Here is a 72,089-nt window from a genome sequence, read left to right as displayed (position 1 = left end):
ATTTTTTAAGTTTTTGTTTAATTAAAGGTTGGTTCTTTTTTTGTTTTGGATGGAAATTGAGTAAATCCACATTGCAAGAATATCTAATGGTACAAAATGAGACCTCGTACACTATTGTGGCGTTAGGTATCTCCAGTGAAACTTGTAAGTTTGATTTAAAGTATGTGCAAAAGCAATCAATATCACTAAGCTAAGATCATTTACACTGGTATACCACTATATAGCCCCTACATGTATCAGGTCTAGCAACATCATACTCGCTTTTAAATGTAACTTCACCGGTAAGTAGATGAAGAGTTGGTTTCAAGTTACAGTAGTTCCTTTTTTTGTTGTTTCAGACTTCTTGGCAATTCAAAAGACGTTTGAGTAGGCACTGAACTCTTCGTATTCATTACCTTCGATCATCTTCATCGCCAAACTACTGGTAATCAAAATCAAATTCACTCTCCAACCTCTTTCTGTGAAATTTAATTAATAATTTTGCTTCCATATAGATTCCAACTGGGATTCTTTTGTACTGTAACTTTGTAGAGTTATTTTGTTATGTACTGCTCACCTTAGCACCTTAAGAGGTAATGAAGATTGGCCAAGAGTGGCCGATCTAGTCTGGAACTTAGGATATCGGTTCCATCCATATACTATCTTTAGTATTTCTCCTCTCCATTTATTAAATAATATTGTATGCGGACAACAAGAAGCTTCAACTTTTAAGTGTTAGTGTGTGTGTTATAACCGGTGCTCATGTGAGAGCTTAAACCCGGTCAATAGTCTGGTTTCACTTGAAGAGGTATGGCTGATCTTTAACATGTGACAATTTTCAATACTCCCTGAAGGTTCTGACAAAGTGTTTGTTGATAGTTACGCTTGAGTATTATAAAATATCTAAGGAGGATGCCATTTCCAAAACACAACAAACTATTATTAGAACTTTAAATAACATTAATTTTCTATCTCAACTTTAAATAGGATTTTCCATCACCAAACTATTATCCTTGGTTCTTTCTCTTTGGTTTTAACCTATTATCCTTTAATTTTATCATTTTTCTATTTTGGAAAAATCAATTTTTAATAGTTGTATATGCTTTACAAAACATTATTTGCTGGAGTGCTTCTACAGCACTAACACACACTTTGAACCGAATTTGTGAACACAATGACGTGGCAAGCAGAGAGACCTTGATTTGAGTACTTCTTTGAGAAATTCGATGAGTGCGTGCCGTCATTGTGTTCACAATTTTCGGTTCATTTTGTGTGTTGCTAAAGACTTTTCCTTATTTGCTGGGTTTGAGGGGATGAGTTTCACTATGAATTCAATTGGAGGTTCAATTTGTGTGTTTTCAAAATTGGGAGTATCGGCAATATTTTTATTGTGTTTGTATTGTTGTCATTGGTGAATTTGTATGTGCCAAAAACACAAATTTTGCTTGGTTTGCCACTTACTTTTTTGGTTTGAACTTTGAACTGTATAGTCATAATATATAACTATTAAAATACAAATTCTTTGTTGCTTTGAAATATATTGCTAGAAGCATATTTATTTGTTACGCTTTTTTCAGCTCAAGAAGGTGACGCCTCAGTGCTCATAGGGTTCTCTTGTAGGTGTTTTACTTACTACGGAGGTGAGTTGTCAAATTCTTAAATGTATTTTGTTATTGGTTGTATGTGTGAATAAAACAACTATGTAAAATGGATTTATTTAATTTCAATATAGCTCATTTGGATATGCTCTCTTAATATATATTTGTTTTCAATCAATGTGACCTCCCTAGATGGCTGAGTTTTAGTTTTCTTAGTTGGAGCATATATATTGCACACATATTCCTTTAAAAAAATGGATTTACATTGATTTTTAATTTGTTTTGTTATTGTCTCCTTTGCTTTATCATTTACAAATATTTTTCTTTTTCATTACAATTATTGCTTAGGTTTTAAATATAGATTTATGTCCAGTAAAATAATTCATGTTTAGAGATTTTGTTAATTTGGTAAGACATTTTTGCTTGAGATGAGGCTTGGGATAAGTGTATTCATGAATGAATCATGCTATTTAGTTTGTATATAGTTTGAACTTGTGTGATTCTTGTTTATTTGTAGATACATCATGGAGGGTTTTTCTCCAAATGATAGAAGTAGTTGGGTGAATTTAGACTGCCATGACACCCGCTTTATAAATGGGGTAAACTATTTTATGGACTTTGTGGTAAAAAACTACCGTAATAAGCTCTTAATGCCGTGTCCTTGTCGTGTGTGTAAAAATGGAGGGAAAGCAAAAACCTACGAACTCGTGAGGTATCACATTTATAAAAACCGGTTCGACCCAACATATTTAAACTGGATATTTCATGGTGAAGAAAGACATGATCCGAATGTGGAGTCCCATGGGAACTCTAATTTGCATGAGATGAATATAAATGATGCATTTACTACCGTGGTTGAAGAATTTGGTGGTGAAGAGTTAGATTCATTTCTTGGAGGTCTCGGAGTTGATAATGGAGAGGCACCGGGCATTGATGATGCTGAATCGATATTGTCAGATAAGAACTTTGAAGAGGCCATGAGTGCTTTATACCCTGGTTGCAAGAATTTCACTGTCTTAAGGTTTGTCATAAAGCTGTTTCGAATCAAAGTTACACGTGGGTGGTCTGACATAAGTTTTACCGAGTTGCTTCAGTTACTTAAGGCAGCATTACCGGCGGATAATAAAGTTCCGAAAGACACGTATCGATCTGAAAAATTAGTTAAAGAGTTGGGGCTAACTTATGAGAAGATCGATGCATGCCCAAATGATTGTATTTTATATTGGGGGAAGAAAAATGAATTGTTGCAAGAATGTCCTACTTGTAAGGTGTCGAGATATAAAATTGCAACAATTGAGGAGAGAAAAAACCGTGTAAGACTACCTGCGAAGCAGTTGCGGTACTTTCCAATTGGGGATAGGTTGAAGAGAATGTACGGTGTCGGTTGGGTAGCTAAAGCTATGTGTTGGCATTCTACAAATAGATTGGGGAATGGTGAGTTGGGTCACCCAGTTGACTCATCATCTTGGAAACACATTGATAGGACATACCCAAGTTTTTCTTCCGAGCCACGTAATGTTTGATTGGGCCTTGCCACTGATGGGTTCAACCCCTTTGGAATGCAAAGCACATCGTATAGTTCTTGGCCAGTGATGTGTGTCACATATAACCTCCCTCCCTGGCTATGTATGAAATCGCAATTCACTATGCTAGCATCGCTCATTGAGGGACGACGACAACCAGGAATGATATAGATATTTATTTACAGCCGTTGGTCCATGAATTGCAATCCTTGTGGGATAAAGGAGTGCTAGTCAAAGATGCTAATAGGGGTGATGTGTTCAATATGCGTGCAGTTCTCTTATGGACAATTCACGACTTCCCAGCTTTTGGGAACATCTCTGGATGTAGGACTAAGGGGAGATATGCATGTCCCCCTTGTGGTCTAAATACATCTACTGTGAGACTTGTTCATGGGAGAAAAAATGTTTATCTTGGTCATAGACGATTTTTGCCTCAATTAGATCCAAATAGACTTGATGTGAGAGAATCTACTTTCAACAAGGAAGAAGAACTCAGGTCACAACCCCTGCGTTTGTCTGGGGAGAAGGTTAAAGAGTTAACTCAGAATCTCAAAGTGAAATGGGGAAAGTGCAAGAAAAGGAAACGGGGAGGTGGTGACTCCGAGGATGAAGAAGATGTGGATGGGGAAGATGTGGACAGTGATTCTAGTTTTCTGAAGCAGTCAATATTTTCTAAACTTCTTCCATATTGGGAAGAACTCCCTGTTCCTCATAACATTGATGTGATGCACACTGAGAAGAACGTATGTGAAATTCTTATTGCTTTGATGTTGGACACGAAAAAAACTAAAGATGATCTCAATGCACATAAAGACTTGAAACTTTTGGGGATAAAGAAGAAGTATTGGGTGACGCATAACAATAATAAAAAAAGCCCGGAGTGTTTTGTCTTACACCTGCCGAGAAGTCTTTGTTTTTTACCACCTTAAGAAACATGCGCGTAACTGTTGGTTTTAGTAGCAATTGGAGGATTATTGTCAAGGAGGGGTCCATGGAACTTAAAGGGATGAAGTCTCATGACTATCACATTCTAATGCAACATCGCTTCTCACGTATTGATCCAACACGCATATAAAGATCGGAAGGAGGCCGGGCTGTTATATTGAGTTTTGTACTTTTTCCGTGCTTTATGCTCGAGGAGAATTGATGTTGATTCTTTGGTTATACTTGAGATGGGCATGGCCAGAACCTTATGTGAGCTTGAGAAGATGTGTCCTCCGTCGCTTTTTGTCATAATGATGCATCTTCCCATTCATTTAGCCTATGAGGCCCGCGTGTTAGGACCAGTGTTCTATCGATGGATGTATGTCTTTGAAAGGTATACTTAGATCAAAAACTTTTTACATGATTATTTGGTTTTATTTATCGTACTTTCTATTTAAGTTTTGTTATTTAAAGGTTAATGAAGCAGTACAAGGATTATGTTACGAATAAAGCACGCCCAGAAGGTTGCATTGCTGAGCGATACTTGAAGGAGGAGACAATGATATACTGTGGAGGATATGAAGGAGGGGGTGGCCTCCTTCAAAAGCTAGAAGAGTGCACCGAGGGTTTTGAGGTAACAATGCCTCCTGGTTTGCTCGATGAAGTTGATGAAGTAGGTCCTCTTGGTCCAAGTAAACGTTACCTTTTAGAGGGTGTTGAGTGGGAGCAAGCACGTAAGTGGATATTGAAAAGTCATCCAAAGTATGAAATGTGGGAGAAGTAAGTCTATTGTAGTTTACGTGTATGTATTTTTCAATTACCAAAGTGACATTTTTATATTATTTATTGTGCTTTTATTAATGATATTGAACAGAGAGTACAATAACTTCCTCGAGGTCCGTAAAGAGAAACACGGGGAAGAAAGTCCGCCAATTCAAAGTACCTGAAAAAGACGAAGTTCATGCCATGGTTAAGGAGACAACTTGATGTTCAAAACCGAAAGATGACGAGCTTATAGAAATAGCAAAGGGGACCAAAGACGTTTTGCTATAACATATGAGAAGTATGCAGTCAATGGTTTTTTATTTGTCACCAAAGATTATGAGTTGACTAGAAGAAACCAAAACAGTGGAGTTTGTACCAAGTGCCCAACTACCTTTCGCTCGAGTGCTAAGGATAAAAATCCTATAGAAGCATCTGCTGAATACTATGGTGTTCTTAGGAAAATTGTTCAATTGGAGTACCCAAATACCGATTACAAACCCGGTGTTATTCAAGTGCGATTGGGTTAAGCTCCCAAACGGTGTAAAGGTGGATAACGAGTCAAAACTGTTGTTGGTCAATCTATCCAATATGCTTGGTTCATCTCAAATGAATGACGAGCCATTCATTCTTACTGAGCATGTATCCCAGGTCTTTTACTCTAAAGACCCAGTCAATCTTGATTGGCATGTGGTTATTGAGGTTCCAAGAAAGGTTTATTCTGATATGGACTCAACAAGAGTAGTGTCAAAAAATATAGTTGTGGATGAATCGTTCGCGAGGCCTATCATTCCAGGCATTATGGAGGATGAGTTGATCTTTAATGAAGAGAATATGGTTGCTTTGTTGTTGAGGTTATCAAACCAAGAAAAAGACCTAGAAAGAAATGAGATGTTATATGAAGTCTTTTGTTCCGAGAATTACATATTTAAACCCTGTTTTTCTTTGTTTTTTCTGAATTCATATTTAAATTAGTGGTTCACGTTTTTAAATTAGTGTTTCACATTTTGACTAATTTCTGAATTCATTTTTTGTTATTTGTACATTGATCTTTATTGTATTGATTATTAACTTAACTGTATATGCAAGTGCTTGTTTAATTTGCGAGTTTAGTTATCGCTTTGTACTATGGCTACTAGCACATCCCCGCATTCAGCTCACCCACTAGAGGACTCCCCAACACTAACACGGTAATTAGTTAATAATTCATGATTATCCGATTAAGTTAATTATTTCCATTTCATCCTTGTATAACATCATCGGTTTTTGCATTATCGTGGGGTCGCACATTTCACTTCGATCAAAGGCTCGGATAACACTAGAGGTCCTACTCTACCTATATCCGATCATTTGGAAGAGGGGCAAAGAATTGAACTTTGGCTTAATATCTATAACCAGCCTGATTTTCCTGAAGAAGGTGTCAGCAGGCTATCTAGTGAAGCTGCTCGCCTTGCGGACCGTGAGATCCCATGCTTCTATAAGGATTGGCCAACTATGATGAAACTTAGTAAAGGAACTCACTATAACAGAATCATTAAAAGCTTGAACGACACTTTTGTATTTGTTAATGGTGACGAAGACAAGGGGGTAGACTGTAAGTATGTTAGGGATAAAATCATGGCCGCATGGAGGAGCCACAAGGGTGGTGAAAAAAGAAATATGTTCTTTGGTAAGGATCCGAAATTGTGAAAATGAAGGCACTGCACGGAATCCCTTTGGAGGATTGGAAAGCTTTTGTGAATCATTGTCATTCGGATGAATTTAAGGTAATTGTCTTAGACATTCTAGCGATATACTATAACGATATGCACCGCCCTTACTAGCTTATAAGATACAAAGCAAATTGTAACTTAATTTGTGTATGTTATGTAGGCATTAAGTCGCGAGAAATATTCAGAACCGTGCAATGCAAATTGAACCAAACTGGTGGGGGAGGACACCAAGCACAAGTTTATCGCCGTAAAATTGCAAAGAAACAAGGTGTGTCGGTGGAAGAAGTTGATCGGGATGATATATGCGTAGAAATGCACACACTTAAAAAACCGGTACACCCCAAAACCACGAGTTTGGCAAGAAGTCTTTATTTTATATGTTTTTTTCTTGGATGCTTAGTCAATGCATCATATATATATATATATATATATATATTATATATATATATAAAAGTGTATGCTTAGTCAGTGATACATCTGTGTTATCTATATGATTTTAGATTTTTTTTTTTATGTTTTCCATTGAATAGGATAAGATTTCTCAACGTTCCCCTTTGAACTCGATCACGACCTCCAACTCCGACTTTGAAGCATGCGACAATGATGTTGTGACAGAGGTATGAATTTATACTTTGCTCAATTTTATTTTTATTCCTCGAATTAAAATCTCCAAGTACAAAGTTTTGTTGGTAAAGACTCAAGAGGGCGATGCGGGTCATGGGTTCTGGTGTCTCTAAGTCTTCATTTAAGCATTCGGCTCCTTATAGGAAGAGATATCAGAAATAGATTAAGGTCACTGAGGAGTTAAAAAATCAGTTTGAAAAGAAAATTGATGAGCTGAAGGACTCATTTGATGGAAAAGTAAATCAGATTAATGAAACGGTGCAGAATCTTGTCCGCCAGATGCCACCCACATGTAATTCCCCTATTGGACCCTCTTCTTCTGGATCACATGATATATTCTCTCAGGTACGAATACGTATGACTTTATTTTATTCTCATAGTAATAGTAAAATTTAATGGTTTGTGTATTTGAAATTTTAACTAATGTTATTTTATTTTATTTTTTATCTATTTTTGAAGGGACCGATTACATGAATCTTTGAAGTCAATGTGAGAGCCTTTTGGCCCTTGAGAAAGGTTGCATCCGGGAGGGTGAAAAAGTTGATCCAACATTTAAGATTGGAAATAGAACTTTGGGGATGGAAAATTCTTGATTTACATTGAGGCGACATTGTAGGTTCTTGCGAATTGCCCGAGCCCTATAATCACTTTCGCACCCTTGGTCAAGTTGGGGGGACATGTTATTTGGCCTAAGGAATTTCTGCAGTTTCTCCCCTCGTTGTTAAAGGCCATTTCCCTCTTTTTAGTAGACACATAGTGTCATTTTCATCTTGGACTTGGAAGTATTTTTATTTTGTATTAGTCAAGTTAGGATTTTGGACATGTTACTTTGCTTTTCGGATAACGTTGTTTTGTTATGGATACTTCCGATGTGTTATTTTGTTTTATGGATATTTTGGTTGTGTTATATGTTGGATGAGCTTGTTTTATAGATATTTTGGTTATGCTATATGTGGCACTTGCAATTGTGTGGTTGTTTGTTTACTTTTTTAGGTGGCGGATTCTTTGTACTAATCTAACCCCTTTTTTTAGCGGCCAATGCAAACTAGATATTTGTGTTGCTAGTCCCAAGCCCAGATAAAGGAGGAGGGAAAAGGTGGAACTGATTGGTTTTTGCAGGTTATGAAGTGAAAGCAACCTCACTTGTCCCTTGAAGCATAAGAATATGCAGATTTAGTTCCCGAGTTGAATAAGATAGTGTCTACAATTCAAGTGTTTGGTAAGTATTGCGTATAGCCTTGTTACTTTGATAATTATCCATTTTTTTTCTTCCAACGAACACTGAATCTCTTGATAGTTTATTGAAGGTGAGAATTTTTCGTAGCCTGAGAGGTTTGAGTTTTCTGGAGGTTCTTCTTGGAATCCAGAAAATTCCAACCAGTCCGTGATGTGGAGATGGGAATTTTCTGCAGGCCAGTCACTGTAAGTACATCTACATTGATAGTGCATTAGTGCCTGCTTAAGTATATAAATTATAAAGGAAGAAGGTGGTTGTTTACTTATGTAGTGGTTGTATGTGCCTATTGAGATGCCCAATCAGTGTTCCCGTGTTTTCATCAAAACTACTATGAGTGCCACACCTTTCTTTGCATTTGTCCCATAATCACTTATTTTGCCCGCAATAATCCCGTACACTCATCACACCATTATACTTCCACATACTCCCCGAGCTTTGTTGACCGCAGATGAAGTAATATTTAGTCACAGAGCAATGGACTCAAAAATTTGAACTACCCCTATTTTATTATAATTTATACACGGTTTTGCTATTATATATTACTCCTATCTGGTCAAATCCCTCTAGTTTGTTACTATCATCTGCAGTTACTAAATATGCATGCAACTCTACTTGTTATATATTTTTATGGCACCTTATCCATGCAATTGAAATACTCGCTTGTTTAATTTTTATTTGCTATCTAATGTTGACCTCTTTCTCGTAGGACCCTTCGAAGAAGAGAAGAAATCAATTAGTAAAATTAAACGCATTGGTCAAATAGCTACTGATAAAACCAAGTTAGTCTCCCAACCGGACTTCGAGGAGTAGGTAAGAAAGCATTGATGCGGTTTGAATTGAAATCTCCCGAGAATATTGGAAATGAGCTTCAAAGCTGGGTGTATGCATCTCAGACTTTTACAGGGAAGCATTGGTTTTGGAATTGAGACATATGAATGATGAAGTCCTCCGAGTAGTTAAAAACGGGCAAAGAAAAAAAAGACAAAGGGACACTAGTATTGGAAGATGACACTTACATTACGGTTGTCCGATTTAAACGATGTGGTTGAAATTCTTGAAACCTCAAGACTGAAAAGCCCGGACCATGGTCGATGCTGTGGAGGTAACTTGAAATCTGGATCGCCTTTTTTTTTTTTAAATCTTTGGTTTTATTGATTCTTCATTGTAGCTCTTATTCGGCCCTATGTGCTTATCTTTCTTTTTAATATAACCGGGATTTTAGTTAAATAGATCTTTGCATGATCACTCTTTTTATTTCCTTTCATGCGAGTAATTATACCGCTTTGATGGAAATTATAGGTGGTGTCCTCTTTGAAAGTTGGGGAAAGATGCGTTTACAAGAGTGGGAGAGGCTTTAGATTCTGCGCAGATAATCGGCATTTTGGAACCGATTCGCATATCCGGTTGGCGATCTTTTACCTCTTCCGATCCGTGTCTTGGCAATTTGGCTAATCATGAATCCACAAATTCACGCACATTGGAGTCAGTGATGCCAACTCCTCCAAATCCAACAAATACTTCGAAAGCAGAGTGTTGCGGTGCAAATCCCCTCGAACTTATCTCTTCTTGTGTTGCTATGTTGCTCGTGGATTCAGGTATTTTGACACTTTGCCTTATACGGACTCGTGGATTTGCTTATGATGTGCTTTGTGATTTATGTTATTGCTCTTGTCATAGAATATATATTCGAAAAGTTAATTGAATTTACGCCAAGTGAACTGATGAGTAGGTTTTGTTTGACGCTGGGTGGTGGCAGAGCCTACTGTTGTTATGCTATTTCCTTGCTTCTTAGTACTCATTTGCAGTATGACGAGGATAATCTCAGAAGTGTTCCCTTTGATCTTTATCTGAGATTCAGAGAAATTTAAGAATGCAGCATATATATTCAGGGTCTGGTGAATCCCTTGGAGGTCAGTTAAATAAGACTTGTACTAATGGAAATTTAACTTGCAATGTTTCAGTAATTTGCACCTAGGGAATATCATAAGTGATCACTGAACCCATAGAACTTCAATTGGATAACGCAATGCCTCGGGGGTCGACAAGACTAGGAAGATGGCTTGCCTTTCTATTCGTATGTAGACGGGCATTAGCCAATGGCTTTATCGGTGGTCCAACTGGTATTTTCCTTATGACTCCGACTGTGGGTTTACCTGAGATTAGACCGATTCTCCTCCTGGCTGCTCAACCCATTTCGGTCGATTGTCGTGTATGCCTTCTTTATAGAACTTATGATCGATAGTCAATTTGTTTTCTATTTGTTTCTTTAATTTGATTATACATATTGCTTCTTGAATTTAATTATATGCATGAAACTATCTTAACTTCATACTCGTCGACTTTTAATCTATTTTCCTTAGCATCTGGTTTCTCTATTTCTCGTGGATGAAACGCTAGTCGCCGAGATGACTTCAACGAAGTCACTATCTTTGGAAATGGTCCAACTTTTTATATATTTCCGAGCGTTAGAATGATAAATGTGTGCAGTTTTTAGCGAGCTTGGTTTATCGCACATTGAGAAAAAATTTCGGTAAAGTTAGCTAGTGAAAGGAGGACGTCTTGAGGACTTTGATTGTCCGAGTAGGTGGTAGCATTTCAGTATCGAAGGTGATCTAGTTTAAAAAACTTTCCTGCAATTACAAAACTAGCTCAAGTCTGAGGTGAGATATATGATGTTTCAGTACATTCTTCTGCCTTGAAGTTTGCATAACCCGTCCTACTAATATGTCGGCAGCAATGCTTAAATTGGAGAAATATTTCACTCAAATTGCGTGATGCATCACTTAGGACCATAGAGGTGCCTTGGCCTTTGTTTTCATTTTTGAGAAGGATCTGAATATCGTTAGCCATCCCAGGGAGCCCAAATCGTCCTCGCTAAACACTGAATTACTGAAGCCGAGTAACTGATAGATGATAAAACAGATGATAAAACAGCCAAAGACCCTATTGGGCATTCTCTGCCTATTCCTATTGATTCACCCTCCTCGGACAGTAAGGGAGTTCAGTCACAGCTTGCATTCGAATGTCAACCCGGAAAAACCTAGAACTACTCCTCTGATAACCTCCATGAAGGCCTTCCCCGCTCCCCGGTGGTGACTCGATTGAGGGCTTATATTATTATTATAGAAACCACTCCGGTCTATCAATCGCTAATTTATAACCCTTGAAACGCTTTCATTGGAACTTCCTTTCCCGATCAATAGGCTGTTAGGGCTTTAGTCCAGGAACTAGATTCCTATTCAATAGAAGAAGTTGTTCGACCCTTTTTTTTATTGGACTACTCTTACCTCTAGACCGCTAGACTTAATCATATGGTCTTTAGTGAACACCAATCCACCTTGGAAAATTAAGTTCCTTAAATACCATCTGACTCAAGGTTTAGCCCAAAAAAAGAGGGCGGGAGGGAATATTTTTGTTCTAGATCGACATCATCTTTGTTTTTTGTCTTAGGAGGTCATTTTTGTTGAACATCATTCCCTACTTTATGACATTTTAAGGTAAACCCTTATATTTTTTGGTATGTAGGCTCAACAAAAGTTACAACCGCTGACCCTCCAGCAGTAAATGGGTATTCGAGGCGTCAAAATCCAAAAGCAAGCTTCATAGTGGTTCATATTTATTCCCTGCAATAGTAAAATAAGAAGGGGATTTGGTTTCCTTTGGTCTGGACAATGTTTCCGTCATCCAGTTCTAGGATACCTTTCTTTCTAACTTTCACATTAGATTGTACTTAATGGGACTTGGGAACCATTAGCTATTGAAAATCAGGGGGAAAAAATTGTGTAACTTAACTATTGTTGCATATCAAGTCTTTGGTTTTTTTTTGGCTAAAGTTGCTTATTAATTCAACATACCAAATGCCCTGGGTAGATTCATCTTTGGAAACAAATTAATCCAAATGGGTTTTGACATTGTTGAAAACTATTGTTGGTTTTATCTTTTCCAAGATTAGTAACATTGCGATGTACATTCTCACAAAAGGTTGATGTTCTATTTCTTCTAGCAGGTTATGAAACGTTGCTCAAGGCTAAGTAAAATTTTTTCCGACGGCTATGGTTCATGAACTTTTATAGGACTGGAATGGGTGAAACCACATTTGACAAGGTTAGTATCTTTGCCTTTCTCAAACAAGATCTATATATACTTACTACCGTGGTCTCTTGTTTTAGTGCACTTTAGCAACTCTAAAGATATGTTATCTAGTTGTTTCTTTCTTATATATTACCCCGAGCTATCACCATACCCTACATGACACAAGCTCCTTCATTTGTATGTGAATACTAGAGCCCGAAAATCTAGTGTGGTGACTAATGGGGAGAATCCAACCTTGGTGGTTAATTGTCACCAAACTATGCCAACGCCCTTACCCCCTCGCCCTCCGGGTCCCCGGACGGTTACTTTATCTACATGTGTCATCTTCAAGGCTAAACATGTGTCATTTGATCCTATCATCGTGTGCCATGTGGTTTGTTTCTATCTGTCTCTTTGGCTGATTCATTGACACCGTCATTCTTTCCATGGTTATGTTGCTTCTATTGCAAAAACATTTGCACATGCTGCGATCTAGATATAAACATGTATGATTTTCATTGTTTGTTTTCGCCTACTGCAGTTAGCACTTACTCTATCACGTCTCTGTGCGAGCAATGGAGAATCTTTTCCTGGATGGGACACACTCTTGAAAGTGGGGTATCTATACTAGTTTCAGAATTTTAAGGACTTAATAGAAATGTCTGTCAGTATTGATGCTAGTTTCTACATTTATGCCTCGAATACTAATTTTATCTTGCTACATTTAAAAACATAAAAACTAATTTTATGCCATGCTACATATATCTTGCTCTTCAGATCTACTAGTTTTGAACGCTGAAGAGTCCATACTGATTGTTCCCTGCTTTTAATACAGAAACCTTAGACTCATTGTGCAGACGAAAGCGGACTAACAATCATGGTAGCTCACATGATGGAAATCATTGAGTTGGTCAGATATTTTTTATAGCTACATTTTTAATTATCATACTTCTTTTTATTTTTCTTTTTGCTTCAAGGTCTTGAATACTAAACCTAGAATAATGTGTTTGCTATTTTTGAATAAATGTAGAATCTCTTAGTGGATTGGATCATTTCGAGCAAAATCCCGAGCATAAGCCCATTTCTATCGAAAAGGCATAAAGAGACAAGAGGGTAAGCATATAATTGTAGAAGAAGAAGCATGTCTACCAAAGGTTCTAAATCCTTTAGTTTTTGCAAATCGCCTAACGCCTTTCCCCCAACTTAGAGGAAAATGCTCAACCCGAGAGGCAAGTCTCCCGGAAAAGCTTTATCGGCGGCTTTGTTGAGAGACCGGTTTGCTAATACTATCCTCAAAGCTCGGCAGAAGACTCTCGATCAGGTTGGTTACAAATTTGGGCTGGTTATTGAAATATACCATGTTCGTACCTGTCCATTTTCTTAGTGTTTTTTGCTCCGGATGTGATCGGGTACAATTTGATCTGCTGAGGTTAGGGTGAAAAGGGAGATCCTGAGAAACTGCGGCGTGAGCGAGAGGAGCTTGAAAGGAAACAAAGGGAAGGTTTGGACTTCTAACCTGTTGCATGGAAACTTTGATTTCTTAAAGGTTGTTTACTTAGTTACTGACATCTTGGGGTTAATGGTGATTAATTATAAATCATGTGTTTTTATGAGATCAGAAAAAGCTCGGTTGCAGGCAGAGGCCAAAGCTGCAAAAAATGCTCGGAGGCAGGCTGATGCAGAGGCTGCAGTTGAAGCCAAAAGAAAGAGGGAGCTTGAGAGAGAAATCGCGACGCCCGGGCTTTACAAAATGTAAATAACAAGAATTCTTACTTTAGTTTTCGTTTTAGTAGATTCAGATCGAAAGCGTTCGTTGAAATCTCTCCCATTATTTGTCTACAGGGAATTCTGTAGCATGGTTCGCAAGATCTTCACCTACACAAGGGAAGAACAGAAAATGAACCAAGGGACTTTGAACTCAAGGGTTGACGAAAATCCTGTGATTGCAGAGGAAAGAACAGGTGCTAAGGAAACTATTTCATTGCCGGTGCCCTCTGCAACTAGTCCTGAGAACTGCTAAGCTTCTCTCACATGGCTAGCTTGGTTAGTAAGTTGTTGGGATCCTTTCACATGACAATGTCGATGATTTAACTGTCTATGGAAGGGATAATTAGTGGTTGTGTGGTTTGAACTCCCCGCTTGGTGATGAACTTAAGGAGTCGATTGCAAAGGTCAAGTGGATTATGTGCTTCCATCGTCCGAGGAAGAAGTTGAACCCTCGAAGTTGAGTGAGTCATTGTCCGTGAATGTAAGAAGAGGATTTCCCCATCTGTCTTGAAGGTACCATTCTTATTTCTAGATTAAGTAGATTTCCCCATCTGTCTTGAAGGAGTCATTCTTATTTTAGTATCACAAATGTTTTAGTTTAGGTCACTGACTGATTACTTTGGTGCTTGATTGAGCTCTTTACTTAGTTAAGTTTTATTAGTTTCTGAAGAAGCGAAGCCGAATGACCTTTATAACTCAATTGTCAATTGTGTAAGCTATTATTGTGTCATGCTGTGGTTGTTTCCATGGCTGTACACTGGCTGTTATGTTAATGAGCTGTGACAATAATGATGCCACTCGTGGTTTTGGCCCTTTGTTGGTCATCTTAAAGTTGATTTTTGTGTGGACTTGAAAAGTTCTTAATGGGTATGTAAGTTGTACCATGCATCCTTAATCCTGGCAGTTATTTTTGTTATTGATTACTAATTAAGAATCTAGTGGTCCTTTTGGTAGAATGGCAGTTCTTGCCTATGATTGTAGTCACACTTGACCACCACATGCATGGGATCCTAGTTGGGTGTCTTTTCCATTTTGTTGTAGTATTAATTGGTTAACATCATGTAGGGAAGTTTGATTAGCAAGATTAAATTAATGCAAAGTTGGTGACTTATCTGTGGTCCTGCTCACACCTATCATTTCGACTTAATCAGAACACCTACATAGTGTTCTGATTAATTGTTGTGCTGTTAAGCTCATATAAAAAATTCTCTCAACCTTGCGACCATTGTGGGAGAAGGTAGGACTTCCTGGTCTGAGCCTCTTAGGACAGTTAGCGTGGAAACCATTCCACATCTTCCTCGAAACTTAAGGATCGGTAGCTGTTTATTATTATTAAAGCCCAAGAATGTATTTTCTCATTACTATTGCCTAACGAAATGCCCTTTGGGTTTTATGAAATTGACAATCCAAACATCCAGTTTGTCTAAATTCTACAAGCAGCATCTCGAACGCTTTTTGTTTCTTTGATTATCAATAGAACTTGTTTTTGTTATAAGTGAAATTTATTGATTAATAGAACTCGAAGTTTGCATCCAAAGAAGAGGTCATGCAAGAGCTGCTTCCGTGAGACGAGAACCCATCCAATTACAAGGACACAATCCCCAAATTCAAGCCTTAATTCAGCAGCAGAGACTTTTTACAGTGGCATCAACAAAGAAGCCGTAGCAGATTTTGCAATCTATATATATGCGTGAGTGCAATTGCAAATAAAGAAGAAAGAACAACCGAGGCTGACAAATGCAACAACAAGGTCTGCAATCTGTATCTAAAGTTAAGCGCCCCTATGAGAGGTGTATGTGCTCGCCGATTAATGCAGTACATTTATCATCAACTCCATCGCCCTCCTGTAAGTTACCTGTACATTGATCTTAAGCATACCGTTTCTCTGCTCCTTTACCAACTTTTCAATCTTTGCCAAGTCAACTTTTTATATGTTGTTTTTTTATATATGTTGCTTGGTGAATTCACGTAAAAAATTCTTCATTCAGTTACACAAGTAATCTCTAATTGTGTGCTCTTTCCTTTTTTAGGAGAATACAATTGTTTAAGGCTAAGGTTTATTAAAGTTTATGTGGATGCTCATGAAAAGGTTAAGGCTAGAGTTCTAAAAAGCTAGGACTTCAAATCATTTCCGAAAGTATTCGAGTGCATGGCAATGATAAAACGTAACGGAGAAACATGCACGAGGTGAATTTTTATTGGGAAATATTTGGAAATTCATATTTATATTGAGCTTGGATAGTAAATGCTACAATTTTTTTTATTTTTTTACTTGTATGAATATTAATCTCTTCATCAAACTGTTTTTCGATAAAGGAATACTGATTGGGAATATGTGTCTTCCTTGTGGTATTATTATTAGGATGGATGAATTATTAGTTGGATTGAAAAACAAAAGTAGACATAGGATAAAACAATAATTATATATTTTTTATTTTTTTTTTAAATCTGAAATGTTTTAGCCACGCCAATATCCGTAGCTATAAGACTAAAAAAGCGCGTAGCAAAGCAAGTTTTGCTACACGCCTATGCCACGGCTTTTATCCCTTGTAAAATTTGAACTAGCAACGGCTTATGCCACGGTTGCCCTTTGTAGAAATTGCGACGATCGTTCCCCACGCCATTAGCACTAGCAACTGCTACGGCTATTCCCACGGACCTTATCAGTGGCAAGTTACAACGGCTTGAGCTGTCGGGTGGACCGTCGCATATACCCACGGTCTTATGCTGTAGCTAAACCTTTAGTGACAGGTTGAAACCCCACGGTCTTGCGTCAGTCAATATCCGTAGCAAAAGAGCTTTACCCACGGACTTGGGCTGTGGCTAAAAGTATGCTTTCTTGTAGTGACTACGTCGATTCTATGATAAAGAATTAGGGGGGGATTGATTCCACCTTAACTCAACTTAACTTACTAACGACGAATCGTCGTAATCCGAATTGAACTGCTACGTAGAACAATTGGTTCTTCCTAATCCCTAATTACACATGGCATTTCTACCAATTCATAACTAGCATGTGAACGATTAAACCCATTCTCATGGTGAACTAATCGTTTCTAGAGTGGAATAGAAATTACGACTATCCTACGCTAACACAAATCAAGCTTTCATCAAGGCTTCTCAACCCCCTCTAATGGAGATTTAGCCGAGAATCATTACACAATCATTTCCGATTAAATTAAAACTAAACATACTATAAAGAATTGAAATTTACTAATTTAAATTAAACAATAATTAAAATCTAATTAATAATTAAGAAATGATATCAACAAGAATTTAAACTATATCTATAAATGTAATGACAGAAAACGAATTGAATAATAATAAACTATTTTATTAATCTAATCAAATGAAAAACAATATTTTAAAGGTTTAATCTAAAACAAGGAATGAAAATGAAACTAAACTTAATTAAAAACAATTAAAACTAGATCTAGAAGCTATTATAATGGCTACTTTCTATTCTAAGCTACTTTTATTTTCTAACCTAACTATCTATCCTTTACAAAGAGTCAAGCTTTTGTTTTTATACTTTCAGATCCAAAAATCGTGCATGGGCTTTAAGCCATATTTTGGGCCGGAAAATCGGGCCCAAAACCCGATTCTTTCATTCCAAAAAGGGCTCTTCAGCTGGATTTGGCTTCAATAGATTTTTCGTCCACTTCTGCTCCTTTGATTGGGTCAAGGCTTGGACCATTGGAAATCTCTTTCCGAGCCGGTCGTTTTGACATAAGGTAGGCCCAATTCCGAGGTCTGAGTCCAAAGATATGGTCTTTGGAAATTCTGCCGACTTGTGTAATTTGTTACGCGCCGCGTGTTGACTTTTCAGCTTTTGGACCGGGCTTTACAAAGGTTTTGTCTCCTTAAATCTTGGCCTTTATTCACGTAACTCCTTAGCAACCGACCTTTGCTCCTTTATCTCGCTAAAGTGGCACATTTTCGCACATAATGGACTTTGAAGCCCGAAATACATAAAAACACGTAATCGAAGATTAACTCTTACTTATTATTCACATAATTGGTCTAAAAGTACGATTGTTAAGGGGTTAAAACTACAGTTTTGGGCTCTTATCACTCACAGAACCTCATACTTGGCTTCTTCAAATTCTTCAAGAACCCTCGCTTGCACAACTCAGACAAACCTTTTTCACTCATATGCCCTAAACGATATGCTATATCTTAGTGCACTCAGAATCATTACTACATGCACCCACTGCTACATCGCCTATCACCGTACTACCTATCAGAGTATACAATGTTCTATGTTTTTGACCCTTCATAGCAACTAAAAAACCATTAACAATATTTAGGACTCCACCTTCGCCCACAAACTTGTGGCTTTTGAAATCCAAGGTACCAAGAGAAATAAGACTTTTCTTTAGCTCAGGAACATGTCTCACATCGGTTAAAATCCTCACTACACCATCATACATCTTGACCCGTATAGTTCCAATTCCTACCGTCTTACAAGCAATGTCATTACCCATCAAAACAGAACCACCATCAATGCTCTCATAAGAAGTAAACCACTTTCTATTTGGGCACATATGATAGGAACATCCGGAATCAAGAATCCACATTTCGGTCATATAGTCTTGTGTGGACACACAGAGACTGAACTCATCCCCTCCCCTTCAGAGCCTAAAGCATAACTTGTCTCAATTTTTGCCTTACCTTTCTTCTGACCATCCCTCTTGTTCTCTTTCTTTAGGTGAGGACAATTACTTGCGTAATGTCCCTTTTCATTGCAATTGTAGCACTGTACATGTTTTAAAGGCTTTTTTTACTTGGACCTAGAATTCTCATTGCTTGAAGAATTCTGTTCATACGAATTTTCTTTTTCCACTAGCCCCTGTCATGCATCAATGTTATTCTCAACTCGTGTCTTCTTCATCAACTCATAAGAAAGAAGCGTAGTTTGAACTTCGTCGAGATCTACATCTTCTCTGTTTATAAAGTTAGTCATTAGATGCTCATAGCTTTCTAGCAAAGAGAATATTAAACATGCCGCTTGATCCTCATCATCCATCTTCATGCCAACATTCAAATAATCCGCTAGGCGTCGACAGAACTCACTAACGTGCTCTTGCATCGTTGAGCCATCCACCATCATGTACCGATAAAAATGCTTTTTAAGGTACATCTTGTTAGTCATGCTCTTGGTCATATACATATACTCTAGCTTGAGCCAAATACCATCAGCGGTATCTTCTCCCATCACATTATACATAACCTCATTAGTAAGACAACCGGATTGATGAACAAGCCTGTAGATCGAACTCTTCCCAATCATCATCACTCATACTCGCCGCCTTAGATTTAATCCCCTTTAAAGCCTTATGCAAACCTTGTTGGATGAGGATGTCCCTTACTTGGATTCTCCAAATCCCAAAATTATTCTTCCTATTAAACCTCTCTACTTCAAACTTAGCATTTGACATCTTAGGAGCCATTTTTTCAAGTTACACACAATAACCCAAAAAAGAAAAACTTTGACTCAGGAATTTAATCGAACACCTTGTCTACACAAATTCCTAGATCGTAAACCTACGCTCTGATACCAATTGTTGTGAATATAACACTGCAAAAACAACGTTACCCACTACAATAGATCAATCCTACACAAAGATCGATCCTTCTTACTAGACAAGACTTTAACACCCTCCAAAGTAATCCCAACACTTCTCAATATCAAATAACAAGTGTCTAAAGTAAAACAATTAATGTAAAAGAAGAACAAACCACAAGACGAGATATATCGTGGTTCGGCAATTTGCCTATGTCCACACTGCGAGTTCCAAGCTTTACTAGATGTCCGGAGTAACAGATTACAAGTCTCTCAATTCACTCACAAAGAATGAATACTCAACTCACAAAGAATTGCTCACTTATAATCTCTCTCTTTCTTTGTTTTGGAAAAGTTAGGTTTCTACATAAAAAACCTATATTTATACTATTTCAGAAAACTTCCGAAAAAGGTCAAATTTGTCTTTGAAATAAGGTGGGTTGTGTCGCCCTCGACCGACAAAAAAGCAGAAAATTTGAGCAGTAAGTCACAAGAGTCTGGCTGAAGTCACCAAGTGTAAATGATGGCTGGTCGCTTCTTCACACTGTAATGAGAAAACATATTTTTTCTCTACAAAACCAATAAAATTTTTTAAATAAACAAAAGTCCTCTTCATTACAAAAATTCACAAATATGATTAAGTTACAAATTTCCTTTCAACAACTCTTTAATTATAATTACAACTGAAAATACAAAAACATTGTCTCAACTGAAAATCTATTGCACATCAAGGGAAAACAAAACATATTCTGTAATGAGACGCTAACGCAAACCACAAACATCAATTAACCTTTTTCAACACTAATCATGTCAAGGCTTATCAACTATGTTCATTTTATGAACACGCCCGATAAACAATGCTGGTATGAGTAGCCCTAAAATGCAAATCATACTTATACATATATATACACAATCAATAAGGCAGTTAGTTCCTCCACCAAGGCGCCTTAACATCCAACGAATAATACGACATTCTTAAGTATAATAATTAAGGTAGGTAGTTCCTCCACTGAGGCGTCTTAGCTTCTAATTCAATAATAATAATAAGGCATTTAGTTCCTCCACCGAGGCGCCTTAGCTTTCAACCGTACTAGATCAACTACATCTAATAATAAAATAACAAAACTAAAACTTACTCTATATCTACACTGGTGTAGGCCTGATCACAGAGTGGGTCACACCTGCATAAATAATTAATTTAACCCACCCTTCTACAAAACCATTATGAATGCAACATAAATTACAATAGAACAAGCATATCATATACATAATTCCAATCATCTCATTAAACCAACAAAAACAATCTCAATAACCAATTTCATAACCACAATCAATCATTTTTTATAGATTCAACGTACACTTTGATATATCACCACAATTATTGTTTAGAGTTTCTTCAAGTATCTCTAGAATCACGTTGTCTCTATATTTTATCTAGTTTCTCTGGCTACCACAATCGCTTCCCAACGCCGAACATGTACATCCACATGTTGCCCCTCACGTAATGAACCACTCCGTACGTAGTTACCCTAAGCGGGATATCGCATACTAGGTAATCCTCACATGAACGCCATTAGGTGAGTACTGCCACTATTCGGCATAAAATATCGCGCGTCTCGTTCTAAATTTTGCGAACGAGATAATCAAGCCATTATTCGGCTATGATTGCCCTACACAATGGTCAATTAACATCTCATACACCCTATACAAGGGCCAATCATATCACATACGCCCTACACAAGGGTCAATCATATGGTTTGTGGTAGCTAAGTTCTAAGATTTTTGTTACATATATAATTTATTCAGGTATCATACATTTGTATCTCATAACCATTTCACTCTATCACGTGTCAAATAAAAGATATTGCACTAAACCACAATCCTGTTGGAACTTTCCACAAATACTATAATACATCATAGTAACATCTCACAGATATAATGATGGAGCGTTTATATTTATTTCTCAAAAATATTGCATTTAATATATATCCTAACATATCATATCATTTAACAGAACAACAATTATAACATACCACATAATGTCACAATTGCTCCAAACGTACCGCATAACATTTTTATAATGTTTTAAGAATGTCATGTCTCTTAAAATTTCACTCTCGTCACGTGTCCATAATTGCACAATATCAACGTCAAATCTCTCTTAGATAATGACCAATCAGTTTATACATGCTTCCACAACATTCTACCATTGGATTAGTCTATAAAAGTTAATATATAAAAATGTAACACAATAAACAATAAACAGTCAAAGGGCCAAACCCAACAGTCACTAGTCACAAACCGGTGTTCATCCAAACGGGTCCTGACGCAAACCCGTATGTAAAACACTTCAACCCATGGTCCTAATCCAACTAAATAAAAAAAAACCCAAAACCAAGGCCCAAAAGTCTAAACAACTTAAAGACTCAAACTGACCCATTTCAAATCATATGGACCTAGCCCAAAAAAAATATAGAAATCGGCCCAAAGAAACAAACTAATTGGTTTCGGCCCAAGCCCAACCAAAATAGAAATCCAAAACCGAAAATTAGACTTGGGAGCACTGGATCGCGATCTCGGTCACCCTCACCATCGCACCAACCCAAGTTTCAGCAACTACCAACTCTTCTCCTCCTCTACTCTCATCCCACCGATTTTGCTCCTTGGGAAAAACCATCTGACTTTAATTAACACAAAAATTGGTTTTCTTACATCACTCACTCTTCCCCCAAACTGGATCGTGCCTCCATTAACGCCTCCTTCCAGCTTCAACAACCCCACTCTCTAGCACTCAAACACCCCCACTACAACCAACCATTAGTTAACCAAAACAACCTACAGTATAGATTATATTGATACCCTTCCTCAAAACTGGACCTAGATCATCCACCATTAACACCCCCTTCAAGCTTCAACAGCCCCACTCTACAGTACTCCAACCACCCCCACTACCACCAATCATAAGCCAACCAAAACAACAACATTATAAAGGTTCAAATTCAAATAATATATCGGACGATTTTCTTTGGGCTTGCGCCGCCATTAACGGCCCATAAAGCTTCAACAATTCAATTCCAGACTTTCACAGTTCAGCAAATCAATATGCTAACATTTAACAATTTATCAATTCAACAGGATGAAAAATATCGATAGAAGAATAAGCATAACAAAAAATACTGAGCGGAAAAACTCTGACAGTAAAGCTTTTTCTAAATACCCGTAAGACTCTAGGTTCGGTCAAATAGAAAAAAAAAATATAACTACTTACCTCTCGTATTCCCGCAAAGAGTAATATAGAATATGACGCAAATAATCCAATCCCAAGCTAGCTAAAAGATGCACAATCCGCCCCTTTCTCCTTCTTCACATTCTTTTTTTTTTTTTTTTCTTCTTTTTTTTTATCTTCTTTTGTTTTCTTTTTCTCTTTTGTTTACTTCTTCTTTCTTTTAGATCTAAAGCAACTCAAGATATTTCCATATTTACAAATTCTCTACCCATTTTCTTTTTCAAATAAAAATATTTCTCTCTCCACAAATTACAAACATTTTTTTTCTAATCAAAGTTTTTCCATATTTTCTCCCATAGATTACGAAATTATTCTCTCCATTTTTTTTTTTTTTTTTTTGTTTGGTAAGCCTGTTTTAAATGAGATCAGTAACTCTTTGATGCTGGCGGGATTCGAGCCCCAGACCTCTGGTATCATCACCCAAAGGTTTTACCGACTTTGCTAGTCGGCACCTGCTTCTCTCTATGTTTCCTTATTAATAAAATCTCTATACATTATTTTAAAACTTAAAAACTTTCCTATTAAATCATTTTGAAACCAAACAAACTATTTTCCCTCTTTTTTTTAAAAAAAAAATCAAACATACATATTCACTGCAATTTAATAGTCAACTTAAGACATAGTTAATAATATATTAAATTTTGTGAAATAATTAATTTTTTACATTAATAAAAAAAAAGTAGAGGTGTTATATATATGGTAAAACAATGCTCAAAGTTAATATACATTGTGAATTTCGTTAGCTAATCAAATGAATATATGATAATGAAACCATGAAAAAAAAAAATATCAAGCTTATATAAAAGGAAATAAGATACTAATAACATATGCATATGAATAATAACCTAAAGTAGAAATAATTGTTTAATGATATTTCATCCAAAATGGCATCAACACTTGTTTTATTTTCCGATTGTAGTTTAATTGTGAGAACAACATGAATAAAAAATTTCTTGAATCAAAAGTAGGTGGACTCTCTCTCTCTCTCTCTCTCTCTCTCTCTCTCTCTCTCTCTATAATAGTTTTTAATCTTTCGACACCCCTTTCTCTTTCGTCTTTCATAGTGATACAATTAGAAGCGGATTGATAACCATACTCATCTTTTACTTTAGAAGGATAACTAGGTATTAATATGATTAAGCTTAGTTTTGATCAACAACACCCATCATCCATCACATTCCATATTCTCTACCCATCACATATTTCCACTCAAAACTAACTCTTATCAGTGCACACATTCCTTTTTGATACTTTGATATATCTATCTAATAAAACAGAACAAAGCGGGGGGACAAATTCTACATCATAAGGTGAGACGTGGTCGGCACACCCCCGAACCAAAGCCACTAAAAAATTATGAGGGGTGAGTTAAAAAGTCTTTCTCACCTCACAAAAAGTCAACAATATATGGGCTAGTTGAACCTTTATGGGCCTGGAAACATGAGCATGGGCTCCTTTTAAAAAAAAATGGTTATGACCGGGGGGTTGGGGGGGCTAGTGTCGCAAGCTCGTTGAGGCCTCACAGGCCAATATATAAAGGATCATAGGATCAAAGTTGAGTTCAGACATGCAATTTGAAAGATTCTCTAGTCTTGCTAGTGACATACCCAATCTCTGCTCACCCATCTAACGGAACTGAAATTAAATTACCAACACCTAACAACAATAGAGTTTCTAAGGCTTAATAAAGACCAATTACAACTTGGCTCTTTGAGAGCTTTATTAGTTTCTAGGTAGTCTCCTTGAAAGGCAAACTCTCCACATGGTAAAGAATCCTTAATAAGGACCCAAATCGATCTGTATATATAACCCCTTTATAATACTTTGTTTATGACAATAATAATTATGCGATCAATACGGTAGAATAATCGTGATTTACTTGCTTTTGTAGGTTATACACTTTGGATTGATAGAAGTCTAGAAAGATGTCATCTAGCACCAAAAAGGAGCTAAACATTGCACTATTAGTGAAAGCCCAAGCTTATTGCCCAAGTCTCAAGATGAAATAACCCCAAAAGAGCCAAAGTCAAAGTAGTCAAATGAAAGTCAACTCGGGTAGAAAAAAGACCTAAAATGTACATCAATAGAACTTTTCGAATCAGATATTTGATGGAGGCCTATTATATGCCAAAACGACAGGCATGGAAAGAGCTTTCAAAAGGGGTATGACCTGACCTCACAAGAGCAATACAACTAGACGAAAAGAGCATAACAGTCAAAATGTGCAAGTTTTACTATTTAGTTTGACTTAATCTAAAGGCCCAAATACTTGTTTATAGAAGATTTCCAAACTATATATACCTTAATTTGTACCTATATATAACTCCCCTAGCTTAGTTCCAACCTCCGTTGCTTGCATTTATACCTCCACTGGTTGGCTAGCCTTAATCCTTCGAATTGCTGCTCCAACAATAACACCTTCATTGTTGGAAGCATTGCTTTCTGCTCCTGCCTATCTAGTGTCTCTGTGGTATGAACCCATGTGCCATATATTTGAAAAGAAAACTTTAGAGATCTAGAATGGGAGAAAATAGTTGATTATGATGAGTTTTGAAGACTGGAGAGATAGAAAATGGGTTGGCTTTAATTTGGAAGAGAGATTATATATAAATGGGAGTACTCGTCCTTCTTCTCTCTCTTCACAATGTTGCTCCATTTTAATAGCAGAGCAGTAATAGTCCACAAAAAAAGATAATGCTTAAATTAGAAACACTTCCATATATTTGTTTCTTTCTCCCTCTTTTATTTATTAAATATACTATGACCTCCTAAAATTCTAACCATAAACTATCCTATAACGAGAAATTAGTGCATGAAAAAAAAAAAAAAAAAAAAAAACACGAACATTTATTTTCCATTATTTCAGTCTTTGAAAGAAAAAAATCTGAACCCAAACCTGAATATGGCAGGTTCGGATACATTTTCTCGGTTGGGGGAAATAGTAAATTATTCAATTAAATCAAAATTTATTAAAATTTAGGTAGTTATACTGAGTCGGATATAGGCATATATCAGCAAAGCCGTTCCCAACCCAAAAGAAAAAAGAAGATGGGCTTATAAAAAAGCCCATGAAGTGAGTGATCACACGACACTCACGTGTGGGATCGTTGGATTGAAAAAAAGAAACCAGTATAGAGGCACACGACAGTCTATAATAAAAAAGTAGACTAGTCCTAGAAGAAGAAGAAGGAGATGTCAGAGCTGGATAGGCAAATAGAGCAGCTAAAAAGATGCGAACCATTAAAAGAATCTGAAGTGAAGGCTCTTTGTTTGAAAGCTATGGAAATTTTAGTAGAAGAAAGCAACGTTCAAAGGGTCGATGCTCCGGTCACTGTAAGATTCTTTATTTTCATTTTTATGGATCTACTTACTCATTTGGGTTTAATTATGTTCAAGAATATTGGACCAGACCCGTTCCCAATAAAAGCTTATTACTTTGCATTAGCCATTTTGGAGAAGAAGAAGGAGCTGAAAGAGGGAACCTTTGATGTAGTATAGAGGCGTACAATGGTGAACAACAACAACAAGTAAATCAATGTTCAAAAAAGCTGACTTGGGATTAGCATTGGTCTCTTATGGAAACTTTATTAATCAACAAATCCCTTTAGGAGTTTGCGTTATTCATTTGGATGGTAATTAGTAGTGCCCACCTCGACCTTTGGAGAGTTATGCCCAGCTTTAGAACTGTTGGTCATGAGCTCTAAAGCACGGACACACCTACCAATGGCCTGTGTCCGCGTCCGTGCAACATAGGTCATGAGTTTAGGGGCTAAAATGGATAAATTTGTAACAATCGAATACAACAAAAGGTTGCGCTCCTTTGCAGGAACTATGTGCCATTTTTTGCTCACCTGGATTTCATGTTTGAAGTGATTTTTACTTGTGTGAGCTGTATGCAAATATAATGTGATGCACAGATGCACTACATGCTTTAATTCACCATACAAGCTTCTCCTCGAATTGCAAATTGTAGGACACATTTGGCCTTTTTCAGACTTGAGAGAGGGGGGAGATGGGATCTTTTATTTTAAGTCTTTTGACTACTGGGATTCTTAAGAAATGAGAGCTCGAGGACAAGCACGTGGCACACAACCTTTGGATTTGGAGTCAAGTCGCAGGTACCATAATTGGTCCTGTAAGCCAGTAAGGTTTCTATGTCTAATATCAATATAATGAGAATGCAGTTTCAGAGTTAACAGTACGGATTTAAAAAAAAGTTGCTGAGTTAGAGTTCAGTCTCCCATTGTTTTCTAATGAAGTACAATATCAAATGATGACTGGCATACATCTGGAAATTTCAATTAGTTTAGGAGATATCTCAGACTCTCAGTTGATGATGTAGAGGTGAAGTCTCTCAGTGACCTGCTGTGTATTTACTCTCATCTACAGCTTACTAACTCCATTTCTCCTCTGAGAACCCTTGCCTTTCTAATATGTGTGCATGTCCTTTGGATTTTTTTTTAATTGATATTCTTAGGTGTAAACAGACTATTGTAAAGTTTTGAGTTTGGACTTTGGACTATGGTGGTGGTTACGGTAGAAATATATCTGCAAGTTTTTACTTACATTCTAAGTGGAAAATCTGATGTTAAGTGTCATGTATGAACTTGTAATTTTCTACCTTATTACTGTCTGATGTGTTTTTTTTTTTGTAGATATGTGGTGACATACATGGACAATTTTATGACTTGAAAGAGCTGTTTAAAGTAGGAGGTGACTGTCCAAAGACAAATTACTTGTTTCTTGGAGATTTTGTTGACAGAGGATTTTACTCTGTTGAGACATTTCTTCTTCTGTTAGCCTTGAAGGTATGTTGTCTTTCCCTTTTTCTTTTCTTGATTGTGGAAAGCAATCTTATTTTTTCTCTTTCACTGTAGTCATTTTATGTGCTTAACACATTTCTATCTTGGCACTCTTTACTTCACATTTCTTGATAAGCTTTGAACCTCAGGATTTGTGAATCTAATAGAGATTACTTATATAATTATTTTTGAACTTTTGATGATATAACCTGCTTTCAACAATCAGCACTATCTTATTCTGTAACCTCCCACCCATGCCACGTGTGAATACTATCCTCACATGGCCACCCATGATACCTGCCCATCATTGGTGTGGGGTTTTCTTCAAAAAGCTAAAACAAATGTACGTTGTTACCATTAAAATCTATCAAAGGGTTCATTTTCAATTTGGTCAAAAATTTGGGAGGAGTGGAGAGACACACCGTTTGGGGACTTTTATTCAGATGGAATTCTTTGCCCGGCCAAGCATGATTGAAGTGTCTATTTATCTGTCTTCTCCTTGTATATTTTTTTTATTTTCGTAGTTCCCTGTTGTTGTATTTCTGTGGGATACCACATCCTACTGTGTGTGTGTGTAAATATATATACACACACAATTTACCAGGAGGAAAAAAAGAAATTTAAAAAATGTCCAGGGGAAGGACCCACATTGGGTATCATACATTCGCTAGACATTCTTAAAGTTCTGAAGTACAGGTCCTTAAGCCACTTTTTTCGCGGTGATCTTAGGCGCCGATTTTATCTTTAGTTAAGTGGGTGGATGAGTTGATTTCTAGCACATCACATCATGGTACTCAATATCACAAAAAAAAAGCTTATTATACAACAATTGGCATCAGAGTGCAACAATTGGCACCGGAGTTTCCCCGTATACCCCAGGCATATTATTTTATAAATATTGCTGATAAATCATTTAATATTGTAGTAGTTTCATGGGAAATTGGAAAAGGTGATAAAATAAGAACAGCTTGATGGCTTTCCTTCTCCCCCTTTTAAGATCTTCTTGGAAGTTGGCCATGGAATGCTGCAAACTAAAACAAATCTGTAGATCCAAACTGTGGTTTGCAAAACCAAAATGAGATCTTGCTGGAAATCTCCCTCCTTCCGTCTCCAGATCTATAGCAAACAAATTTCCAGATTATAGTAAATCTCAAGGTCTTGTTTATTTCTGTAGCTTCGTGAGGACAATGGATTTGGGTTTGAAGTAGTTTGGGCCTTTTAGATGAATTTCCATATGTTCTTAACCAGGTGAAGCATTTTGGACTTATTCTTCTTGATCATTAATTGTTGTTGTTAAGTGAATATAAGGGCGCTGAATCCAGTCTTTTCCAAAATCTATAGATTTTGGCTTGGTCGAGGTAATTGTCATCAATATTATGTTAAGCTTTGAATATTTGAATCATGGTTTTGCTCAGTCAGAGAATTGTTTTGAAAGTGTCAAATTTATTTTTGTTTTTCCGGAGTGTTGCCAGCGGGAAATTAAAACCGATTGGTATATGTAAAGCTGTGTGTTTCTTGTTCGTCCTTTTCTTGATCAATCAACACAGCTGAGAACTCTTGGTTAGGATAAGAATGTATCCAGTGGAGAGAGAGAGAGAGAGCAAGTCTCGGAAGGATATGGAGAAGAAAAGTTGCATCTAGTTCACAAGTTCATATACTGTTTGTGTTTGAACTTGGGGAGTTGTTTGTTTGGAGAACTTTAAGAAGTACTTTTCTTTGTGTTTGAATTTTGAATTATGGGAAATGTTTGGTTGGAGAATTCTCATGCATTTTTAAGAAGTAAATTTTATTTTCCTCTATTCTTGTAGTATATATATTTTGAAAAAAGCATAGCGCTACGCGCTGCTTGCGTAGGCACTCTATCCAGTTCTAGCCTCTAGGTGACGTCCTGCCTTTTCCCTAGCAGTTTGTAGACATTAAAATCCTAGCAGTTTTTACACTAAAATCCTGAACCGCTCCCTGTTTTGTGGTTGTTGGCATAGCAATTAGATTGGGGGCATATTCGAGAAAGTATTCACACATCTATATAAGAAAGATTGAAATATCAACGTGTGTCCACACTGTGCCTTACACATTGCACATACTAAATTGTTCTGAAAGGTCATCCAGGTGAGCATACTAACTAGCCAAATAATTTGCAGCCAAAGAAATCGACAACTGAGCCAATTTTATTACCAAAGGAAACAAAATGCAAGCATAACTTTAGTGCCTTAAGATGGCTGCTTACCAGGATTGATTGACTTATTTATCCAGAGCATCATTTTTTTTCGAATAATACTTTACACAACCTGGAAAAATATTGCAATTACTTGTCATTTGCTTATGATTTTATGCTTTCATTGTCACTTTCCTATTGACTTTTCTATAATTTTTCCTTCGTTGTCGTCTTGCTCTCCATGTCTTGTTTGCGATAATTATACCTTCGAGTTTTGCCAAAATCCATGAACATTTATGAGAAACCTTTTGTAGGGTTCTAGAGGTGACACCAAGAAGTATCACTTGATATCCTGGGATTGTGTTTGTACATCCAAGGAGATTTGTGGACTGGGCTTTAGAATATTGAAAGATTTTAATGAGGCTTTGTTTGGAAAATGATTTGGAGACTTGGGGATGATGTTCCTGCTGTTTGGTAGGAAGTGATAAAGGACAAGTACAAATTAGATTCTATTAAATGGTACACTAATAAGACTGTTCCAACTTATGGGTGTTCCATGTGGAGAGTGATCTGTGATTATGCAGAACATCAGAGATCATATGAAGAGATTTGAGTTAAATTTGGCGATAGTTCTAGAACCAGTTTTTGGGACGACAAATGGCGTAGATATTTACCGCTCAGACCTTGGAGTGACTTTTAATCGATTGTTCCTGATTGCTAGAAATAAATGAGAGTGATTTCAGCAACATGTCAATAGAGAAGGAGATAATTGGGCCTGGAATTTAAGCTTCAGGAGAGGTCTATTTGAGAGAGATGCAAGATGTGAGCTCATTTCTGGATCTGCTCCATAAGTTTAGGACTTTAGGGTGACTAAGAAAGCTGATATAACAATGTGGCTTGGCAAGGTGGAAATTTCCTCAACTAAGTCTCTGTTTGCATATTAGACAGAGAGACTCGTAACATTGAACATTGAGCGTCCTGAGTTTTCAAGCAAAAGGGTGTGGAATCCAAAGGTACCACATAAAATCTATTTTCTTTATTTGGACTTTAATTTGGGGTAGGACCTTGCGGCTTTTAATTTGAGGCCATGGTTAATAGATGTGTATATGTGTTCAGCAGGAAGAAAACATTGAAAATCTGTTCTTGTCGTATCCATTTTCTAGGATGGTTTGGCAACTGATGGTTGATTCATTGGGGCATAGTTTGAATTTTTTGTGAGTACTGTTAGTATCTGGATGGAGTGGAGGTGTAGAAGGTTAGCTTCAACTGGTATATTAATGTCAAAGCTATTGTTTCATGCAGTCTCTTTGGGTTTACAGCTTGAGCAAAACGCTACGTACATGGACGAAGAATGTCTAGTAGGTGAATTTTAAGTCTTGGTGATAGAATTCCATGAAGATAAGTGATCTCCTCACATGTATCCCCATTTTCCACAGAAAGATTTTCAAAACAGGCCAGCCATTTGCAAACAGAATGGTCTTGTACACCGCTCAATCCAAAGCCAGGGTTTTGATTTTCATCTCTCGATGCGGACGTCGAGAATTAAGTGGGGTAGAGTACAAGTGGTAGAATACCAATTTCCCCAATACAAAATGATACATTCAATGGACATAACGGTTTGGTCTCAAGGCAAACAAGGACTCCTTCACAGAAATATCAGAAGTTCCTTTCGCTTCCACAACAATGATCATACAGTTTGGTTTGCCATGTTCGTATTGCTACAAAGTTGTGTTTGAAGAGAGGACAAGTTAACAGTTCAAGATCACAAAGGTGTTCCAGAGTGGTCATCTTAATATGGATTCCTTCATTATGGCCAAGATAGTTGTTTGTGTCAGTTCAAGGGGATGATTATACATCAGTATGCTACTACCTCCAACAAGTCTGAGTAATCAGAATATTCAGCAGTACAATACAACCCGTAGTGCAGAGGAGAAGAGTAATTGTATGGACAGGGATCTGTGCATGGAGACATTATGCTCAAAGCAGGAGCATTTTTCCTGGTGGAAACCCAAAGTTGTTTTGGTGTGGAGCCATCTCATTGCTCAAGGAGGAGCATATTTCTTGACACAATGCTAGAGTTGTTTGGTGTGGAGCCATCTAGTTCTTCGGGACAATACTTCAATCATGCTAGGACGACTACATAAAACAAGAACAATCAAGCAAAGTATGGGAGAGTAGGAGTTGCTTGTATGGGTGAGCAGTTCTCCTTAACCACGATGATAGTGCTTTCTTCCCACACATATTAAACCAACAAAAGTACAGTGTTCGCATCGTCAAGGGTCAAAGTGACAGCTTGGATGATACAAAGCGTGTTATTCAGATATGACCGAGTTGATCGCCTGAAGTGTTTGAGTCAAGCGTTTAGCCAGGATGTGGCAGAAAGGGATGAACCAAGATGGAGCACATGTACAGCAGAAGAATTGGTCTCTCGACGAGGACGTCGAGAATTAAGTGGGGTAGAATGTCACGGGGTGACAAATATGAACTTATAGATGCCAAATAGAAGGTCCAAACAGTCAAAACATTATAGGCCAACAAAAGTCAACTTATGGTCAAACCTTGAGTCGGGTGCTCCCAATTCCACTACCATCCCTTAGTATGTTTTGAGCCACCCCAAATAGAGTGGTCGAACATCTAATTCGGAGCACCGAGCTAGAAGTTATGCAAGGTAGAAGTTCACACCTGAACTTTTGTTCCCTTTTGGTTATAATGGAAATTTTTATTTGACGTATATAGAGAGGGATGAGTTCCCATCACTCCTCCTGGTCTCCGAATCAGCTAGGAACTTCCTTGGTGAAATACCAGGGCCAATTCATGATGACACTGAAGGGTGCATCATGGATTCTCAACGACTCTAGGACGGGTCTAGAGGCGTATCGCATTTGGAGCATACACATATGGTACCGTTGGGAAATGAGGTTGCTAATACCACGTCCTAGCGTTTCGCACTACGTCGTGTCACTTGGTTGCGTGGGAACATCATATTGCTCATCCCAATGACGTATTTAGCTATTCAGCCTCAAAGATATGGGACAGGTGTGCTTAGTCTCCTCTCGGACATATCCGAAGATTCGACTGTGGGCAAACGGACCCTCAGTCTTGACTATCTGTGAGTTACTCGAGCACTGAATGCTTATTAGACTTGTGCATGGTCGAGCTGCACGATCATGTATGCCACATGGATCCCTCTCAGCACATGCTTCGGGACGTGTCCATAACAATTGGAGTGTCCGTCACGGTTGATAGAGTTGTTAAGAACATCACCTCGAGCTGGATTTTTATAAATCCAACTATGAACGAATAGTTTATTGTATGAGGGTATAACCATTGTAAAGCATCCTTTGCAATGGTCTTGTAATAGGGGAATTCTAGAGTGACTTCCTCCGACACCCGAAAATGATATATGGAATTAACACTCAGGCAACTCAAGAAGAATATTACTATCTCCGAATGGATGCACCCTGTGGAGTTCAAACTCCATGTTGAACAAAGAGTTAATTAACAAGCTGGAACCATATGCAGCAAGCAACCAATAGCTGCATTTTGTAGAAAGCAACCCATCTAGTGAACTTAAGAAACATTACTCATTTTTTCTGCCCACGGAGGTGAATTCGGCAAGCAATCAATAATTACACTAGGAGGATTACTTTTTGCTTTTTGTGCCCTGCAATTAGTACCAAGCATTGTATGCTCTGAATTTCTGAATTTACTTTTTCTTCCCAGGGGGGCTTGCACACCGTAACTTTGATAAACATCTTATAAAACATGAAGTTTTTAGAGCTTATTTAAATTGTAGGGGAATCTTGACTTGACCCATTATTTTAACTTATTTTGTGCTGGACATTGTTTTGATTAGCGACACCTTATTACAGTCACCATCTGTTGACTTATTTCGCATGTTATTTAATAGTTGATATCAAAAGTACAAAATGTATTTTGATAACATATGTTGCCGTATAGGAACATAGGCTATTTTGATAGCATAGTTGGCAAAGCAAATATTTGCCAGTGTTTGATTGCATAAGTGGGCAAATTTTGTTTGTTCCCCTTTGCCCCATAGTTGATGAAAAATGAAAATTCAATGGAAAATACAAAACCACACATTCCAGTGGCAATTTAACCTTTATATAGTTGGCAAATGATCTATAGTGGGTAAACTTGCCAACTTCTCAAAACTCCAATCAAGCATTGGCAAATCTAGTTGTAATGGGTAACCACTATATAGTGGGCATATAGTGCCTATTAAACGGAGGCCTGCAGCCATATAGTTCTTGAGAGTCTTATGCATCTTAAGACTGCTAGAATGCAGTACTTGGGCAATCAGTGAGAAGCCTTTCATGTGGGGACAAAGTGACAAGCCCTGAGATGATCCGTGCCACCGTTTCCCCCTTTTATTTTTTGTTAGATCCTACATATATGGAGTTAAACTTTGACCATTCTCAATTGTTTTTCACTCAACTTTTAATCAAGAAGCAAATAAGCTATTTTCTTCACTGTTTTCGTACACTGGATGTTGGACTGAACTTGCATAAACAGGTAAGGTACCCAGATCGGATAACGCTCATCAGAGGAAATCATGAGAGTCGCCAAATAACGCAGGTTGGATCTCTTAAAGTGGCTCAAACTTGTTTTTGGTTTCTATCATCGTTCTTTTTGTTTATATCTCTTGTTGCCAGGTTTATGGATTCTATGATGAATGCCTGCGTAAGTACGGCTCAGTAAACGTCTGGAGATACTGCACAGATATATTTGATTACTTAAGGTTCGCCCATTTATTTTATTTTTCATTCGAAAGGAATTAGAAAGAAATAATAAGTGATAAAGTGAAAACACTATAAATAGTTATTTGGTAGAATGTTGAGGAGTGGGCCAATTGCAGGGTGGCACAAGGGATGCATATATACTCCTTGGCATAGTTATCTATATCGTATCGTGTATCGTTTTGCATTTTTAACGTATCGAATATTGAATCGTATCGTGTATCGTATGATACACCTAAAATATATTTTTATATTTTTGTATGTGCTGCATGTGCATGTGCATGTGTATGTAAGCTTTATACGTAAATAGTCTTATCATGCACAACACTACTAGTGTATGGTACAAAATGTCATCATTTTCAACCATGAGGCCCAAATTAGTATTAGACATAAGGGGATAGGCTAGCTGTTAGATGAGTAAGCTAGTTGTTGCTTTTGCATTATATTTGTTGTTTATCATATCATTCATATGCTAAAACCTTAGATGGCTTTCTAAAGCTTGGAAAAGAGAAGAAAAAACTAAATAAATCTTAAAAACTCATTTGCGGATAAAAAAATTCAATATTTCATGTGTTTGAAGTGTATCACTCGATACAGGATATGTCGCGTATCATATCGTATCGTCCGGTTTGCTCCCCCATATCGTGTGATACATAAAACTTTTGATACAGTGTGATACGTATCAATTTGCTTTCGATACTATACGTATTGTACTACACGTATTGTGTATCATACGATATTGATAACTATGCTCCTTGGTATATAGCGCAGGCCCTTAAATGATTTTCATCCCTGATTATCAAATGGTTGCCATTATCAATTCTCTCATTTATATTTGAAAAAGTGTGAATGATCATTTAGCTGTTGACATCAATAGTCCGACTTGGCCAAGGGATTCTACTGGACATCACATCAACATGCCAGCTGATATGCGAGGCTAGTTCACCAAGTGGGGCAGTATAGGACTGAGATTTTGAGGCCATAGAACAACACTATCTTCCCTTAGTGCCAAAGAACCAGTTTTACATCTTACAAGAGCCTAAGATGATAGGAATTTATGCATGTTTAGAATAATCCTTTACTTCTTCAATAGGTTTTTAAACATGTCAGAGCATGTCCATCTCCAGGGCTTGTTCGGAAAGCGTCTGGACATGTTAACTTGGTTGCATATACGTGGGAGGTTTTTGCATGGATGCATACGATTCTTCATGCATTAGCTACTTCATCTTTGCATGCCAACTCTACTTTTTGGGTTTTATTGTCTCACTTCATCTAGTCTTGCCTTCCTTTTAAGAGAAGTTTGGCTTTCTGGTTGTCATGTGTGATTTCCTGCCATCTATATCTACCACTCTCCGAATTATTTAGTTAGTGAGCACTTCTAAATACATGTGGAAAAGAAGATAAATGGTTGAGGGAACAAAAACTCTAGTTTCGTACCTGGGAATGTAGGGTCACCCAATTGATTGTATAGCCTAGGAGATATGAATATTGTGGGTGATTGCTCATGAACGTGATCAAATTAAGCATGTTATGGACTAGCAATTTTTAATCATTGCAAGAAGGTACCTTATATTTCATATGTGAAACTCTTCCGATGTTTTTGAATTTGTGCTTGGTGGTTCCCTGCAGTCTATCAGCACTTATCGAGAACCGAGTTTTTAGTGTTCACGGTGGTCTTTCTCCTGCCATCTCCACCCTAGACCAGGTTGGGAATATGTTTTTATTGTCTAGAATTACCTTTGTAGATCTTGGCTATGTTGGATGTAAATGGAGTTCATTTTGCAGATCAGAATAATCGACCGGAAACAGGAGGTACCCCATGATGGTGCCATGTGTGACCTCCTATGGTCAGACCCTGAAGACATTGTGGATGGTTGGGGTGTAAGCCCTCGAGGTGCTGGGTACCTCTTTGGTGGTAATGTGGTCTCTTCTTTTAATCATGCGAACAACATTGACTATATATGTCGTGCACATCAATTGGTAATGGAAGGATATAAATGGATGTTCAACAACCAGATTGTAACAGTATGGTCAGCTCCAAATTACTGTTATAGGTATACCTCATCTCTCTTCTACTCTTTCTTTAACTAAATCAATTTTGAAGCTCATTTTGGATGTCATCCAGATGCGGTAATGTGGCTGCAATTCTTGAGCTGGACGAGAATTTGAACAAACAATTTCGTGTGTTCGAAGCTGCCCCACATGTATGTGCACAAACCTGCTTATTGCTTCAGTTTAACTTAAATTGGCATTGATAATACATTTCTTTACACTGAAAGTAAAGTCCATTTAGTATGTGGATCCACCATATAGTTAACCGGTACAAACATGGTGGTCCATCTTTAGATGGATGGCCTCAAATTTGTTACCGGCCTAGATGAAATTTTACGCCTATAGATTGTCCTACATTGCCTGCATTTTAGTTTTATTGTTTTCTTATTTTTTTGTTGAAAGGTTTGGAATTATATGCAGGAATCAAGAGGAGTTCCATCTAAGAAGCCTGCACCAGATTACTTTCTCTGAGACTGGATCAGTTTGATTTGTATTCCTGTACGCTTAAGTTCTACCAGATGATAGAAACTGGCGTAAAAAGCACCATAGGAACCAATGGCGTGGCACTGTAAGAGATTACCTCCACCATTTGCCTACATGATTTGGCGTCGGCGTTCCTTTTGTATTTGTTGGTTTGCAGCTTTTATCATTCTTTGTTTTCCTTTTTCCTTTTTTTTTTCTTTTAATATTTTTAATTGTAAGGTTTTTGGCTGTCATTGATATATAGATCTTCCTTTTGTCCTTTCTCACCCCAAGAAAATGGAAAAGTCAAGGGTTTGTAAAGGTGGAAGAGTTGCTCCCATTTGTCAGGAAGGGGGACCCATGAAAGAAATCGTATGAGAAAACATGTATGTTTGCTTATACAAGAACGTTGTTTAGCTTTTGTTTGCTCTCTCATTTAGTTTCTTGTCTGCCTCCCACATAAATCTCGTCTTATTTATTATGTGGAAAAAAAACTAGTCATTAGCATGTCAGAGGCTCCTTGAAGGGACACAAGTTTCAGCGGACAATGCTATTTTCTTTTATATTCCCCCAAGCCACAAATAAAGATTTGCATGAGATTGGTCACTTCCTGTTTTGTCACTAAACATTGTTAGTGACTTAGTTGGTTAGAACAATTTTTTGGCACCAAGTGATCTGAAACAGGTTCATGATTTCAACTGATACTTTTTACCTTACTCCTGTAGTAAACTTAGTATTGTTCACACGTAATTAGGCTACTGAATTTTGTTTAGCAGTTGGACTATGGAGTAACAGTATACCTGCAAAAGGCATCGGTGAAGCAAGCAAGACACCCAGCTGTCCAAACTAAGGGCATCTGTCCCTAAGTTTACTTGGATTCGATCCAGGGCGATGCATTATTAGGCGGATGTAGATGTAAGCATTACCTACTGCAGTGGTTCTAGAAACTTCGTTTTGTTGTCAAATCATCCATAAACGTGTACAACTCTGTTGATTTAGAGGTGATATGCTGACTACGTACTACAACAACAAACAAGTTTCCACTGGTTAAGGGGTATCATGTTTCTCCTAATTCTTTCAAAATCACCATAGCTCATGTTAATTCGGTTCCGGATTATTCAGGGTTAATTGCAGTCTTTCTTTGGAGCAGAGGCCAGTCAGTCCACTAACAAGAGGCTCTATCTCATGAGAACTTTAGTAATCTTTCACTTTCACTTGACGACTTGAGCTCATAGCCTCATACGTCTCACAGGCTCTTTAGGACCTCGATCATCTGAGGTTGTAATAACTAAGAACACACAGTTGGAGAATTATTTGTACGACCTTGTGTTACGTGAGATAAGCAGCAAATGCAACAGGGTTCAGTACACCAATTATCAAATTTGATGAAGTAGAAGACTACTTGAACCATTTTGATCACTCGGCTAAATGATTTATCTGTTAATATAGTTTACTTGTTCTTTACTAATCCCAATACAGTATTTTATGGGATCGGGCAAATCATGCCTACTTACTTGATGCTCTTCTCGAAAGGCTTGAACTAGAAAAGGGCCGACAGCTAGTGCACTGTGCACCATATCATTCTTCATGCATTGCACATGCTGCCCCAATACAAAAGTGACTTCTCACTTGTAATGCGTTGATGTAATTCACTACCATTATTTACCACATACTCTAAGAGGAGCACCCACTGGTTTCGATATTAACATCTCAACTGCAACCTTGTCGTCTTTCTGAACTCACACATCTTAGGATCTTAACATCCCAAAACGCGCTTTGAAACCAATCAAAATATTCATAGGCATGTGCTGCTGACTAAAATCCCAGTTGAAGTTGGGATTTATGGTGGAGTACACACAATTAGGATCTTAACCTTCCACCCCATTTTGTCCAAACTCATATTACAATTTAGATAACCAGTGGCAGCAGTGCACACAACAACTCTAGTAGAGGTGTCAGTTCGGCTTTTAAGATAAAGAACTCTAGCGCTGCGCCTCCGCTCCCTGTCTTGTTTCTAGGTTGCATCACACGTTAATGATTAAAAAGATAAAATGGCATGATCTGTCGTGGCACCATAAGTGTAGGCCAATTGAGTTGACACGCTTTTCTGGGTTTGTTAGGCCGATGGTGTTTTCACGCCTGAACCTGAGTGCCTGACCCATTGATGCTGGATTTTTGGGCAACTTTCTTAATGAGTGTCACATGGACTGGTGTCATCACTGATTATCCATATGATCCCAATAATGGCATTATCCATACCGAAAATGCATGCTTATGAGCTTATCTAGTATTATGACCAAAAGTTCTCAGATAATCACCATATTATTGACTTCTCAAGTTACTGATTACCAAAAGAAACAAACGAAAGATAGGGGGGAATAGTCAAAAAACACACATGGGTATAGCCTACATGACCATATCTATTTATATTTAAGAGTCTAAATAAGAATCAAGAAAAGGAATTTACATAGACCCAACAGCAAGCAAACTTTAGAAGGCTCTCTGCTGCAAGCCATGTGCTAAAAGTCATACAAAAGCAAATATCACACTACAGTTCTCAAACACCCCTACTTTTACTCCATTCCTACTTTTCATTTCTGCGTGATATTTAACAAGGCACTAATCCAGCACTAAAGCTGTGACACTCCTGCAAATTCCCTGACTTAGTTCTGTTTAACATGTGGATTTTCCCTACTTGAGCTATACTAATCATTTTTAGCTTTAGTGTGTATAATTGAGTATCTTCGTAGTTTATTGTTTTTCTCAGTAGGAACACACTAGTACTTTGTCATGGTTTTGGCTATAATTAGACACAACACATTTGAGACATCTGCTCTCTGGTGGTGGCACTGGTGAGATGGGTCTCACTGGGGGACTAGTCAAGAGTGTTTTCTCGAAGAATCGGTCTGTCGGATCCCACGATGCCTATGTATGACTTCTTTGGTTTTACATTCTCAAAACTGAATTACTTCTGTTGTTGCCATATTTGAAAGTCTCACTAGTTTTTGTTATGTTTAATGCATTGTTCTGTTATGGTTGACAAGCTTATAGTTTATATATCTCATAATCAATCCAGTTGGAATGCTCAGTCCATGGAGATTGTCTGTTCATGATTACTGAGTTAGAGAATAACGAGTTGATTATCTCTTTGATCATACTAGGTGAGGAGCTATGGACTGAATAAGAGAAGATGGAGCTCAGTTAGATCTTATCTATGTGGAGATGAATACAATTCAGTACTTGCCGATGCAGATTCAACTTCTATTAGGAGTTCTGAGGACACTGTAACACAACATGTAGCACAAGAAGACTTGAACAGTGAAGATGTCCAGGGTGAAGCCAAAGAACAGCAGATAACTAAGGAAGAACATAGTTCACCCGCTATACAATCAAATGAAGAAAATGCAGCGACTGTTATTCAATCAGCCTTCAGACGATTTCTGGTTAACTTACGATCTATCTGCATATAATGAAATTTTGCACCATACTTTACTGAGATCTTCAAAGGGAGCAAGCATCCTATATGATTAATTTCCTGATATTATTCAATGTTTGAGTTTCAGGCAAGGCGTAAAGATGACGTGGTTAAACAAATAGGTCAAAAGGAGACTGTCCAGGGACTTGGGAGTCCAAGTAGAGAGTCCGTAGGTACATCAGTTGAAGTGCAAACAGCAGGTTCAGTTGAAATGCTTACACTACAAGAGGAAAGGGCAGCTGCACAGCACAGAATTCATCAGAAAGCACAGTCTCATGTCGCCAGGCTGAAGGTAATACCATTCTCTTACCTGTCAGGGTTACACACTTTCACATAGATAACATCATACTCATGTATGTAGATTCTCGAAAAACAATAACGACCCTCATCATAAGACTTTGCACAGTCTAAAGGAGAACAAGAAAATATATTTTTTTTGCTGGGTGGAGAACAAGAAAATACATACAACTATGGAGTTAACAATTTGAAAGAGGGAGTAATGGCTTAAGCAAAAGATGACTCATGACGGTTAATGGCCTAGATGACAATGATGGTGGAATAAAGCATTCAATGATGCAAAACTAAATCTATATAAATTTTAACAATAACTTAAGATTCCATTACTATGATGACTTGTCATAACCAAACTGATTGACTCAAACAAAAGCTTGGCCAGTTTTCCTTACGTGAGAAGAGAAAAACACTGAACCACATATACATCCCCAAGAAAGTTCTGGGGTTGTTGAACTGAGTCTTGTTTCTATCAAATTCTATCTCATGTGACTCTTGCAGTTAAATACCTTCAAACATGCCCTCGCTGCCAATATCGACAACATTTTGGCTCTTCTCAATTGCTCCTCTTACCCTCAGCTCATGTAGTCCTCTGGCTGCTGCATGAGTATTGCTTAAGTTCAAAATTATTATGACGCAAGTTTTGGTCACCTTCAAGGGATTTACCTCACTGCCCAAGTCAAAAGTGCAGGGATTCTGATCAAAGGACAACTTTGGCTGAATTACTGTAGGAGTTCAACATCTCACCTGTGATGTGCCTCTGCAGGAAGATTGGGATGATAGCACAGTGAGCAGTAACATATCAAAATTGAGGATCCAGAGCAAACTGGAAGCAACAAGCAGGCGTGAGAGGGCGCTAGCTTATGCATTCTCGCAACAGGTATAGCTATATTGTCTACGAATTGAATTGAGCACAGTGAAGCTTATCATGATTATTGATCCTGACATAATTTTGTCATATGATCTGTTTAATAGTTGCGACTTTGCTCAAAGAAAAAGTCAAACCAATGCGATACATCAGAGGTTAACATGGGATGGAGTTGGCTTGAACGATGGATGGCAACTCGCCCACCAGAAACATATTCAGTTGAAGATCGAATGAGCAAACAAAATGAACCCATTCCCAGAGAACCAAGATTTACTTTCGGCAAGAAAAATTTTGATGTAGCCGCAGAAGAAGAGAGCTGTGGATCGAATGAGGTCTCTGTCATGGTGGATCATCTAATCATAAATGCACCTGATGTTAAGTATAGCCATAAGGCTGCAAAGAACAGGCTGAAGTCTCCAAGAACAGTGTCGCGACGAAAAACTGTGCCTAGCTATCAAATTTCAACACAGTGGATGAAGGTACAATTTATTTACCATTAGTACTTGAGAACATTTCTTTCACAATAAAATTTCTTTCTTATTCCAATCTACTCTTAATAAATTCTTTCCATAGGAGACGAGAAAAGATTGTTTGAAGGAGGCTGAAAAAGATAGAAAACACAAGAAAGCGCAGCAATCATGGAGCACAGGTGAAATCAAACAAACAGTTGAATCACCAGAATAATCTGTTTCAGCAAGCAACCATATCTCTAAATGTGTACTTCATTTCTGCGGAAGAAAATATGCTTCTTGTTACTACTCCTCAGGTCTTTCCTTAGCGGATGGCTTTCGAAGCTTTCATAGTGATCTTACTGTAAACTAAAATAGAACTTACTCAAACTCTACCTAGTTATCATTTTCTATGCCATAAACACTGGTAATCAGGTATACTGCATTTCCAATCTAAAAATGATTTTATTGGCGGGCAATGCAAAAAGTTAAAGTGAATTTAATGCACACTTTCAGACCACTGAAGAGCGAAAGGCTCAGGGAAGGATCTGGCAATAACTAGTTAATACACACACACACAAGAATAAAAATAAAAACATAAAATGTTAAAGAAAGGCATCCATGATTCTAGACTCTGTATTCTAAAACTGAAATTCTGCAAAAAAAATATAAAAAATAAAATAAAAGAACATCTGACGATGGCAAATGATGCTAAATATTGAGTAACGGGCGATGTTTTATTCTTTTTAATAGAACGAATTACTTGTTTTTCTATATGATACAACGAATTACAAGAATTACATCAATTTCCTTTTTGCATGCAAAAGCAAGCACTTGGATTCTCTAACTTATCTATGTTCCACGTTTACAACATATAAACTTGTAGAACAGCCACAGAACATGTTACGGACATGTTGAAAACATAAGAACTTGGATAACACCCTCAGAAGTTGAAGCATGTTGAATGCAATCTCATCACCCTTCATTGACTTTCAAATAACAAATCTCCAGCCCACCGTAATTATATTATCAGATAGAACATTCAATTACTTTCCTTACCACTTAAATGATGGGATAATGGCATTGCCAGACCTTCACTTAGTCATGTCTCTCTCAAGAAATCTGCCCAGAGCAAGGATCCTCAAAACGAAGTTTTCTATTTCTTTCGTCCTTATCAAACACACGATGTAGTCTGCAAGATTGTTCGATAATCAGTTTGTAAGTAGATGGGTGGTCCCACGCTACAAGAGAATATTGATCACCATAGTGTTCCATTCCTTCAACAAGTAACTGCCAAATCAAAGTCCCTGCTCCTGCTTGCCTCTTCTTTGCCGACTCATATACTCTATCATATACTGTCTTCAACAATAGATCTCTATTCTGTAGCCCTTGTTTCTCTATGTGCAGAGAAGAACCAACCTCGGTAAACAGAACTGGTTTATTCAGAGTATACTCACCATCCATCACATGAGAATCCACCCAATGTGATAGATAGCTGACCTTTTCATCCAAATCTGCCTGTGGAATCCTGCAAGATGATAACCCAATTTAAGACGGCCATATTTGGAGAAGAGGACCAGAATCCTATTATCCCCACATCACAACTGAATGCACATATGCAAAGGGGTAATTAGCTTGAATGAAGAATACCATGACAACTAGACTCGTATGCATTCTCTTCCGACCATCAAGGATTATTCTTTTACCCATCCAGCTTTTGGCAGAGAATTCTAGAGCATTGCTACAAGAACTTAAAATCTACAAATTATCCTAAGTTAATTGGAGAACAAACCTACGTGATTCCAGATAGTGATTGTAAGATTTAAATCCATCGAGTTGATGGGACACCCCACTGGTTTGGCTAAATTTAAACAGTGGACCTCCGATCATATGTCAGTCCAGAATAAAGATAAATTCACTAACCAGCTATCAGGGTATGCATGAACTGAAGCGAAATCAATATCTTCAACTGCTGAATTCTGGATAAAGTCTGATCCAAGTGAAGCCGCCCACTCCCCAGGATTCACTGAAGATTTTTCAGTTGATGTTAATCCATAAAATCCTTCAAGCCCAACCGTCACAAGGTGTTGCTGATCAAAACTCTTAATAAATGCAGCCATCTCCGTGATCCATGTCTGTTTATCCAAGATAGATGTATAAGGGCATCCATTTCTTGACAAGCACAAAACGAATCTAAACAAATGTGCAATTTGTTTAACGTCTATCTGTTAAGTACATATCGTGTGTGACCAAAAATTACAGACAGAAAGCAATTTGCAAAGGGGTTCTAGGTTTTCGGGATATCTTAATTTTTTTTAGACCAATGCAATATGTCTTACTATATACAGTAAGTTCTGAATTTACTTTTTCTATTAAGTTAAAATAAGCTAATTTTGGTAGAAAGAGTTAAACCTGTTGCAGTTCTAGTTATCTCAAACTTTCATTAGTCGTGTCCTCATGAATATAAGGGTCCTACTTCAATACGCCTCCAACTCCTAGATTTTGGGAGTTGAAAGTTCTCATATCATTATTTTGAAATATTAACTTGTATCAACTTTGGGAGCTAAATCGATGATCTTGCATCAACTTGCCCATACCAAAGAGAACTCAGCTAAGCTAAAAAGGTTTACAAAATACATCATATGTAGAGGGATTAGTGTGCCTAAACTAAACATCAACAACCAAATGACTATTTTTGCAGTGCAATAGTTTTCTTACAAGAGATATAATAAAGATCTGAGCACTACTAAGAAACTCTAATAATAAAACTGGTACTAGTCAAATATTTTACCTGAAGAAAAGGTGCAGATGAACTAGATATGCAGCGGGGCTCGTTCATGAGTTCCCAAGCAAAAATGGCTGGCTCCTCAGAGTATTTGACTCCACTGATGGAGTTCTTTCTGGTTACAATAGCCTTCAACGTGTAGGGATAAACAACCAAAAATCAAGGCACTAATAACACCTTGTTGAACTAATAAAAAGATAAACATGTCTTAAGCGGTGTAAAAAGAAAATACCATTGAGTTCCTTGCGCTGCAGAAAATCTCATTAAAGGTTTTAATTCAAGTTCAATGTGAAATCGTACTGACATTAAGTCCAGTATCAGATTGAGTAGAACTATTAGTTTCATATGTAGTGTGATTTCTGGCAGTGTGACTTTTTGTCTTTTTACATTTTTAGTAATGAACACATGGACTTTCTGTCTTTCCAGCACATTCACCTCCCATCCTGACGTACTTGCCATATATGTGAATGTGACGCACAAGCACAGTGGTCTAAATCATCATCAGAATTGTTAATTTTTCCGTATTTCAGATACCCAGAAAATGCAAGAACAATATCTGAAAAATCCTATCCTGTCCTTGTGTCACATTATTCCAGAGTGGTCTGAAAGAATAAACCCACCCAAAGTAAGGCAAGGATTAACGGATTGTCAGTTTCAGCATAACAAAGCTTGTTTGCATTAACCCATTAAATGGTTGCTCCCAGGTCCAACACATTTGCATCCTTGCGGAGAGCAGGATAATATAGGTTAGAGGTGGGAAGCATAGATGTCCAGACTTGGACCAACAAAAACGTGTACATATATACTGCACAATGGCTTCCCTAAATTGATTAAGTATTATAAATAACTTATTCACGTAAGTTATTTCTCGCAAGTATCTAATGTCTTATTTATTTTTTGCAGCTCATGCTATATATGCAGCCTATGCACATCACCTCTTCTTAAGATTACCAAAGAGGCAAATTGCAGAATGGTCTTACCTTTTCATAATGTAGTTAAAGGTATAGAGTATTAAGAAACACTTAATGAGCAGATGTACCTTAATGTAATTCTTGTAGTATTTTTTTATAGTTGGATGTGAGAAAAATGAATCAGTTGAGGATGTCACGTTGAATCCCGCTTCCTGTGCCCATCTTACATACTGAGCCTTTCCACCGAAAGCATTTAGATTATTTACTAGACTGAGAACTAATCTTATTTTATGCCTCCTCGCTTCAACAATCACAAAATCCAACCCCTGTAAAGTGAAAAGAGATAGAAAAAAAAATTAAGTAAAGGACAAAACAAAAATTGAAGAAAGAAACTATTACAGTCTGTAATGCACAGATGCTCAATCACCCACTTTCGTATAGCCAATTGAACAGTCAACTATGCATACTAAATCAAATTCAGAGTTGCAAAGGGTAGTGTTAAAACTAATGGAGCCTTAGCCACACAACTTTCCACGCCTTGACAACACTGGTTTTAGGGAATGTATTTGAATGCTGTTTCACATCCATTATGAAGGGGAGTATTAAAAATAATGGAGTGGATTTTCCCTTATTAATGTATTCAAAGTTGGGCACATAATGGGATTATGTCAGCTGATGCTAAATTTTTAGGACCAAGTGGTTTATTAGGTGTTACGAGTTCAAGCATTCACCAATCAAGATTCAGTGTGTATGCAACTTAGAATTTTTAAAACTAGACGTAAAAAAGGTTAAACTTTTTCCATGTATTTCTTCAAACACAGATGTTTCCTACAACAATGTTATACCTATCTTAGTAAATTCAAATCCTAAGTCTTTTCCATTGGGTATCTGATTGAAAGTCAATTTAGATCTTATTTTTTTGGGCAAGCAAGTTAGGTTCTGTTAATAAAGATCAACTCAAAAGTGTGTCCATTATAGCGAAGACCCTCTCTTGCTAAGATTTCCAAAATATCTGTCAAATACCATAACCAAGCATCCTCCTCAACAGTGGTTTGCAATATACATGAAATAGTATAAAAACAAAAGTACAACCTGAACCAACCATGAGAGAAGCAAAGTGGTTGGCGGCTCCATTTGTTTCCATAACTCATCAAAACTTCCTTTAAAACAGAACACACCCTTTGTCTAACCATAAGCCACCATTATATCCCTTGATGTTTGTATCGTATTCGCTAACAAGTTGCACCAGATCTCAATGTCAAGCTTAATTAACATTAGCTCTAAAGCCATGTCTTAACTCAAGTGGATCCATATTTTCCCAATTCCTCAATCTATCCAACTACCCTACAGAGGAATATAACAAGATATATGTCTCCTACTTGGTAGTTGCAAACAATGTAAAAGACAAATTATCAATCCATTAAAACATTACTTAACTTTAAAAAAAAAATGAGAAGAAACTAGAGAATTCAATTCATACAGAACAAAAACAATCAATTCAGCATATGAAAATAAACAAACCTGAAAAACCCTCTCGTCAAAAACCCCAGGTGAAATCTGAAGAGAATTAGGAGCATTCCCATCACTAAAAGCCCAAGTCCTACAAACAGTCATACCCATCTCAGCACCTCTCTTCAACATCTTAGACACCCTTTTCCTAGAATTTTCCCAGACACTTTCTTCCATTAACCAATATGAGTTCCACCCATTAATATACACAATTGAATCTTCAACCCCATCATTTTTAATGACAAAATGAGTGGAATTGGTAGTGATGAAACTCATTTTTTGTTGCCATACAAGTGGAAATGTAAACTTGTCTCCGAAATTTAAGTAAAGAATTGCTGCTATTGAGAGAAGACTAAGAAGAGGGTAAACTCTTTCCATTATTTTTGTTCGGTGCAAGTTAGCAGTCATGGGTTTCTCGTATAAGACTGCGTATTACGCCACCTGGAGTGAGAGTGACAACTCACAAGTCATTTTCCCGCTTTATCAGACCATTCCCAAGGCAAGGAAATCCAGACTTTTCGCCTTCCAATACCAAAACATAGTCGGTGAATTCTACTGAAATTTTCACTGACTTGTCAAATTTTTTTTTCCCTTTTCCTATTTTTACATTCCGTCTCAGGTTTAAAATCACCTTTTCTTATTTTTCAAAATAACAAAAAGGGAAAATAGTCCTAAGTGGAGGTGAAAAAAAGTTACTTGCATTGGGAATGCTCTTAGGCTTAGAGTCTAGTTCCTCTATAATTAGGTACAGAGGGTAGTTTGTAACTCAATGACAATGAGAATAAGCTACCGAGATTGTTATTGAGTTGTGCGCTTCGGACAAAACCTTTTATTACGTGTCCTGTGTTTTTTTTTCTTTAATTTTTTTGTATTTTTTCCTTGATGGAATGAAACATTCTGTCCTGCCATGTTTTTTCATTTTTTTAACTTCAGACGGGATGTTTCATTCCGTCTGCTGCGTTTTTTCAATTTTTACATTCAGACGGAATAAAACATTCCATCCTAAGTTTAGTCACCTCTACATTGGGCAACCATTGGCAGCTTTTCACCATAAAGGTAGCAAATAAGGGAAATAGCCCTACATGGAGGTGAAAAATTGTTGTTTGCATTGGGAATGCTCTTAGCAAGAAATTGGTCCCAAGGCCCATTTTCGGTGAAAATCACTCTAGAACCGGCGGGGGCTTTTTTAATCATTCTTAAATACAATTTTCAGGTGAAAATAACCCGTAAAGACAAATAGCCCGAATTTGAAATAAATATTTTCTGAATTTACCCTTTCTGGTCGTTTTGGTGATTGTTCATATCTTATGTTGTTGTATGAACAATGATTGTTCATAGTTCATGTTGAGGTATAAACAATGATTGTTCATACCCCAAATATGTGTTATCTTACTGATCATACATTATGTTGAGGTATGAACTTATGAACAGTGATTGTTCATAACTCATGTTAAAGTATGAAAAGTGATTGTTCCTACTCCAATAGGTGTTCCTACTGACCATACATTATGTTGAGGTATGAACAATGACCCAAATAGGTATGTATGAATAATGAGTGTTCATATAAACAGTGATTGCTCATACATACTCATGTTGAGGTATGAACAATGATCCCAAATAGGTATGAACAATCATTGTTCATAGTTCAAGTTAAGATATATACCCCCCAAATAGGTATGAACAATCACTATAGGGACGAACAATAATTGTTCATAACTCATGTTAATGTATAAACAATGATTGTTCATACTCTAATAGGTGTAAACAATAATTATTCATACTTCTTACTGACCACACATTATATTGAGGTATATACTATATATACCAGGTCATTTCGGTTGGGCCCGACTGTTTATTATTTCGCGACAGGGGTATACTTGACATTTCATCTACCAGAGCCATTTTTAATTTCGCATCAAGGGTATACTTGACCTTTCATTTACTCGGTCCTTGTGAGTGATTAAAAATAAAACTAGTTTTGAGAGTTACTTTTTCCCTGATCTATCCTAGAATAGAGAGTCACTCCCTATTGTACTATTAGGGTCTGCCTTATTTTGTGTCGTAATTAATAAGCTAATTATTTATTCTGTTTTTAACTTGGCTCAACGCACGAGTGCCACATTGCCACCAGGCACATTCAGTTGTTTTATCTAAACTCCAAACTTCAAAGGGTCTTGTATTGGGCAACCACTAAATTAGAATGGGCAGCCTCCAGCCCAAGCCCAACAACGAAGTCCAAACCAAAGCCCAACACGCCCCCCACCTAAAACGAATATATCGGGAACAACTTTTTCTCACCGTTCTAACCGGTATCATCTCTCTCGCACACTCACCAAAAAAACATTCGAGATATAGGAACCAAACACATTTCGAGTTTGGGCAACCGCCATTGTTGTTAAGAAAGTGAACTATTGTTAAGAAAGCGCCATTGTTAAAAACACTCGTCTGCTCTCATCTAATTTGAGTTTGGGCAACCGCCATTGTTAAGAAAGTGAAGTTTTCTCTCTTGTGCTCTCATCAAATACCAAATACTACAGGTTTGTTTTCTATCTATTCTATTCATTTTAATTCATTTTATTCAATTTCATTTAGAATGTTTATGGGTAGATTGCATTGAGTACATGTTGAAATCAATTAGACATAGAGTTGAGTGTTTGTAGTGATTGTAGTGTTTGAGTGTTTGTGTTATTCAACTATTCGTCTTAGAGTGTTTATATAATTGTGTTTTGTGGCACTTGTAATGTCGAAAGAATTGTAATTTAGCTCGAAATGTATAAATCATTGTAATTTAGCTGAAAATGTAGAAAAAATATATGGAAGCTTAATTTGAGTAGTAATGCAATTTGTGGTTTAATACTAGAGTTTGTTGGTTAGTTTTAGTTCAATTCTATTATCTATTGGAAATTGTTTGAATTTAATGGTGTTTGATTTTTCTTTTAATAATCTTAGTGGTATATCAATTATGGCATTTGTTTCGTTGCGAAGTAATCCTTGTTGGAAGTTTTGGAAGTTTTGGAACTGTAATAGTAGTATTAAAAATCATAATATGATTTAGATTTGATTAAACTTATTATAATTACTAATATTTGTTTTATTTTTCTTTGTAGCAATGGGTCCTCGATCAAAGAATGTCAAGAATGTAGCTAAATCTACATTCAAGGATGTACAGAAGTTGTTTGGTGGCGACGGTTCCTCTTCAGGTCGCAGTGACTCACCTGAGCCTGAGAAGAAGAAAGTTAGGAGGTCAAATACATCGGCTTCAATCCGTAGAGGCGATAGAAAAGTGGATGATGTTTATCCTACTAATATAGGTAATGTAGAAGGAGAGAAAAAGAGAAGAAGGGGAGCAGGGGAGCAGGCACCTTGGCCTCAGTGCGTAGAGGGGACCACAAAGAGGTTGTTCCGAGTAATGTAGATACTGAGAGTGATAGTGAAATTGAGAGTGAGGATGATATTAATGCCGAAGATTTAGATGTAAATAAAGATTTAGATGATGTAGATAAAGATTTAGATGTAGATGTAAATGTAGCAATAGATCGTGGAAAGAGTGATGGGGATGATGATGGTGAGAATGGAGATGATGGGAAAGAGTTTGGTGATGAGGAGGGTGATGAAGAGGATGACGATGATGAGGATTTGGAATAATTGATGGAAGTTGAAGCACTGGTGGAAGTCGAAGCACCTCCAGTGGGAGATTATGTGAGAAAATCTAAAGATGATTTAGAGTACACACTGCACGACGTGCATATGGTGGTGGCCCTACTGAGTCAGAGCTTCTATATGACTATATGGTGCATGTGGCTCGTGATGTTTAGGAAAAGAATGTATTATCATAGACTTAGTATCTTGATTTTCCTTTGACTTTACAAAACCTTTTGCTTCTCCTCATTGAGTCTTTGTTGTTTCAGCCGGAGCGCAGAGTGTTGAAGTGTGTTCCGCATCTATCTAAGTTAAGTCAATGGGATGTCATGAACGAGTTCAAAAACTCTCCCAAATTTGAAAGAGAGCTTAAGAGGACTGGGTTTTATGATTTCCTATTTGGGTATTATAAGCATCATGATCCGTCATTAGTCTCCGTGTTTGTGGAGAGGTGGCATCTAGAGGCCAACACCTTCCATATGCCATTTGGGGAGATGACTGTGACTTTGGATGATGTTTCCCAAATCCTAGGCGTCGCGATTAGAGGTAGAGCAGTGCGAGGGAAAACAGAGTTGAGCCGTGAACAATTGGAGAATCTCCTACACCATGCTCTGGGTATCTCGTTGCCTCTTATTAAGGTGGAGATGGACGCAAACCGGTTCATTTCAAATGTAATGCTAGAATTCCTACGGAGCCAGTTTGCTGGGAAGGTCCACGACAAGGATAAAGATGGGAAGGCAAAGAGGAAAATGTCGACTTTGACGAAGGTACAGCGGGCTGTAAAAACTTATCTACTATTTTTCTTTGGATGTACCCTCTTCACCGACAAGTCTGGGATTTGAGTGCCTATTTATTATTTAAGGTTGTTGCTGAAATTTAGTGAGATCAGAGACTATGCGTAGGGTGCAGCAATTTTGGCCTTTTTGTATAGAGGACTTGGACTGCCACGTGTGTGAAGGTGAAAGGTGTTTCAGGCTTCCTGACTCTTCGATAGGTAAAACTTAAGTATTTTGCGAATTCTTTTTAATGTTAATTATATTATTCTATTAGTATGTTAACTGTGTGTGTATATATCTAGGCGTGGATCTATGAGTATTTTCCGTTATTCAGGCCAATTCCAAACTTGGAGTATAAGTTGTCTGAGTCGCGTGTTCTTAGACACACAGTTACCGCTCTGCACTATGAGGACACATGACATGCATTGCAGTATTATCAAGCGATACTTGATGATATGACGGTGTTCAATGTAAGTATTTCAATTTGTTTCTATTTTTTTTAGTAATTGATAATTGGAGTATGTGATTAATGACACATTTTATTATGTTTAAGGTTAATTGGCGTCCATACGATAATGTCAGAGCTATACGCCCAGTTGGTGACATTGCCTTTTTTGAGGGAGTGATATGCTTTTTTGACATTGTGGAGGTTTACACTGTTGCAAGGGTCGTGCATCAGTTGGCTCATGTGTAGTTTATACCCGCAGCTCCTCTAATGCCAAATTGGACGACCAGGACTATAGCCGGACTCGAGTATGATGTGAGATGGATATGGACAACTGGTGGGTCTGTATATTGGGAGTCATGGCAGAATCACGTGATCCAACCCAACAGTCAAGGACCCATCTGTACTTATCTATGGGAGTGTCATCCAAACTACATGGAGTAGTTTGTGAGGCATTCTCACATTCGATTGGTAAATCCTAAGCGGCTTCCTATCCATTTCTCCCTACATACGCTTCCCACTTATGCACCGATTGTGAGTATTGCGATTTTCTAATTGTGTTTTGCTTACGCTCTTTTAAAACGGTAATTAATAATTGTTTTGCATTCTTATTTCGACAGAACAATGTCATCGATAAAACGAGTCACTTACTAGATAGAGGTATGCAATTGGGTAGGAATAATATTCCTGAGGAAGTAAGGTCCGAGTTCCAGGAGGCGTACAACTTGACTAGGTGCAAGTACAATGGTGGGCGTTACAATAGTCGAAGTTAATTTTTGAACGCGCCTTCCTATTTTGATGTAATTGATGTATTTTTCAATTTGATATATTTTGAAGTGGAACTTGATGTATTGGAATTGAATTTGATGTGGAATTTGATATATTGGAAATGAAAGTGGATGTGGAAATGAATTTGATGTTTTGAAGTGGAATTTGATGTTTTGAAATGAATTTGAAAGTGTAAATGAATTTGGATGTTTAGTATATGAATTTGATGTTTTGAAAGTGGAATTTGTTTGTGTTTGGGATATGAATTTGATGTTTTGAAAGTGGAATTTGTTTGTGTTTGGGATATGAAAGTGTTGTAAAAACAAAATGAAATTCTAAATTCTTTTTGTCCAAACAACCTAGCCATGTCGTCCCTTTAAGTTCCCAAACGACCCAGCCATGTTGGTCTGGAGACTGTCCAAACGACCTATGTAGATCGTTAATTCCATGAAACAACCCGAGAGCTCTGTCTCAAACGGCGCCACCATACCGCTTGGTTCAAAGTTCAAACGACCTCAGTGTATCGTTTGGGATCTCAAACGACCCATTCAGACCGCTTAGGTTGAAGCCTAAACGACTTGACCATGTCATTTGGGGTAAAAAAATGTCAAATTAACTTGAAGTTGCATGCAAATCCACGGATTTAAAAGGAATGTATTCAGAGGAAGTGAAGTTACCTGAGGATAGGGATGTTGAGACGGAATCGGATGAGGACGAGACGTTGTGTTTTGATGCCGGAGTTTGGGAAAAGGCTACTATGGATGAAGCCCGTGCCTCCTTACTGCATCGTGGCATGCGTTCTCTTAATACCATTTGTGAGGATCTTCGGACTAGGCAGGTTACAATTCATGAGAATTTTGAGAAGATCAGTGATAGTCACCAGGATCTCCAGGCTAACATGGAGACTTTCGTCCAGCGTGAGGATGGCGTTGGGAAGCCATGAATGCATTTATGGAGCAACAACGCCGATTCCAAGTAGAAGTTCTACGACGCTTGCCACCTTATGAGGGTTCTTCTTCTGATAACTCTGTGAGGCATGAGCGTCGTCGACGCAGGACGGATGACTCTGGCCCATCCTCGTCTCGTGGCTAGCTTTATTATATTATTGTTGTGTTAAGACTATTTTTCCTGTTTTTAGTAAATTTTGTTTCCGAATTATTTAGTTAAGTAGTTAATATTTGAATTCGTATTTGTTATTTTTTTAATTTGAAGTTGTTTTAGTTTCCGGCATGTGCTATGTTTTGTATCGTGAATCCCACCCTTCCAACTTGTTTGGGGGTGGATTTATTTATTTAGCAATGCCTCTAATCATATCCACGTATTTTTGTCAAAATATTATTGCTGCTTGATAATGATGCATTTATGTGAGTATGCTGCTAAATTGGTGTCGCTAGAATTAGCTAGTGTTGTTTGGTGCAACCTCAAGGAGTCGTAATTAGATGATTGCTATTTTAATTCCGGCCAAAAAGCTATTGGTTTGGTTTTGGAGTATGCCTTTTGTCTGTTTCTATTTTGGATTTAGAAATGTCTTTTTCCATCATGTTGCCTTAACTAGTTGGGAAACTTGTGGACCTTAGAAACTAGTCCTCTATAAATACAGGGTTCACTCTCAACTTAACATCACACCTCTCACTTTGCACCTCTCACTTTACCTTTGATTTTCACTTCATAACACTTCACATACACGGAGCGCGCACTCCCCTTGTTGTGCCTATACTCAGAGCTTGCACGCCCCCAAAACACTAGAACTCTCGTAAAGCAAGAGCGCGCCCACGCCCTTCCACAATCAAGTTTAAGCGTGCCCGCCCTCAAAACACTGGAACTCTCGTCAAGCAAGAGCGTGCTCGCGCCCTTCTACAGCAATCTTGAGCGCGCCCGCACCTTAACCTCCACAGCCACTTCCAGTTCTGATTTTTTGTAGGCTTTTCCGAGGTTGTTTACAGTAGTTCTAGAGTGTGTTTGTTTGATATGAAGTCTCCTCGGATCATACCGGAGCAGTCTTTCAAAGATTTGTTTGCGAACGACACCTATGGGTCTTGGTTCCGCGACTTGATTATAAAGGCGAGATGGCAGCCTCTAATGGTAAGCTCTGATGAACTTTATTCTCCTGCGCTTACTTCGTATTTCTATGACCATTGTAAGTTTTTTTATCGCACGGATAGAGAACAAGTGTTCTCCGTCACCATTGAGGATGAAACAATGGATATAACCAAGTTCTTATTGGCATTTGTTATTTGGCTTTCTATGCCTGCTAAAATTCAAGACTCATGGGGCTATTTGGTTGATAATTTCTATGCCTATAACTATGAGTTTTTACATGAGACCTATGGGGCAGGAATTTTCTGTGTAGAGGACCAAAGGCAATATAATGTAGCCCTTGGTAGCTTGTCCCTTAACATGGGCACGGTGATGTTTTTTATCATGCTAAACATACTAGGGGAATGACGTTTTTCTTCTGCGAACGACGCCACTTGTGATGTTTTCCTTGCTCTAGCTGAGGGACGTATGCTCTATGACCTTCCCCATACCTTAGTTTCTAGTTTAGCATGAGCCTATAGTATGAGGCATAAGTATCTTCTTATGCCTGTCTTAGTTTGTTGTATCATGTTATGTTTCTTTCCGGAGTTTTGTACCCGTTTTACGGATTGGGTTGGGGTTGACATTGTGAGACCCACCAACTGCATTATACGTTCTTTCCGTGCAATGACTTGGCCGGGGTGGAGGCTACAACCTAATTGGGTTGCCCCTTACACCCCATCCGATCGACCAAGTGGCGCTTAACCAGTTAGCGATTGTAGATGATAAATGGCGTGAGGCCTGACAAATTATCATGGCGTGGCAAGATGCCAAGGAACCTCAATTCTTTATAGAAGAAGAGAACAACGTTTAAATGCTGGATATGATGTAAGTTTTACTTTTTGTTAGTGTCTGCTTATGTCCCAAGCAATTTAATCCTAATTATCCCCATAACAGGTGGAACTCATATAGAGTTGCGTCTGTTTTTATTTATCTATATTAGTATGTTCTCAATTTGTTTTGCAGGTGTTCTTCAATTTTCACGCATTTCCATGGTATTTCATACCCTTCTTATTTTAATACTTTGAGGACAAAGCATGTTCTTGTTTGTGGGTGGCATAGAAACATACGTAATTTAAGGCACATATTAGGATATAATACATGTATAATATGCACTTGTTTTATAGTAAAAAATTCAAAAATATAAATAAAAAGTTTATGCTATACACTTAGGAATACTGATATTGTTTCTTTCTCTATGGTGATAATAGTCTAGATATTTCACGTTAGCTCTTATATTAGAATAGTTTTTAGAAATTTAGGTTAATATGTAGGTAATAATCATTGCATCTTTCTATAAATATATTGCATGAGTATCTATGATTGTTTGGCAGTAAGTTTCTAAAATCTAGGCTATAGTACTTATTCTACAAATCCAGTGAGAATATAGCCTAAAGCCTTATATGAGTGAAATATTTGAGAAATGACACAAGGGAGAAGTAAATTCCGAATAGAGAAATCACACGTCCACTTACTTGATCACTATACCATATCCTAAGGGAGAATTTAGGCCCTTTTTGGATCGATATAGCCAGAAATTCAAACCTTATGAAATTATTTTCCGCTAGTCGCCCATCTAAGCCTTTTTTTAGCCTTTCATAAACCGCAAATCTTTTACCCTTTTACAAAACAAAATAAAAATAAAAATCAGCCTACCCATTTTTGAATGAGTTTGAGAATAGAGATGAAATGAAGAATAGAAAAGAGAAAGACCTGTGAAACCAAGAATTTGTTAGTTGCTTCAAATAAGAAAAGAAAGTTTTCATCCAAATTAAAGAAAATAAATAAATAAAATAAAAAGTTAGAACTCCAAAAATAGAATCAAATGAGTCAAAAGCCAAAAGAAAAAGAAAAAAAAAAATGGCTAGGGATGGAAACAAAGTGTAGAAGCAAAATAAGAACAAGGTTTTATCTAGTTACATAATATGAAAACTCTATTATCTCAGACTTGTCTTTTTGAATATTCATTTCCTTCATTCTTAAACCATCACCTAATCCCTGCAACACCTAATAAAGACCTCTAGCTCAATTAGGAATAGGTTAGTGTGATAGTAAGTGGCAGATGTGTTTGATCGACTTCGGCTTCCTTGTGTGTCATTAAGATTGTAAGGTAAAGTGTGCCCACTACGCACTGGAGTGAGTGAAACTTGAGTGGAAAAATCAGAGTGTTTTTGTCTTGACATATATGTGAGGACCTACTTAATGACGTTATTCCAAAGTTTTAGAAACGGACCTGTTATTGCATTTCATAGCATAGTTCATTATATATATGTTTATCCGTAGATGATTGATTATTATGCACGTATTAGCTTAGATTTCGACTTGATTATTATGTATTCATTGCTAGTGAGATGTATAGATATCTGATAATAAAGTAGGAAACAATAATTTTATTTCTTAGTCGTTGTAGTATAGATGAAGTTTGTGAGTACCTTCCCTGGAAAACTCTCACAAGACTATAACTTGTCCACTAGGGAATTCTTAGTGGTTTAAGGCCTTGTTGCATATGGTCAATGCAATCGCACTCAGTGAAACGAGATTAGTTAGAACTTCATTTTTGGTCTGTTGCAGTAATTTCCAGCATAGAAACCCTTTTTGGACTTAAATAATTAGGTTTTGGGCTTGATTTAAGGGCCCAAAATATGGCTCCAAAGCCCATGCACAAAATTGTAAACCTAGCCCTCTCTTATATAAAGAGGACTAGCTAAAGGCATAACTCTCAAAGAACTTAGTTAGCACCCTAGAATAATTAGTTTTAGTTTTTAAAATAATTCAACCTAGGTTTTAATTCATATAGCTCTTTCATTAGTTTTAAGTTAATTGTTTGTTCTTCATTATTCCATTAGATTAATAAAATCCAAAGTTATTGTTCTTCATTATGTCTTCTTTTTATTTATATATTAATGATAGTCTAATGATTCTAGCTAAACCTCCATTAGAGGGGTTTGATGAAGCTTGATGAAAACTTGATGTGTTAGTTAGGATTATTGCTTTTTAAGAGTTTCACTCTAGTAGGTTAGTTGATTCGCCATGAAAATGGGTTGAACTTCCTCACATGCTAATTATTAGTTGACAAAGATTGTCATGAGTAATTAGGGATCAAACATTTAATCTTTATTGGTTAGGATTGCAATAATCTACACCAGCATATTAGAAATTTATCTAAGTAGATTAAAATCCCCCTAATCCCTTATCCATATTCACATCTTAGTATAAATTTGCCATAGTATAATCTAGTTATCACAATTACAATCACCTTATTAGTATAATTAAATACATTACTCTCATCAGTTTTGTTAGAATTGTTAGAATTAGGGAAACTTACGTTTAAACAAGCTAGGAGTGGAACAAATTCTCTACTTCACATATTTCATGGTAATTGATAAAAGCCCAAAACTGTAGTTTTAACCCCTTAACAATAATACTTTTAGACTAATTATGCGAGTAATAAATAAGAGTTAATGCTGATTACGTGTTTTTATGTATTTCAGGCATTGAAGTCAATTATGTGCAGAAATGTGCCACTTTGGCGAGATAAAGGAGCAAGGGTTGGTTGCTAAGAAGTTCTGTGATTAAAGGCCAAGATTCAAGGAGAAAAAACCTTTGTTAAGCCTGGTCAAAAATTGAAAAGTCAAAGTTAACGCGGGCAGAAACAGCACACAAAAGTCAGTCAGAACTTTTGAAGACCGTATCTTTGGACTCAAGCCTTGGAATTGGTCCTACCTTATGTTAAAACGACCGAATCGGAAAGAGCTTTCTAATGGTCCAAACCTTGACCTAATCAGAGGAGCAGAAGTAGACGAAAAGTCTATTGAAGTCAAAGCCAGCTGAAAAGAGCTATGTGGACTGAAGAAATTGGGTTTTGGGCTCGATTTTCCTGCCCAAAATATGGCTCCTCAGCCCATGCACGAAAATGTGGATCTGGTCTCCTCCATTTCAACACACAAGACTTAGCTCTTAAGAAATAATTAGGTTAGGTAGCAAGAGCCATTAGAGCATAGTTATAGATCTAGTTTTCTTCAATTAATTAGTTTCCATACCTTATTTTAATTTATATTATTGAATCATTGTTATTCCTTTATTACATTAATAAAAATAGTTAGTTCTTCATAATTTCGATTTTGATTTATTAAATTACTTAGATTTAAATTCATATCTTAGTTGTTAATCATTTCATAGTTATTAGTTTAGTTTTGAATTATTGATTAGAATCTTTATATTAATAAAGTTAGAATCTTTATATTATGTCTTGTTCAATTCGATTGGAAATGATAGCATAATGATTCTAGGCTAACCCTCCATTAGAGGGGGTTGAAAAAGCCTTGATGAAGCTAGATCTTTGTTAACTTAGAAATCGTCGTGATAATTTATTCAATTCTAGAAAGTAATTAGTTTACCATGAGAATGGGTTTGGTTGCTTCACATGCTAGTTATTAATTGGTAGAGATTGTCATGTATAATTAGGGATTAGAAATACCATTTTGATATCCGAAAGCATTGAAATTTGGATCATGACGAATTTTTGTTAGTTGATTAAGTCGAGTTAAGGTGGAATCAATCCCCCCTAATTCCTTATCATATAGTCAATTTAGAAATTCTGTAGTTTGAATTAATGTATCTTGTTATTTGAATTCACATCGTAGTATAATTTCCCACCATTACTCTCATTAACTTTGGCTATGATTGATAATATTAGAAAACATTGAATGCTAAAGAACTAAGGGTGGAACGAATCTTTTACTCCACTCTATTTCGATAGATTCAAGAGTAGAAATCTTTGATAACACACACGAAATTAGTTTTAGTTCTACTTGCGTTTGAATTTCATCATTTATTCGTGAGTAAACTATTCATTTTACGTATTATCAAATGGCGCCGCTGCCATCTTAGTTCCCTTTAGTATTGTTTTCTTTAGAATTGTTAGTCTTCCAAAGTCCCATAACCCACCCACCCTTGTTTGATTCTAACTGTGGTTGTCCGTTTCAACACTGAAATTTTCCTCGCAGAATTACATGAAGCGACCAGCATACTAGGCAAAGCTAAATTGGCGCCACCCGCGCTAAACGCTGGAACTCAATTTTTACGAAGCGACCCGCACCTTGCCAAGGCAAAGCTTGAAGCAGTGGCTTGGCGCTGGAACTCGAGTTTTACGGCGCCACCGGCCGCGCCGCTTCCAAGGCAAAGTTCGGCCCGTATTTGAAGCGCTTGGAGCTCTAGTTTGACCTAAGCGTGACCCGCGCCCTACCTAGGCCTATTCTGAGTGCGACCCGCGCCCTCTGATGAAACTGCCCGATTTCCACAGGTTTGTTTCAAACTTCCATTTCTTCAAGGTTTTCAGTGTTCTAACTTGTTATATACACTAAGCTCGCGTAAACAAGACGCTATTTATAAGTGAAGCAAGGAGGCATTCAGGTACTCCTTTCTTCCACACCTCGCATCTCCAGTTAGAGGTTTATACTAGTATATCAGGATTGTTTGGGGGGTTGTCGTGTTTTGTTAAGATTGGTCTTAGTCTTGCATGAGATTAAGGTCAGGCCGAAGAACAACGCCTAACGTAATCAACTGGCAACGTCAACAAACACGCCTTTCTAGTATATCACTCACTACACCTCTAGCTAATATACCACACACCACACCTGAAATAATGGCTGAAGAAAGAAAGTCTCCTCTCTCTGACTTTTACAAAGCCTTGAACGATAGCCCGAAATCTTGCATCGTTCTATCAGACCTAGTGGGGGATTTCCGAATCCCCCCAAATATATTTAATTTGTTACCCATTTTTCATGGGTTAGACCATGAAAAACCTTATCAGCACATGCGTAGGATTGACCAAGTCCTTACTACATTCTACCATCTTACGGTTGGTGCTGAACAAATTAAACTGAGGGTGTTTTCTTTCACCTTAGCCGATAAAAGGCGGCGTCTTGGTTGACTGCCCAAGCGCCTAATTCTGTGGACTCGTGGGCTAAACTTGCTCAACTATTTATGGAACACTTTTACCCACCACTGAAGACCGATGAAATGCTTTCCAAGATTCATTTCTTTCGACATAATCCTCATGAATCATTTTCAGAGGCTTGGAATCGTTTCACCGATCTTCTTATAAAGTGTCCACATCATAACCTCACGAAAGACACGTTAGTTCGTGCCTTTTTCAAAAGACGTTTACACCACCATAAAGAAGTCCTTGGCATAATGAATGGGGGTAGTTTCCTCAGTAAGGGAGCCTCAGAGGCTTATAAATTTTTAGAAGATCAAACAAATCGTAATAATAATAATTTGGGGGTAGTGACGATATCTCCCGTAAAGCTAGTTCTTCTACAACAGTTAAGGCCGCCGGTATGTTTGAGATGAAACTCGATCCTGAACTAAAAAATTTAATCGAATCTCTCACTAAAAAGGTATAGGCTATTTCTGTTCAACAAAAGCCTATCCCTATCATAAATGCTAACTCTAATCCATGTAATTTCTGTTTGAGTCCAGAGCATCCCGACTCCTATTGTCCTCTCGCCTATGAACAACAACAATCACAACAAGATAATATTTGTTCTATTAATAGCGAACCTAACGCAGCTTGGCGACAAAACCCCAACTTCGGTTGGAGAAATAATCAACAACCTACAAAGTTTAATAACCAAAATGTTAGGCAAGCAAATAATTATAACCAAGCTCCACCACGACAAGGTCAAGGACAAGGTCAGGGTAATTATAATAATTATAACAATAATAATTATAATGCTAATAGATGTATCGTTCTGGTTAATAATAATAACTATCAAAACCCACCCATTAATAATCAACGTGACATAGTTCTTGTCACACAACCTGTAACAACTACTCCTCCACAACCGGATTGTTTCGATACCTTTATGCAATCTCAACAACAGATTTTACAAGCCATCCAACTTTCCTTACAGTAGTTAGCACAAGAGAAAGTAGAACCCAAAGGTGTGTTTCCCACCATTACTCTCATTAACTTTGGCTAGGATTGATAATATTAGAAAACATTGAATTTTAAAGAACTAGGAGTGGAACGAATCTTTTACTCCACTCTATTTCGATAGATTCGAGAGTAGAAATCTTTGATAACACACACAAAATTAGTTTTAGTTTTACTTGTGTTCAAATTTTATCATTTATTCGTGAGTAAACTATTCATTTTATGTATTATCAGTAATCGAGAGTAGAATCTTTGATCATAGCGTAAAATAGCATTTAGTTTTACTTATTCATAGCATAACTAGTTAATAGTAGGTAAAACTATAGTTTTATAGATTATCATTACCTCATTATTTAGGTTTTGTTGTTTTTGTCGTCGACGATTTCTCGGCATTTCATTTGCTCGATTAGTCGAATATTCTATTTCTTCATTTTCTATTACAACTTCTTGACTTTCAACATTTTTTTGCCACTTCTTCACTTTCTATTGGTTGTTCTTCACCTTCAACCCTAAACCCTAAACCCCAAACTAGTTTATGATTCACAATTGACAAAAAAATTAGAAAATAACAAATTTAGATATAAAACAAATTATTATTTTAGATTTGGATAATTGAATGAAATATGTTTGAAATTAAAAAAAAAAAAATTATGTTGGTACAAAATTTGTAAACCCTAAACCCCCCAAACTAGTTTATAATTCACAATTGAAAAAAGAAAATAGAAAATAACAAGTTTAGATATAAAATAACTTATTATTTTGAATAATTGAGTGAAATATGTTGGTACAAAAATTTTAAACCCCAAACCCCAAACCCCAAACTAGTTTATGATTCACAATTGAAAAAAAATATAGAAAATAACAAGTTTAGATATAAAACAAATTATTATTTTAGATTTGGATAATTAAGTGAAATATGTTTGAAATTAAATTTTTTTTATGTTGGTACGAAATTTGTAAACCCTAAACTAGTTTATAATTCACAATTGAAAAAAGAAAATGGAAAATAACAAGTTTAGATATAAAACAAATTATTATTTTAGATTTGGCATGTTTGATTATATTAATTATTTTAGATTTTGGCATGTTTGATTATATGTTTTAACTTGATCATATAGATACTATGTCATAACAGATAAATAGTGTATGTAATTATATTGGTGCAACTAATTGTGCTGTTCCTAACCCAATTTTTTAAATTGGATTTCAATTTTGCTAATTCAATTGGGGTGTGTTGATCATTGATCATTACTAATTCAATTTTGCAGATTATTGTTTAAATAAATTATTGTACAATTATGCTCGATTAATGATTTGTATTATAAGAAAAATGTTCGGTGTTTATGTATAAGAAAAGTGTAATTAGTGTTTATGTAATCAATTTTCATTGATTAATCGGGCTAATCATTGGTTAATCAGGAATTTCCTTGGTTTGGAACTTCTCAATCATTTTAGTCCAAACGACTCTACCATGTCGCCCCATAGAGGCCCCCGAACGACCCAGCGGTACCGCTTTCATCTACACACAAACGACATGATCAGACCGTTCCATGGAAGAACCCGAGAGCTTTGTCTCAAACGACAAGAAGTGACCGCTTTTGTGTGCACTGAAATGATATGGGTGTACCGTTTGAGTGTATACTCAAACGACTTATGCAGACTGCTCCATGGAGAAACCCGAGAGCCAATTCTCAAACGACTTTGTAGGATCGCTTGCGTGTACACTGGAACGACATGTGAATATCATTTGAATGTATGGGGGGACCATTTGAATGTACACGGTGTTTCAATATGGCGAGACCAGTTGAATTGGTTATTGGGCCTCGGCTTTCATGGCAAATTTGTAATATGGCAAACTTGTAATATTTTTTTTTAGGGGATTGCCCAATGCAATTCCGTGAGTACCCAATTAAACTACCTTACCACTTCAAATTAGCAGTCTCCAATTAACTAGTTCATGTCTTGTAGTTAAACATCGTTCTCATCACGAGACACATGTTAAAAACGTGACATCGAGGTCTAGAATTAGAACTCGAGGGAGTTTAAATCTTGTAGCCCATAGTTTAGCATCTAGGGGAACTCGGGCACCCGGCATTCCTGTATTTTTTGTTTGTAGCACATTGCAAATATAAATTTGATGATGAATGTTTGGCAGTGGTATTGGCTTGAAAGAGAGCAATTGCAAGAAATTGGTGGTATGCCATTCGATTACAGTTGTTCTTGTTCTGGAAGTTGGTAAGCTTCCATAGAATTTCGAAGTTATGTGGTTTCCAAGTGCAAAGCTAGAGAGTCGCACACGGCCAAAAGAGCTTCAACAAGGAGATGACATTTGGAGTGAAAAAGACCCAACTCTGCGTCTATGGAGTTTGTAATTCGGTTGAAAAACCTGTAACATCTCTCACATATAGTTTTGTTTATAGGGCTGTATTTAGAACGAACACTCCCATGAGAAACAACTTTCAGAGATCTGGTACAAAAGACATCCAGGAAGTGGGAGTCCTCGGCAAAATAACATCATCAGACTTCCTGTCACTGAAAGTTGAAGAACTGACATTCAGTAACCTCTAAAAACTGTTGCACGACCTGGAATAACTTTACTGCAACGACAAGGGTTGAAATGATTGAATTATAACAATGAATGTTATTTAAGTAAGATTTCTCGGGCAGAATATATCCCCAGGTTCTCGCTCTTTTACTATGTTCAATTCAACACTCTTTTTAGTCTTTTTTACTATGTTCAATTCAACACTAACTTTTTCCTCCATTAGTTATTAGGGCAAACCAAAAACATTGAGACAGAAGGGATTATTCTGTAAATCCTGCATTTGCTCATGAATGCAATAATCTTTCATACTAAGTCTTTTTTACCTCACTACAGACAATAATCATCCTCGTCTGGGAATAAAATAAACATACTCAGGTGCAATTGTAATCTGTAATACATATAAGAGTACCAATCTGGTAAAGATACAAGCTGGTAAATCTTTGATAATATAATGATCCAATGGAATTATCTCCCCTTGATCTGTTTGTGCATGTAGACAGACCTGCATCAACGATTCAATGAAAATTCATTAGTTGAATGATAAAAACTTGCAATTCTCTAGTCTCAATTCTGTCTAAATTGTGATACAAGACAATAAAGGTAATCAAATCCTATAATACATGCTGTCTAAACTTTTCCAGAGTCGCATTTCCTAATACATGTTCACCTTCTGTACTTTTTTCTTTTTTGAAAGGTACAATACTAAGGTGGATTTTTAAAAAGGTTTTGTAGTTCACTCTATGTCTCTATCTCATGTTGGAGAGGTCTTTGTATTATTGAAGAATGTACACCCATTTTCTTTTCTGTCCACCTAGAGACCAACTCATCAGTCCGGCTAAACTTCCATCCCATTCTATGAGCAGGCTCTTGTTTCATAATAATAAAGTTTTTGATTCCAACAAAGACTTTTGACATATTTCTCCATAATATCCACCTGCAACCAACTCCATGGTTGATGTATGTGCAATGCGCACTTTCACCACAATTACCTTTCATCTATTTACAACACTTTTTACATTATCAAAACTTAGCAATTTAGCATGCAAACTATAGAATTCTTACATGCTACCTATAGGGAGTTTACAGTTTACAATCATATTATTAAAAAACAATAAGCTACCCCGCCACCAATACAGCTCACAGCACACTTATGTACCCATAAGACAACCAATAGGAACACCACTACCTATACAACAAAAGCAAAAGATTACATAATACACTTTGTCATACTATGCGAGGTTATTTTGTTGTGTGTATACGGCACGAATAAAATCTATAGACATTGAATCCATCTCTGAGCAAGAATGAAAAGTATACAGACAAATAAATCCGATAATATGATGAATTTTTAAGTTCCATGGAAAAGAGAAAGCTGTTAACTCAATATTGAATTGGAAAGAGTTTGTTTGGATAACTTCCACAATATTGTGTTGACCCAAACATAATTATGCAAACAAATAGTCGTGTATTTTCGTTTTTCCAAACTCTAAAACAAACAACGGTACCATGCCACTTCCAGTACAGTTGAGTAGATCATATAAAGCAAAACCAAACCACATGCATCACTCTTCCCAGTGCTGTTTTACTCAACTACTTGTGTTTGTGGATCTACTCAACTGAAGTCTGGACGACAATGTCCAAACTCCTGCAAACTCATAAACCACAACAAACTAACAGTCTAGCACAATAGGGTACCAACTGGAGATTGATGATATATGTAGTCTCTCATACGGTTGAGATCTAAAATTGTGTTTTATACACTAATCTACAAAAATATTTAATTCATCAGACATAAAGAAACACAAACAATAAAATAAAAATCTCAACTCACAAATCTAGATCTTGTCAATATCCTCATCTTCAAACTCAATATAATCATCGGCATCAACATCATCATCATCTTCAATCCCAGTAATCCCTTCATTCAGCCTAGTATTATCAGGCAACTCCCCATAAGCTTTCAAGAGCCTAGCCTCATCGGGCATATATTTCAAGATGACGTCAGCTTTATCATCTTGATAATCTCTGAGTCCAACTAGAATAATATCCCCAGCTGCTATCCATACTTTCTTATGCATCTTCCCACGGATATGACATAGACGTTTGTTACCGTCTATACAGGTTGCTTCACAACGACCGTTACCTAACATACGGAGGACTTGGGCATATTCTTGACCGTCTTCTTTGAAGACTAGCTCACGTTTTTCGTCGTCTGCTTCGTTCTTTCCTCTCTTTCTGTTCTTTCCTCCCTTTCCTTTGTTCTTCGGCATGCTTCTTTCTTCTCTCTTGGATTGACCTAATTTCTCTGTTTTTCTACTGGGGTTTGGGTCTTTGGGATAATAATATATAGAGAGTCATCCGCCGACTTTCTATTTTTGTTTTCTTTTTTTCTATTTTCGTAAAAGCCCATGTTTTAGGCCCAGCTAGGTAACGAGACCCCATGGTAACTCACATAGTCACAAAGACAGAAACACTGATGACTGGTAGCTGAATTGTTGTGCCAAAATTTAGTTGAAATTTAACTTTTCACCGTCATTCTGCCGTCACTAAAATACTCGGTGTGTCAAATTTAGTTGAAATTTAACTTTTCACCGTTATTCTGCCGTCTCTAAAATACTCGGTTTCCAAAATCGTTTTTCTTAACCACATCAAGTCTCACATCTTAGAGTATCTTTAGGAGAGACACTTTCCTAGCATCAAACACCAAATTTTCAACAATTTGGTGTTTTTTCATCTTCAGGAGAATCACATATTAATGAAAACACCAAAAAAACACCAAACCAAATACCAAATCGGCCAAAATTTGGTTCCAGCTTTGGTGTTGTATCAAATTTCTCACGCGGTTTTTCGGTTTTTGAAAAACCGTGCGGTTTTTCTAATACCGCATGGGGTTGGGCTGCTAAGTGGGCTTCTATGGCGCGGTTTTGAGAACATCGCGCGGTTTTTCCAAAACTGCGTACTCTCAATGAAGAAACGGGCAAAAAATGGCTATATCTTTTTAACACTATAAATTGAAACACTCACACAATAGTTTTACACTCACTTTTTTTCTCTACTCTCTACTCTCTACTCTCTACTCTTAAAACAATAATGGCTAGTGAAGAGCCAAAAACAAAATCTAGAGGGGCTTCATGGATACAAGAAGAAGATGTTGCTCTTACCAATAATTGGCTATAAGTTAGTCAAGATGGTGTAGTAGGAAATGAGCAAAAGTCAAACGATTTTTGGAGTAGGATTCTAAATGCATTTCATGCAAATCTAGGAAGAATGACCGAACGCAACTTGATGGGCATGAAACACCGTTGGACTCTCATTCAAGCTAATATCAACAAGTTTCATGCTATTCTTTCTAAGATTCAAGCATCTCCTCCAAGTGGCTATAATGACAAATTTGTTATTTTGATTCACAAATACATTTTGCAATTCTAATTTAGTTTTTTCTTAATTGGTAGGTTGAGAAAGTAATAAGTGTATATGTGATGCATAATGGGGTTTGGAAGTGGATGCAATGCTATAATATGGTGAAAGACTCACCCAAATAAAAGATGGTACAATTGAGAAATGATTGCGACCCACTAAAAAGTCGAAGTCAAACAGTGGGGAAGGAGGTTCATCAGTTCCAATATCAACTGCGACAACTCAACCAATAGATTATGATCCACACTAAGTTGATGGGCTTGAGGATAGGCCTCTTGGAAAGAAAGAAGAAAATAGAAGAAAGCATAAAGAGAAAGAAGAAGCTGATTCTAAAGTGGAGGAATCTGCTAAGAAACTTGATGATTTTCTGGTGGAACTTTCTAAAACCACCAAAGAAAGCTATAACTTGGAAGCTCAAAGACAATTGAAGAAAGATGAGATGGAATCCGAAAAACTTCAATTGAAGAAAAGTACGTTGGATTGGAAGCTCCAAATCCAAAAAGAAAAACTTCAATTGAAGAAAGATGCGCTCCGAGTTCGAGAAGATGAAAATGATGCGAAAATACTAGGAATGAAATTAGAAGGATTACCCAAAGATGAGCGCGAAATTTGGCAACTCAAAAGGGCAGAAATTTTACAAAAAATGAAGAATCAACTTGGCAATATCACTGGTAGTAGTCAAAGTAGTGCATAGTCTAAATTTGAGTTTGTATGCCTTTTAATTTGAGTTTGTATGTTTTTTAATTTGAGTCTTTTAATTTATGACGTACTTTAATTTGAGTTTGTATTTTGATTTTAATTAGAATGTACTTTAATTGAATATTTTCTTTTAATTTAAGTTAAGTTATCTTAATTTAAAGTTGATACTTTTTATCATTCTAAAAAAAATTCGACAGAGTCTACTTTGTATTTTCAAAATTTTCATATACACAAATCCTTTCATAAAACCACAAATACATAGAAATAAACTTAAAACACAAATACATAGAAATTGAAACGATAAATAAACACAAAGTCCAAATAAAGTGCAAATAGAAATAGAAATTAAGTTTGACCACGCCACCCACGCCTACTCCACAAATGCTCGACCAAGTCATTCTTCAATCTATCATGAACAACTTTTGAACGAACCCTCTCGCTGCCAGATGCCCAACGAGATAGAACAAAGTGGCGTTGATATTCAGATACACCTTCTCTACATGACACTTCATACTCAGGAATATATTGTGAGATATCCGATTCGCGTTCATCTTCCACAATCATATTGTGTAAAATGATGCAAGCCCTCATAACAGTAGCCATGGTCACCATAACATGCCCGGATTCGCTAAAATAGCCTAACGCGACTTCAATATACCAAACACCCGCTCTCTGTCTTCTTTAGCAGCTTCTTGCTTCTTTGCAAAATATTTGTCTTGTGCAACAATCGGTTTAGCAATCATTTGAATCAAGGTGACATAATTAGGATAAATACCGCTAGCCAAGTAATAGCCCATATCATAATGATAGCCATTCACAGTAGTTACAAGGAATAGCTTCATCATTGACTATATCATCAAATATTGGTGAGCGGTCAAACACATTATGATCATTGTGAGAACCCGCTATTCCCAAAAAAGCATGCCAAAACCATGTGTCACAAGAAGTAACCGCCTCCAAAATCACTGTTGGTTTATGCACATGGCCAATGTGAGACCTTTGCCACGCGGATGGGCAATTCTTCCATTGCCAGTGCATGAAATCAATGCTTTCTAGCATTCTAGGCCATCCACGTTCCTCAGACTCTTCAAGCAAACACTGAATATCTGCAGCATTTGGTTTGCGTAAGTATTCACCTCCAAAAATTCTAATAATTCCATCACAGAAATAGCGCATGCATTCATGAACAGTTGGCTCAACAACATGTAACATGTCATCCACTAGATCAATTGAAGACCCATAAGCAAGCATTCGTATAGCAGCAATTACTTTGATTTTTTGGGTTAATCCCAAACTTACCCGCACTATTAACGTTTTTTTGAAAATATGGTACATTATGGTTAAAATGATTGAAAATACGAGTAAATAATGACTGACCCATACGAAATCGACGACGAAAGTCGTGGTCACGAAATATAGGATTTGCGCCAAAGTAGTTAGCATTTACACGAGCCAGTGTTGCCTCGTACTGATGATTCTTGCATTTTCTTCCTTTCTTCGAACCACCATGTGGTTTATAAGAAGACTCCGCTTCTTGCTGACGCAATAAACTCAGACGATGTTGAACCAAAGGTAGAGCAATAGTCACTAATTTACGAGTTTTAATTGCAGTGTTATCATTTGAAGAGCTCGAGCTCAATGAAGAATCAGAAGAAAATGAATGATCCATTGAAAAATCGTCAAGAGTTTTGGTAGTTTTGGTTTTTTTTTTTTTTTTTTTAAGGAGATGAGTTTAGGATTAGAGGGAACATGAAAAATGAAGAGAACCTCGCAGGATTAAGAGGGTTAAATGGTTATAACACTCGGTTTCCGGAAAACCGCATGGGCTTGGGCTTGGGCTTTGAGAAAACCATTAGTGGCACGGTTTTGAGAAAACCGCGTGGGCTATATGGCAGCAGTTTATCCAAAACCGCATCATTTGATGTCGAAAATTTGATGTTGCTCCTAAAGATGGTTGGTGTTTAGTTTAGTTCAAAATTTTGGTGTTTTTTTTGTTTCTCTCTTAAAGATGCTCTTACTTTCTTAGGCTAAGTCCAATGGCGGCAAAACACCAAATATCACGGAAATTCTTATCCAATCCAATGGTGCGTCAAAACACTAACCCGCCAACACAATCAATATAAGTTTACCTATCTATAGCGTCAGTTTTAACGAGATAGCATCAAGTCTACACGCCAGTACGAGTGGCGGGTAGAAAAAATTGAAACTACACGCCACACTATGTGGCGGGTAGAATTTTTAAATTTTTTTTCCCACACGTCTTTGACAATGGCTGCTAGAGAGAAAAAAAAATCATGTACGCCATAGGTACTGGCGGCTGTGAGAAAAACCATTGCCTTTGGAAACGCTAACCCACTAACTCTATGCACTATATTATTTACTGTTTTTTTTTTAATCACATCACTTTCATTAGCATATAGCAAAAAGTTGATACAATTCATACTGGACCTGCTTAAAACTAGACTTAACAGACATAGGCACCTACCCATTACAAGCTAACTGCATATTAGACTTGGTTGCATCAGCCAAAAGGTGGGCATGGTGAAGCAGCCTTCTAAGGGGTCGTTTGTTTTTTTTAACCTCTGAATGCTAAATGTTGAATGCTAAATGGCCCACCTTCTGAATGCTGAATGCTGAATGCTGAATGCTGAATGCTGATCACTGAACTCTGAAAAACATGTTTGTTTTCTGTCAGAATGACCTGGCTCTGAATGCTGAATATAAATCATTTGGACAATTTTACCCCTGTTATCAATTTTGAACACAAATTTATTGTTTATAAAAACAAAATATTTGAATTTTTTTGACAAAGTTTCCTTTGTTTATTTAACATTTTGAGCACCTGTATGACATCTAAAACATTGCACATAATAATAATATAAGATTAAAATAAGATTAAAAAGACAAAATAAAAATAAAAATAGTACTTGATTGTTTATAAAAATAAAGGATCTCGTGAGAATTTCGACAGAGTTTCCTTTGTTTATTCAACATTTTGAGCATCTGTATGAGTGTATAACACCTAAAACATTGCATATAGTAATATTAGATAAAAGGAAGACAAATGGAAATAGTTTTACAACCATAACTCCAAATTACATTACAAATAACTCCAAAGTGCAAGTACTTTAAACCTGATAAAATGTTTCCACTCCATAATTGTTCTGCAATTTGGTCATGCAAGTTGACCATGTACTCATGTGCCTCGGGTCTAAA

General features: G+C 37.0%; 4 protein-coding genes across 7 annotated transcripts; 2 read left to right on the top strand and 2 right to left on the bottom strand.

The window, feature by feature from the left end:
- The first annotated feature begins 26,139 nt into the window (after positions 1–26,139).
- Positions 26,140–38,690, top strand: PPX2 (protein phosphatase X 2). 4 transcript variants are annotated; one of them, XR_015192794.1, is made up of 9 exons: positions 26,173–26,382; positions 27,705–27,857; positions 34,543–34,605; positions 34,683–34,768; positions 36,396–36,471; positions 36,552–36,820; positions 36,892–36,970; positions 37,239–37,666; positions 38,057–38,690. XR_015192794.1 is itself a non-coding variant. In XM_086556933.1 (8 exons), the coding sequence occupies exons 1-8, from the start codon at positions 26,242–26,244 to the stop codon at positions 37,287–37,289; spliced, it is 918 nt and encodes a 305-aa protein (XP_086413059.1). In that variant the 5' UTR covers positions 26,140–26,241; the 3' UTR covers positions 37,290–37,701. The 4 variants fall into 4 exon arrangements, 2 of the variants coding, with proteins under 2 accessions (XP_086413059.1, XP_086413058.1); XR_015192795.1 differs by having other exon boundaries at positions 38,054–38,690; XM_086556933.1 differs by lacking the exon at positions 38,057–38,690 and having other exon boundaries at positions 26,140–26,382; positions 37,239–37,701.
- A 1,041-nt stretch (positions 38,691–39,731) lies between these two features.
- IQD33 (IQ-domain 33) lies at positions 39,732–42,823 on the top strand. Its single transcript, XM_086556931.1, has 6 exons — positions 39,732–40,209; positions 40,442–40,723; positions 40,844–41,047; positions 41,813–41,926; positions 42,022–42,393; positions 42,488–42,823. Exons 1-6 carry the CDS (start codon positions 40,138–40,140, stop codon positions 42,596–42,598), a joined length of 1,155 nt encoding a protein of 384 aa, XP_086413057.1. The 5' UTR covers positions 39,732–40,137; the 3' UTR covers positions 42,599–42,823.
- Positions 42,824–43,081: 258 nt separating this feature from the next.
- On the bottom strand, positions 43,082–48,177 carry LOC147503694 (mannan endo-1,4-beta-mannosidase 6-like). The gene is made up of 5 exons (XM_086556930.1): positions 47,581–48,177; positions 46,188–46,385; positions 45,155–45,277; positions 44,287–44,498; positions 43,082–43,891 (listed from the first exon to the last, which is right to left on the bottom strand). The coding sequence occupies exons 1-5, from the start codon at positions 47,974–47,976 to the stop codon at positions 43,477–43,479; spliced, it is 1,344 nt and encodes a 447-aa protein (XP_086413056.1). The 5' UTR covers positions 47,977–48,177; the 3' UTR covers positions 43,082–43,476.
- A 16,840-nt stretch (positions 48,178–65,017) lies between these two features.
- On the bottom strand, positions 65,018–67,112 carry LOC147503693 (eukaryotic translation initiation factor 1A-like). Its single transcript, XM_086556929.1, has 2 exons — positions 66,589–67,112; positions 65,018–65,259 (listed from the first exon to the last, which is right to left on the bottom strand). Exon 1 carries the CDS (start codon positions 67,025–67,027, stop codon positions 66,593–66,595), a length of 435 nt encoding a protein of 144 aa, XP_086413055.1. The 5' UTR covers positions 67,028–67,112; the 3' UTR covers positions 65,018–65,259; positions 66,589–66,592.
- Positions 67,113–72,089: the final 4,977 nt, after the last annotated feature.

The sequence above is a fragment of the Coptis chinensis genome, chromosome 4 (assembly GCF_015680905.1).
Source record: "Coptis chinensis isolate HL-2020 chromosome 4, ASM1568090v1, whole genome shotgun sequence".
NCBI lineage: Eukaryota > Viridiplantae > Streptophyta > Magnoliopsida > Ranunculales > Ranunculaceae > Coptis > Coptis chinensis.
The sequence above is the reverse complement of the archived record's forward strand: the minus strand, read 5'-3'. Positions and strand labels throughout refer to the sequence as shown.

Bases quoted from the DNA above. Each gene is read 5' to 3' on its own strand.
- LOC147503694 (XM_086556930.1), bottom strand. From the start codon at position 47,976: ATGACTGCTAACTTGCACCGAACAAAAATAATGGAAAGAGTTTACCCT. The intron at 44,499-45,154 runs GTAAAATATTTG...TTGGATAAACAG, and splicing joins CATCTGCACCTTTTCTTCAG to ACATGGATCACGGAGATGGC. The intron at 43,892-44,286 runs GTTAGTGAATTT...ATCATCTTGCAG, and splicing joins CATGCATACCCTGATAGCTG to GATTCCACAGGCAGATTTGG.
- IQD33 (XM_086556931.1), top strand. From the start codon at position 40,138: ATGGGTCTCACTGGGGGACTAGTCAAGAGTGTTTTCTCGAAGAATCGG. The intron at 40,724-40,843 runs GTTAACTTACGA...TTTGAGTTTCAG, and splicing joins CAGCCTTCAGACGATTTCTG to GCAAGGCGTAAAGATGACGT. The intron at 41,048-41,812 runs GTAATACCATTC...GTGCCTCTGCAG, and splicing joins CTCATGTCGCCAGGCTGAAG to GAAGATTGGGATGATAGCAC.
- PPX2 (XM_086556932.1), top strand. From the start codon at position 26,242: ATGTCAGAGCTGGATAGGCAAATAGAGCAGCTAAAAAGATGCGAACCA. The intron at 34,606-34,682 runs GTTGGATCTCTT...TCTTGTTGCCAG, and splicing joins AGAGTCGCCAAATAACGCAG to GTTTATGGATTCTATGATGA. The intron at 36,971-37,220 runs GTATGTGCACAA...TTTTGTTGAAAG, and splicing joins TGTTCGAAGCTGCCCCACAT to GTTTGGAATTATATGCAGGA.
- LOC147503693 (XM_086556929.1), bottom strand. From the start codon at position 67,027: ATGCCGAAGAACAAAGGAAAGGGAGGAAAGAACAGAAAGAGAGGAAAG.